The 60,948-nt window shown below is 45.8% G+C and overlaps 1 protein-coding gene across 4 annotated transcripts; it reads right to left on the minus strand.

Moving 5' to 3' along the window:
• Positions 1–5,367: 5,367 nt before the first annotated feature.
• Positions 5,368–51,086, minus strand: LOC126540069 (uncharacterized). 4 transcript variants are annotated; one of them, XM_050186870.3, is made up of 6 exons: positions 50,671–51,086; positions 36,536–36,642; positions 19,038–19,106; positions 16,092–16,169; positions 15,758–15,814; positions 5,368–5,586 (listed from the first exon to the last, which is right to left on the minus strand). In XM_050186870.3, exons 1-6 carry the CDS (start codon positions 50,798–50,800, stop codon positions 5,500–5,502), a joined length of 528 nt encoding a protein of 175 aa, XP_050042827.1. In that variant the 5' UTR covers positions 50,801–51,086; the 3' UTR covers positions 5,368–5,499. The 4 variants fall into 4 exon arrangements, with proteins under 4 accessions (XP_050042827.1, XP_054931898.1, XP_054931897.1 ...); XM_055075923.1 differs by lacking the exon at positions 50,671–51,086 and adding an exon at positions 45,959–46,047; XM_055075922.2 differs by lacking the exon at positions 19,038–19,106.
• Positions 51,087–60,948: the final 9,862 nt, after the last annotated feature.

A 60,948-nucleotide genomic window follows, 5' to 3' on the forward strand; every position in this document is an offset into this window, starting at 1 on the left:
GTCGCAACAGAGATCACATATAAAAAGCAGCAGTTCTGCAAAATATACCTTAGAAATTCTAAGTACATTGGAATACACAAATGACAAGATAAAGATTGTTAAAAAGCCAAAAAATGTGTCTCTGGAAACAAAGTTCATTGCATGTATCCACAAAACCTCGCAACAAGGTATTTAAATATACGTATAAGTAACCAATAAATCTACGTATCTAAGCAAAAGTCACTTTATACATGGTGTTTCAGCTAATTTTAGCCAGAGTTTAAAAATATGCCTATACACTCTACGACGACGCGACCAAGTGCATGTTGCTCACTTTTATACGTAGTGCGTCGCGCTATAATTTGTATTTTGCTTAATTAGATTTTTAGTCAAGATTATTAAACTAGCTTCTTAAGTAACGAAGTTCGGAAAAAAAATCCATTTAGAAAGTTGCAGAGCAGATTGCAAAGCGTCTGAATAAACAGTTTCTCTCTTTCTGTATATATACTAGGTATTAGTGTATTTAAGCTTACTGATGATGCCCGCGAACTGCAAAACTAGTGACATACATGCCCGCATGCGCGCCGTGATTGCACTGCTCCCCACCGTTCATCGCACAAACAGCCATAGGCGCGGTACCACTTAAAAGGCGACAGGGCAACCACGTAGGCGTCGGCTGTGCCGTTTACGCCAGCGATGTGCTCCCCTCGCGAAAGTTCGTTATAGCGATAAGCAGACGCAGCGGTTATCACTTGTGCTGCCGGAAGCAACAGGTCCGTCATCGCGCGATAGCTGTAAGCAAATTAAACATCCCTAAATAAAAAAACTCAGTTTTCAGAAGGCTGAAAATGGTGGAATAAGAGTATCATTAACGACCAGACGCAGTCTTTCACTGAGTTTACGTTTATGTTTCATGCGCTTTCACAGGATGTGCTCGAAGAGGTCACCTTCTGCAGCGATACAACACTGTGACCTTCTGAGAACGCTTGCTGTCGCTGCCTTGAGCACCATCGGTGAAATGCTGTGGCAGATTTCAATTATCTTCTCCTGTAAGGCTTCTGGAGTCGTCGTTTCCGTCTTGTCTACGTGATCCTTAAGATAGCCCCAGAAGACAGTCAAGAGGGTTGAGGTCAGATGACATTGCCGGCCACAGCACAGGCCCGTTTCTCCCTATCCATTGCCCGGGGAGAGTAACATCAAGGCTTGCTTTTGCTTGACTGTCGTGCTTTACTGGCCCCGTCGTGCTGACACCACATTGCGTCAAGCTGGGCTAGTGGCTTGTTGCAGCAGAATTCTTCAACCTGCGCTTTGAGGAACTGACATGCCGCTTGCCGGTCAGAGTATTGTGAAACACATTGGGCCGATGACCGTGGTGTCATATATTCCGCACCAAACGTTAAAAGACCACTGATATTGGTGGCGGGATATTCCTAGCCTGCGGAGATCCTGCTCACTTCTATAGTGCGCGTTGTGGATATTTACTTGGCAATTTCAGGAAAAGTTTATGTCGTCAGTCCGGATACCTTGGTGAGAAAGTCAGAATCCTGCTCCTCCTGAATCAAACTCCAATTCGCAAAGTTTAGTTTATTTTGAAGATCCCTTGACCCCAGGCATTGCTGCAACTGCAGGTGATAAGGGTGCAGTCCAGCTGTTTCCAATATCATCCAGGCAGTTCAGTGGGACACACCGAGCTGTGCGCTCACGCTGCGCGTGCTAGCTTGTGGATTAGCTGCCAGGAAAGACAAAACGTTGGAGTGAACCTCATTATTTATGACTCAAGCTCTTTACCTCTTTCTTGTGAAGCTGCCGGTTTGCTTCAGCGACTCGTAGGTGTTGAATATTGTCATCGGGCTCCGTCGCGTACCCGGGTGCCAGCTTCGAAATATTCTTGCAGCCTGCCGTCTCTGTCTGCTTGCAGCTACTAGGGCAAGGATCATGTTTGGTTTTTCTTTTTTGCTCGTGCTTTAGCAGCCGATGCACGATAGTCTGTTCATCACTATGTGGAATTACCACCTATCACTACAACCGCGTCCATCAGTCATTTTACACAGCACAGGAGATAACGTTGCTAGCTTACATCGAACAGCCAACGCTTGCGTCGCTGCTCTGTCGCTTTTTAAGTGGCAGCTAGTGCACCTATGGCTGTTTCTGCGCGGAAAGCTTGGGAGCAGTGCAATCACGACACGCAAGCGGGCGTCACGTTGTGTTTTTCGTATTTCACGGGAATCCGCAGTGAGCTGAAGCACACTAATAATTAATAGACAGAAAGACAGAAACTGTTTACTCGGACGCTTTGCAAGGCGCTCTGAAACTTTCTAATTGGAATTTTTTTCGTAGTTTCGTTGCTCCAGAAGTTAATTAATCTTGACTAATTATCTAATTAAACAATATACAAAAATAGCTATACACAATGCATACAAAAGTGACAACATGCATTTGGTCGCGTCGTCTTAGAGTGCATCGGCATATTTCTAACTCTGGCAAAAGTTAGCTATAACACCCTGCATAATGCGTCAAACAAGGCAAATAAACATGTGGCGCAATCACAGATTCACAGATCACAGAATCGTAAGGCCCGAACCCCCATTACCTCCACTCCCCCGATGCATCGCGCGCGACGGAAGGCGGCGCGCTTTCCACCCGCTTTTCTCTGTTGCGAACACAAGACTGACCCACCATTGTCGGCTCCTCTTCCACCTTCACCCCCCTGCTACGCTTTCACTCACAGATACAGCATGCAGCGCGCGCTGACGATGTTATCGCCCTTGGACTTCATACGGAAGATCACGGCGACGACAGAAATGAGCCTTGAGTATCCACCTAATTGCTATCGCAATAATATAGCAAGTGAAGAGTCCCATGGCCCATTACTTTTCGCAAAAGTAGTAACAAAATCGAACTTTCAGTATGTGACAATTCACTGCGCGGCTACGTCTTCTTTGTGTGTGTGTGTGTGTGGGGGGGGGGGGGGCATCAAAATGAAGAAACTCAAAGGAAAGCATCTTGGCCATAATCGAATGCCTACTTGGCGCACCTAAGGAACGTCTAAGAAAACGCGTAACGCTTGGTCCACAGAGAACCATATGCATGCTGCTCGTTATCCTACACTGCCGAGATAATACTTTCCATAGACGTTGCGATAACATCGAAATGATGGTGATGCCCTCAAGCGAACACGTTGCAATCTATCGAGTCCCCACAATGGTGACGGCAAGCTACCATTGCTTTTTTTTCTCGTCTGCTAGCCGGAAAGCGTCCAAAACTCTCCGAGGCCAAAATCCGCTCGTCCATAGAAAAACGAACGCGCACCACAGTGCGCCGCGTGGTTGTCAGGGCCACACATGAAAAACGCATGACCTCTGGCTGGCTATGGTAGCCCGCGGGTACCAAGAACAAAAAATTGCAGAGGCTCAATGTGTCCACGCGAAGAAAATTCACAGTAGAAAAAAATAAATATGAACGCAGTTACCTTTGCTGGCTTTAGTGTCTTGACATGCATGTATGCTTTGGCACAGGTGAAAAAGATGTTGATATTGTTTTCTGTGACATGATGGCAAATATGAGCCATCACAACGCTTCGTCTCATCAGACCTCGATGCGTGCTTTGCAAGCTTGTCTGATAGTATATTGATTTGGCCTGTTTCGTTGTATGATCCAATGTACGACTTCAGAAAAGTAAGTGCAGCTTTGGCATGAAATGTTAATAAGAACAATAAACCCACATGGATCCGGAAATGAAAATGTAAAGCACGAGTTTTGAAATGTCAATGCACCCTTCGCATGAAAACATTGTGTGATCTTTATACCTCTAAAGTTTCTTAATTGAAATCCACGCGCACCGTAGATTCTGCGGCCTCTGCGAGATGCCGCGGCGGGGCCGCTTGCCATCAAAGCGCCCTTGAATCTTAGTGCTCGGATGGGGATCTTTGCGTTTTGTGACTCCAGGTGCATGGGCGTCACCACGAATCTTCGCGCCGAAATGTTTTTGCGGGCGCGAAAAATACATTCTAGGGAAAATCCAGAATGATATCCGGCGCCGTCGGTTGTTTTGGTTGGCGGTGCATCACAGCGCGAAAAAATTTCGGGTGGGGGAAGGGGGGGCTGATGCCCCATAAGCCCCCCTCCCTGGCTACGCCCCTGGCTTTACATGCACATGAGCGTTAATCTAGCAGAACACACATTTCTGCTAAATGAAAAAAGCTTCTAGTTCTCCTGTATAAGGTATAAAGATGATTGTTGTGATGAATCTTGTCACGATTATAATGACGTAGATAAAGAAGCAGAGCTGGGTATGTACAGCGGTCACAGAATGAAAGGCGTCAACTTATGGCTAACTAATGCTTATTGTTTCGTTTCTTCCGGCTGCAGTTCATGTCACATCATGTTCAGGAATCTGGTGACCTTTGGTGACCAGATTCCTCGCGACGTGACGTGGTACTCGAGAGTACCTTGAACATATGCAGCGTTCTACTTAATTCTCCCTGTCGCGTTTCATTCTGTGAGCACTGTGCAAGGGCCGGATGTTTGGAGGTTCAAGAGGCACGTGTAGTGGACGGCCCTGTCTCTCGCGCTTCCCTCTGGACATGTTGCTCCATCTTGCAGTGCCAGTTGTGTAGCCTCCGACATTGCCCCTGTGGTACGCAGGTGCACATGGGCCGCGTCCGGCATCGTGGCTCCATCCTTGCGCTTCCCTCTGGACACGCAGAGGCATTTAGGAGCACCACCGCGAAGTCCTTCGAGCATAGCAGCTCGATGCTCTAAGAAATAGGCCTCGATCGCACGCTTAATCCTTTCGTGCTAAAGCCGATGAGCCATTTGAAACGTTCTTTGTGTGCGTCACGTGCTTATTTTTTTTTTAGTTCTTTCCTCGTCACAGGTCGCGCTTTTTTGACGCCGTGTCGCCGTCGTGTTCCTGCTGCCGTCACACGGACGCTCGCGTCTTATTCATAGCTGCTCGTCCTACGCAAACACGTTGAGCCACCTGGTAGTGCTGCGCGTAATCTCAAACGATGCTGAGTAGCCATCTGCCAGGAAAATGCTTCCCATAACGACGATTCCCAAAGTGCGTTGAATCTGCTTCATTTTATCTATCTCCTGCATTCCTGCCATTCAATTAGCCGTAGTTCAGTCTTCCCACTACAGGTTTAATAATCCTTCTAGTCAGCTGAGTGCGTGTCATGCCACGAGTGTACCAACAGAGGGCATGATCATTCTTAAGTGCGTATACGTAAAGTAAGCCAACTGTCGCAGACAGATACATGAAAACTGACGCACACCTTCCAATCCAGTAACAATGTACACCTAAAATTCCTGGCATGCAGGTTTTCAATCAGAGCCTATAGCGGACATGTTCCTTCGACGGGCCGCAGGTTTGAAGCGAGAAAACACTTGAACGACAGAATAATTTTATTTCCAATAGTTTATGCGATTATACACAAAAAAAGTTGAATTCTGACACCAGAAGAAAGCTCTAGAAAACAGAACATTATCAGCACTTCAATGAACGAATGCCTGTGCCGTCTAGAAGAGAGTATCTCTAACCCACTTTAGCGTAAACATGAGACTAGCGGAATCCTCCGGGAAGATCTTGTGTTTTCGCGCACATTCCTGCGGTGAAAAAAAAAGAACGGAAAAAAATCGCTTTGCTATGCAACACCTACAACGATTTTTTTTTTACATTTTATTAGAGAGACCACATTGAGAACTTTGTCTTTCAAAATAAACAGGGGACAATAATTTCGATGGCGACAGGGGCCCTTATCGGCACACAGAAATACACTGACGAACTGGTAATTTCTAGCTTTGAAAAACTGTTACGCTAAGAGAAAGGCAGACATGCTTATTCAGTGGGAAAGCAGCTGGGCATACCCTGCATTGTGGAGTAAAGTATGTATGGAATTAAAGACAACAGAAAGCGACTCTCGGCAGGGCTAGATAGACTGTACGGTAACTTGTTCTTACAGAACAGAGTCCTGGTTCATGGTCAAAAGTCTCCTCAGCTCAGACATCCAAGAACGTGCTACTCCGCTCCTTCAGGATACAGGGCATTCGCAAACTTCAAACGCACACGTGTTTTATGGTTATTTTAATGAGCAAAACGAGAACAGAGTGAAAGCAGAAGCCAGGGTGTCGACAAGTGGACTTGTCTTTTTCTAGGCGACCTATGACCCCTACGGTACTATGACCCCTATAGCACACAGTTCCACCGATAGTAATACGAACGAGCAAGCTCATCGTCTTGAATTTCCGTCAAATAAACTCAAATAAAAGCAGTTTATTTCAGCACCAGAGGATATAATACAACAGTCACAACAGAGATGTGTGGGGTGAAAGCAAAAAGCCATCAAGTCTTGACGAAGGTCTTCACACCATTTACCACATAGTAAACAGCAACATGAAATCATGAGTATTTATACAGTGACAAAACATGTCTTTGAACGTTGTATTGATTGCATTCTAGACGTACATATAAAGACTGTTTGGATATAAAGAACGGTATCACTAATTTATTAGGTAATGCCTGTTTAGTGTGAGTGGCAGTAAGTAGTTCATTTGGTAACCATAATTGGTGCGTGTGTAAGGGACTTGCCAATCAGTGGCTCGCGTGCTATTGGGAAAGTGCATGGTGTTAAATGCGCTAAGTCTATAAAAAAGAATCATGATTTTTCGGTAAGCACGACAGCTCTTAATTAAAATCGAACTGTAAATGTGAGGTATTGGTTGTAAATTTAGGGCTGACTAGAAGATGGGTTTAGAGTGTGCATCACGAGGAGCACCTGTAATTATACGTACAGCTTTTTTCTGTAGTCTGTATATTCTGCCTAAAACACGTTGTGGGGCTAGTTGGTGCATAGCTTTCAAAAGGTGAAGCGCCAATAGTGACGGCACACAAGAAGAAATACAGACAGGACAAGGCGCTTCCTGTCCTGTCTGTCCTGTCTGTCCTGTCCTGACAAGCGCCTTGTCCTGTCTGTATTTCTTCTTGTGTGCCGTCACTATTGGCGCTTCACCTTTTGAAATTCTGCCTAAGTCCTTTCCCGGTGTGGTGCCCCATACTATACTAATGGCTTAGTGTAGATAAAATAGAGAATTATGTAACTAAAGCTTAATTCTGGGCGGCAAAAGAGAACGCAGACGCGATAAGACACCTACGATACAAGACAGTTTAGAATGAACAAGCTCAACCTGATTGTTCCATAGCGTATTTTGGTGGTAAATCCTTCCCAGGGTTTTCACTATAGGTTCAATTTTAAGTGTTTCCGGGCCAATCATTAGGGTCAAATCGCAGTTAATGGGCTTATTTTTGGGACGAAAGAGTACTGATCTTATTTCAGAGCCGTATAAGTTAACGAATTGCTTACGCTGCATGTGTTCAGTAATTCCATGACACCATTCGCTTTATCTACAAGTTTATGCCAATCGCATTCCTTAAAGAATAAGCTTGTATCATCGGCGTAAATAATAAAAGTTGTGGTATTATAGGTGTTCACCAAGTCATTTACATAGAGATTGCAAAGTAGCTGACCCAGGATACTACCTTGAAGCACGCCATCTGATGATTCCTTAAAAGTAGACGCATAGCCATTAATTTAAATTTATTTCGGTCGGTATTCTATATATGGTTTTATGACATTTAAAAAGTTTCCCCGGAAACCCATGTGGTCTAGTGTTTTAATTATTGTAATGTGGCTAATTCTATCGAAGGCTTTTGAGAAGTCAACGGAAATTCCAAGTGTATATGTTTCCTTTTCGAATGCACCCGGTATGATTTCTTTTTGCGTTAGTACAGCTGTATCGGTCGACGCTGCTTTGTGAAACCAAACTGAAAAGGCGTCATAATGTGGTGCTTGGTTCAGAATGAAACTATTCGGTATGTATTAGTTTTTCAATTACTTTAGAAAAATTGTTAGCATGAAAATGGGTCTATAATTTGATATGTTAACCTCGCTTCCGCTTTTGAAAATAACAGGAACTTTGACTATCTGAAGACACGTAGGAAATATGGCGAATGAAAACAATAAAATGTTGATATATTCTAAGACAGAAGATAAAATGTGAATAACATGGTTAATTCGCCGAATAGCCAGGCCGTTAGCGTCGCACCAACTGATGTTCTTTAGGGACATGAAATGAGCCGTAACCTCCTGTGTAGCTACCGCATTATCTCACGCATTACCCACGTTTTTGATGGTTATTTTGAGATACCCGACAGCCGCTGCGGCCTCGTTTTCTTTTAAGTTAAACACACTGATATTTAGGTCAAGGCTTATGAAATAGAATGGAGGGGGGGGGGAAATGGTGGCACCGTAATCATCAGCAGCAGCAGCGTATTTTATGTCCACTGCAGGACTAAGGCCTCTCCCTGCGAACTCCTTACCCCTGTCATGCGCCAACCGATTTGAACTAGCGCGTACGAATTTAATCATCCACCTAGTCTTCTACCATCTTCGACTGCACTTCCCTTCTCTTGGTACTCATTCGGTCACCCTAATTGTCCGCCGGTTATGTAACCTACATATTACATGACCTGCCAAGCTCCATTTTTTGCCTTAATGTCAATTAGAATGTCGGCTATTCCCGTTTGCTCTATGATCCACACCGATATCTTCCTGTTTCTTAACGTTACGATTAGCATTTTCTGTTCTATCGTTCTTTGCGCGTTTGTTAACTTGTTTTCTAGCTTCTGTGCAAGTCTGCAAGTTTCTGCCCCATATGTCAGCACCGGTAGAATGAGCTGATTTTACACCTTTATTTTTCATCATAATGATATGCTTATAGTCAGGACCTGATAATGTCTGCGGTATGTGCTTCAACTCATTTTTATTATTCTGTAAATTTCCTTCTCACTATCAGGGTTCCCTGTTAGTAATTGGCCTAGGTAAACGTACTCCTTCACAGCCTCTAGAGGCTGACTGGCGATCCCGAACTCTCGTTCCCACGCCCAGCTATTGATCATTATCTTTGTCTCCTGCATATTAATCATCAGCCCCACTCTTACACTTTCTCTGTTAACGTCCTCAATCATTTGTTTTACCTCAACCCCAGTGTTGCTGAACAGGAGAATGTCATCTGTAAATCGAAGGTTGCTGAGATATTCATCGTTGATCCTCACATCTAAGCCTTCCCTGTTTAAGAGCTTGAATACTTCTTCCCAGGATGCAGTGAATAGCATTGGAGAGATTGTGTCGCCTCGTCTGACCGCTTTCTCTATATGTATCTTCCTACTGTTTTTTTTTTTGAGAAATAAAGTAGCTGTGCAGTCTCCGTACATTATTTCCAAGATATTTGCGTAAGCGTCAATGATTACGTAATGCCTCAATGAGTGCCAGTATCTCTCCAGAATCAAGTGCCTTTTCGCAATCTATAAAAGCCATGTAGAGAGACTGATTGTACTCTGTGGATTCCTCAATTTCCTGATTGATGACATGGATGTGATCCATCGTAGAGTATCTCTTCCTCAAGCCAGCCTGTTCCGTTTGTTGACTGAAAGGCAGCGTTGCCCTTATTTCATTGGAGGTTACCTTTGTGAATATTTTATTTAATACTGGAAGTAAGGCAATCGGCCTATAGTTTTTCAATATTTTAAAGTTCCCCCTTTTTGTAGATTAGTATAATGTCGGCATTCTATTCTCTGCGACCCTTGAAGTCGACAGACAATTCTTATAAAGGGCCGCCAGTTTTTCAAGCATTATGTCTCCTCCATCATTGATAATATTGACTGTTATTCCATCTTTTCCTGCCACATTTCCCTGTTTCCTGTCTTGGAAGGCCCTTTTATATTGATCGCTAAATATAGAATGAGTCCCAGTAACCTGTTCACTACTAGTTCCAATGGAGGTATCGTGGCTGTTCTTGGTGCTGTAGAGGTCAGTAAAGGATTTTTCCGCTGCTTTTATTGTATATTCGAGATTTGCTGATGTTATTACCCTGCTTATAATTCAGTGCATAAACCTTGGTATGTATTATGCCAAGGTTTGCGCCCACTGATTTCATGCAGCGTCCGTTTTATACTGCTTCCTCAATATTTCTTACGTTATAATTTCGAATATCCCGTATTATTTCCTAGTTGATCAGTACTGACCTTTCCGCAAATGCCATCTGATCTCATGAGGTGGACGCTTTCATTCTTTGTTGTATTTTTTCATGCGGTCTTCATTACTTGGGAGAGCTTACCTATTGGTCGCCTTGGTGCCTTACCTCCGACTTTAATTGCTTCTTTTAAAGCTAGCCTAGTTACGGTTTCATTTATTACCTGTATGTCATCTTGGCCACTTTGTTCCACAGCTACATATTTGCAAGTAGCAGCCTGAATTGGTGTGCTTTTACCTTTACTGCGTCTAGGTTAGTATGCTTCTTCTTGATCAATTTTAGTCTTTCTTTCTTCAAATTGAGGTGAATCGGAGACCTCACTAACCTATGATCACGGCACTTTACCCTACGTAACACTTCTACGTCCTGCTATATGCTGGAATCTGCTGAAAGTATTAAATCAATTTCATTGGGAATTTCTAGGTCCATTTGTTCCTACGCTTCCTGAAGAAAGTGTTCATTATTCGCAACTTATTCCTTTCCGCGAATTCTACCAACATCTCTCCTCGAGTGTTGCTAGAATCGACGCAGTAGTTGCCGAATTGCTTGTTCACCAGCCTGCCTGATTCGCACATTTTGTACTGAAGTCGCCCATTACTACAGTATACTGAGTTTACACTTTCGTCATCGCCAATTCAATATCTTCATAAAACTGATCTATTTCATCATAATCATGATTGGAAGTTGGAGCGTACGCCTGTACTACCGCTATTCTATATCTCTTATTAAGTTTTATTACGCCTACTGCTACGCTCTCATTCATGCTGTAGAATTCAATTTTTCCGACTATGACTTTAGGAATTAGGAATCCTGCTCCATACTGCTTCTTAACTGGAAGTCCTTTATAGCAGAGCACGTGGCCATTTGGCTCCACCGCATAAGCCTCACCAGTTCTAACCTCACTAAGGCCAATGATATCCCGAAGAATGCCTGATAGTTTCTCATTTCCTACTAAGCTAGCTTCCCTTGAGAGAATTCAGGTGTTAAATGTTGCCAGAGTCAGTTTCCAATGGCAGCCTGTCTGGGTACAAAGACTCTTAGCACCCACTGTGGTGTTATAGGTCTGAATGCCGCTTTGGTCAGTTGCTCCGCAGTTGCTGGGCACTGAAGACCATTGGTTGATCACATGAATCATTTGGGAGGGAGTGGCCGAATAATGCACAAGGGAGGCCAATTCCTGTTCTGGTGAGGGAGTCTCTTTTGTTGAAGCTTAGTCATCACCACCACCATCATCATCATCAGCCTGTTTTATGTCCACTGCAGGACGAATGCCTCTCCCTGCGATCTCCAATTACCCGAACGAAAAAACCAGTCAAAAACACAAAGGACAAGAGGAGAGGTTCACACCACAACGACTGGACTATCAACTGAGGTTTATTAGAATCAGTGTAGTCCCAGCCTCTCCTCTTGTCCTTTGTGTTTTTGACTGTTTTTTTTCGTTCAAGTATGTACCAACTGGCCCAGATTTCAACCCTTCTCCAATTACCTGTTCTGCGCAAACCGATTCCAACTAGCGCCCGCGAATTTCCTAATTTCATCGCTCCACCTAGTCTTTTGCCGTCCTCGATTACGTTTTGCGTCTCATGGTACCCATTCTGTAACCCTAATAGTCCAACGGTTATCTTACCAGCGCACATGACCTGCCCAGCGCCATTTTTTCCTCTTGATGTCAATTAGAATATCGTCTGTACCAGATTGCTCTCTGATCGAAACCGCTCTCTTTCTGTCTCTTAACATTGTTCCATCGCTTTTTGCGCGCTCCTTAACTTGTTCTCAAGCTTATTTGTCCGTCTCCGAAATTCTGCCCCATATGTCAGCACTGGTAAAATGCACTGATTGTACACTTTCCTTTTTAATGATAACGGTAAACTTCCAGTCAGGAGCTTCCCAGTTTAATAGCTTGAATACTTCTAAGCACGTAGTTAATGGCATTGGAGAGGTTGTGTCTCCCTGTCTGACCCTTTTCTTTATAGGTATCTTCCTGCTTTTCTTGTGTAGAATTCAGGTAGCCGTAGAACCTCTGTAGATATTTTCCAAGGTCTTTACGTAAGTGGTTTGTCCCAAAAGCGCTTTGTACTCCTTGATTACGTAATGTCTCTATCACTGCTGGTAGCTTTACTGAGTCTAATGCCTTTTCGTTATGTATGAAAGCCATGTAGAGAGGCTTATTGTTCTCTGCGGATTTCTCGAAAACCTGATTGATGACATGGATGTGATCCATTGTACAGTATCCCTTCTTGAAGCCAGCCTGTTCCCTTGGTTGACTTAAGTCCAATGTTACCCTTATTCTCTTGAAGATTAATTTGGTAAATATTTTATAGAATACTGGAAGTAAGTCATTGGGCCTATAATGTTTCAATTTTTTAACGTCTCCCTTTTTGTGGATTAGTATGTTTGCATTCTTCCAGTTTTCTGGGACCCATGCAGTCGTAGACACTTCGTATAAAGACCCGCCGAATTTTTCAGGTATTATGTCTCCTCCATCTTTGATTAAATCAACTGGCATTCCATCTTCTCATGTCGCTCTTCGTCGTTTCATGTCTTGCAAGGCCCTTCTGACCTCATCGCTAGTTATAGGAGGAGTTCCTGTTTTCTGTTCTTTGCTGTTGCTATTAGAGGTATCCTGACTCCTCTGGGTACTGTACAGGCCAGCATAAAATTCTTCCACTGCTTTTGCTATATATTCGAGATTGCTGATGATATTAGCCTGCTTATCTTGCCGTGCATACATCTTGGTTTGTCCTATGCGAAATTTCTTTCTCACCGATTTCAGACTGCGTCCATTTTTTCACGGCTTCTTCAGTCTTTCTCACGTTATAGTTTCGAATATCCCTTATTTTCGCTTTGTCGATTAGTTTTGATAGTTCCGCGAATTCCGTCCTATCTTTTCAGTTGGACACTTCCATTTATTGTCGTTTCTTTATTAGGTCCATTGTTACTTGGCAGAGCTTCCCTCCTCGTTGCCTTGGAGTCTTACCTCCCATTTCAATTTCTGCCTCTGAAGCCAACCAAGTTAAGGTTTCATTCATTAGCTCTATGTCATCATAATCTCTCTGTTCTAAGGCTGCATATTTGTTTGCAACTACCAGCCTGAATTTGTCTGCTTTTACCCTTACTGCCTCTAGATTGACTTGTTTCTTCTTGGCCGATTTAGCTCTTTCTATATTCAAATTAAGGTGAATCCTAGCCCTCACTAACCTGGGATCACTTCACTTTACCCTACTTATCCTTTCTACATACTGTACTATGCGGAGATCAGCAGAAAGTATGAAGTCAATTTCATTTCTTGTTTCATCATCAGGGCTTTTCCAGGTCCACTTTTTGTTGCTACGCTTCCTGAAAAATGTGTTCATTATTCGAAGCTGATTCCTTTTTGCGAATCCTACCAGCATCTCTCCTCTAGCGTTTCTAGAATCGAGGCCGTAGTTGCCAATTACTTGCTCATCAGCCTGCTTTTCCCCCACTTTTGCATTTTAGTCGCTCAATACTACAGTATATTGAGTTTACACTTTTCTCATTGCGAATTCAACATCTTTATAAAACTCATCTACTTCCTCATAATCATGACTCTCCTGGAGTCGTTGGAGCGCAGGCTTGTACTACCTTTCATGTATACCTCTTTTAAGTTTGATTACGACTGCAGCTACCCTCTCATTAATGCTATAGAATTCATCAGTGTTGCCCGCTATGTCCGTATGAATTAGGACTGCTACCCCGTGTTGTTTCTTACCTAGGATACCTCTATAGCAGGAGACATATCCGTTATTCAGCAATGTATAAGTCTCACCAGTTCTAATTTCACTAAGCCGGATGATATCCCAAACAATGTCTGATAATTCCTCGAAGAGTCCTGCTAAGCTAGCCTCACTCGCGAGTGGTCGGGTGTTAAACGTTGCAAGGGTCACTGCAGTGCGGATCCAGAGATTCTTAGCACCATCTGCTGCGTTACATGTCTGACCGCCGCCTATGTTAGGTGCTCCGCAGCTGCTGGGAACTGAGGGCCATTTGAGTAATTGAGTTAGCCATTTGGCAGCCACGTTGCAGCGGTGGCGTAGAGAGAGAGCATTAGCCTCGCATGCAAGAGTACCGTGGTTAGAATCCCGGTGCCACGGAATTTTCCACCGGATTAAAAAGCGAGTGTTGATAAAATTGCTTAAACAGGCCTGGAGTGCGGCCTTATCCTGGTGACCAAAACCGGTAACGCACTCCCTCACCAGAGCAGGATGGGCCACCCTGGTTCAGTACTTGGCCACAATCTCCTATATGAATACAACAATCAAACCCCGGCCCTCAGTCCCGAGCAGCTGCGAAGCAACTGACCACGGCGGCGTTCAGGCCTGTAACGCAGCAGATGGTGCTAAGAATACCTGGGTCCGAACCGGCCGCCATTGGAATCTGAACCTGGCAACGTTTAACCCTAGAACGTTATCTAGTGGAGGCGAGTCTAGCGGTGCTATTGGATGAACTAGAGGGCAGTAAATGGGATATAATAGGGCTCAGTGAAGTTAGGAGGACAAAAGAAGCATATACATAGCTAAAAAGCGGACACGTCCTGTGCTACCGGGGCTTAGCGGAGAGCGGATGCGCGCAGCAATACACGTACGCACTTTTGAGCAGCGCAAGCACATAGAGTTGGTGCACACACGCGAGCGCATCGCCTTTTGCGTGTATCGGCCAAACATTGACTTCATCACAGCCTTTTCACGCCGGGCAAGTTTTTATGGAGCTAAAGAAAGAATCTGCGCAATGCAATAGAAGTAAGTCGCGAAGCGACTTGATGTGTGCAAGCCGCGAGAGTGCTGCTGCCTGCAGGTAAAATGGTCATGGAAAACATAACACTCAATAAAGCTTTCGCGGGCATAGAAACATTGTGCGCGTTACTTATACATTATTGGCGAGACAAATATCTCAGATTCTTGTGCGAGTACTCGACACAAGAAAGAATTTCTCCATCAAACTAGCCTCTACTAGCTTCTCATAGCAGGCCGCCAAGGAAAAGCGGCAAAAGAAGTGCGCAGTTACTATGCTGAAAAAGCACAAAACTCATTTTCTTCTGCCAGATTCGTAGCGCTCCGTCATCGCTCTTAGCACAGCACAACGTAAGCAAGTCTAAAATGCAACAAAAACCATGCGAAATCAATGCCCAACAACAATTTTTAATGTCTCACCTCGCGTCGCTCTGGGTGGAGCCGCGCGCCCCTGAGATAACGAGCATACTGCGAAGGAGAGCGACGAGAGGATGCGCGAGCGGCGAGGACGCCATCAGAAAGAGAGGCCGGCGTAGGAAGAAGTGTCGTTACCGCCAGTCTAATTTAGGGGGTTTACGCTCATCCGTCGCAGCCGGAGCAGAAAGCAGATGCGCCACTAACGTGCCCCCTCCGTCCCCACCTGGGGAGCGTGCGTGCCCCCGTGCCCATCCTCCCCTTGCGCACACGTGAGAAGACGGCGCCCTCTTTGCCCATCTTCCTTCCTTTCACGCGTGAGAACACGCCGCCACATCAACCCAACATGCTTCTTAGCTCATCCTCGCGAGCTTTTCCTCGCACCTACAGAACACGGCGCGCGATCTCGATGTTGTCGCACTTGGACTTTGAACGGATCACAGCGATGCCGACGCCAACAATGACGAGGGAAATTCGCTTGGCTTGGCCACATAATTGCTATTGTCATAAAAAGATGGTTCACTCACAGCGCCTTCATAGTACAGCCCTTTGGGGTTTGCCAGGTTCGTCTTTTCTATCCATTCCTGAAATTAGGAATGCCATGGTGAGGGCTCCGCTTGCTACTCGAAAAAGCTTTTGGGCAATAATATTTCTCCGGTGCCGGCTCTTAGTGAACCGAATGCATTTTGTAAAATTATAACAATAGCCTTTTATATTCTATACAGGTTTTTATGAGCAAAAATGTTAAATTTTAGAATGTCGGGCTATCAAAAAGCCTATGCCCATGTGAAAGAAAGGATTTAGGTGATTGTTTAGAACACTCTAAAAACATCAACGCGCGACCGATAAGATGAGACTTACCGGATTGAGGTCAACAGTGAGAAGTGATGCCATCTTAGCAATGCAGTCATAAGTTTTGTCGCGGTTCACATCCGTATTCTGCAACAGAATATTCGGCATAATGAATAGTCCCCTCTGCAGTGCTTTGAGTTCTGTGCTGAAGCAAGATAGCAAGGTGTGCGAATTGGTGAGGATTCATCGTACATGTGGGGAATTTTCGCAGTAGCCAAAAGTACGATTAGGTCTTCGTGCAGAAGGAAAACGACTGATGACAAAGTAAGAAAGCTCCGCGATGCCATACCTGTTACCTTGGGCAATTGAGGAAATGACTGGATAATCAGATAATCAGCTCTCCTAAACGAGTCTTTCTGTCCTAATGATCACTGACCTGAAGCAAGACTATTTAAAAGCGTTCATGATTAGAGAAAACCAATACGAGAGAACTTTACTGATATACATCTAAAGTACTCCGTCTTTTCAGACATGGTTGGTACTTAATGAAAGTGGCTACTGGGCAGCTGTTAATTCAAACAAGTTTGCGGTCGAGAAGTAATTGTGAACCGTTGATCCTCTATATAACTGATATTAGCTACCTTTTCTAAACCCAACTGGGAAATTCCAAAACACAACAAAGGAGCAAGTGCAGCTTCTTCGTGAAAACACGGTGTGTGTGCATGTGTGCTGAGATGAGCCTACGCTTGCGGGGATTCCTGCCAACTGCCAGGAAGGTATTGCCAAGTTGCAGTGGCGGTGAAGAAGCAGAATGTAGCTAAACCTTTGAGCAATGAAAGCAGTTTCTTGGACGAACCTGTGCCCAGGAAACAAGCGGCACACCATGCAGTTCGATATGGGCTAGCACAGTTAGCGATCGTCGAAAATATGATCGGCGTGTCCAGCGCATTCATTTTTATACGTGACTCGTCGAAGGTTGCAGTGAAAGCGCTGGAGTCCGCGTGCCTTCGAAAAAGTACCAGACAATTCGCGTAGCTCGTAGAATCAAATTATGCAAGGTTCGGTGACAACAGGCGACAGATAGAAGCATGGATAACATGCGACAAATTTCCGATAGATGTAGGCGAGTCCTGCACCGACCGGTAACGTTTAACATTTGTTAGTCTGTGAAAAGCGGTCACCAGAGAAAGATGAACAAGCACACATGTCGGTATGGAGAGCGCTAATTCTGATATAAAAACACCGTTCCATAAGACCATTATATGTAGATAACGTGACAACCCGATGGAAAATATTGCTGAATATTTGATACTGATCATTCGCGCTAGGTAACCGATCTTCCCACACACATTGGTGGAACAATGATTTCATGAGGCAAACTTGTAGACAACATGGCTGAAATCGCCATGGTCGCCTAAACGGTGTGAAATGATTATGTCGGCTCTGCGCTGCCTGAAAAAAAAGAAGGGACGCTGCGCAGAGTAGCGTACGTTTTATTCTATGTGGCCGCCGCTATGTTCAGTTGCAATAAATATTGTTTGACCCTGCAATTGCTGTCGTGTATATTTTTTAGCCAGCTATGCTTACGGTAGTGCATCCAAGCAAGGGAGAGATGCACAGGTACAGTGATCAGCGATTGAAACGCGATACTGGGACAGTGTTGCGGCCGGTGATTCTTGCGCCACCGGGGAGCGCTGGGTGATCAGTGAGGGGGCTTAATTTCCTCACGATGCATCAAAAGGACTTCTTTTCTTGTGACAAAAGAGTGCATCAGCTCAATTTTCCCAGTGTGCAATGGTGGCGCAATAAATTGCTGGCCGTCATGCTGTCTGAGTATCGCGTTTGAATGGCTGAGCACTGCACATCCTTGCCAGCGGCCAGTTGATTTTCGTCTACTCCCAATGTGGCCGAATCGATAGCAGTGCATATCGATGAGCGAGCAAGCGGCTGTCGGCCAGCATAGGCTACAACGCAGTGCCATGCCTATGTCCTAATTTATTTATTTATTTATTTATTTATTTATTTATTTCAGTACTCTCAGGGCCAGAGGCATTATAGGGAGGAGGGGCATATAATATCGGCGGCAGTTTTCTTAAATTTGTTGACGTCGGTGATGGCAGCCATGAAGGCAGGGAGGTGGTTCCAGTCATTTCCAGTTCGAGGAATAAATGAATTTATACAAAGGTTAGCTCGGCATTGCGGCAATGTTGATAAGTTCAATATAATATTAGCACCGTGAACTGTTTTGCTGATTAGCATGAAGAAGATATTGAACCAGGGGTCGCTAAATAGTTTACAAGTTTTAAAAGCAGTTAGAGTGTTACCGCCCCATTTTGCTGTGACTGCATTTGAGCATTATATCTAGAATAGTTTTTCGTGATGTTGTTCGCGGGCTGCTAAGTGAACGATAGAGGAATCCAAAGAGGACGGCATTCGGGAATGAATGCCCATATTGTGAACGATATATCACAATCGAACAATATCATATGACGAACAATATATCACAATTGTTACCGAAATAATCGTCAGATTGATAAATGCTGCCTTGTGGTATTTATCTAAAATTAACGCTACAGATTCTATAGTTCACAGATAGAGAAACATTGACGTTGTGACCTAGTGTCGATAAATGTGTTAGTAAAAACGTCACCAAACATGAAGGCACTACGTGGAATTCCCGTATTCTGCTCTGCTTAGTTATATTCGGATAGCACAAGAAACATGCGCCAGAAGAAGCGATTACAAACGGCCAAGTTACCATTCCACTTTGAAAATATTTGTCGTTCTCAGGTTCTTCCGCACGCAACAAGTCTCAAAGGACATTTTCCACACATAAGAGCAGCGTATTGTTTTCAGGCAGAGGTCATTGTACAGAGGCGATTCCAAGACTTAAGCGAAAGTTCTCGTGAGGTAAATGACAGAGAGAAAATTTTGAAAAATGCGAAGATGAACTGACGGCAATAATGTTTTGCGCAGATACCTCAATAACACGACATGGTACAAGTGAACACTTACGTTGGTCGCTCGCATTGTCACGTACTTATGATAGCAAAAGCGGAAGACAACGCACATCTTGAATATTCCCTGCAAAAGATCGACAGCAAATAAGGCCATATGTGTAGGCACAGCAGCTTTCTTGCAAATAACTACTAGATTCGCCATCAAGCGGTAGTAATAGGGTTAAGTTGGTTCAAGGTTTTTGACGACATAATCTCAACCTAAGGTCACCGCAGAAAAGTCAGACGCCTGTGCGATACACGTAGTGCAGTAACAGCGTAAGCTGAAGGAGCGGCTGCACAGGAACTCCATTTTCGGAAGCGTTCACTGTAGGGTCTTCGCGGCGAAGACTCTTCGCGTCGTTTTCACGAAAATGACGTGAACTGTTCGCCGTGCGCCAACGGCGAGCGGAGCCTTGTGCCGCTCTCTGCGCAGTGGTCATCTGAGCCCGGCGTTGTCTGGTCGCAGCCGCGCGTATCTCAACAATTCGCTTCATCAGCAGCGGTTCGTACCTTGCCAGGAGGCGCCACAGCGTGTACCGAAGAGTAAACACGTGTATCGAGACTACGCGACGCATATGTCACATCCCTGATGACGATTTGGAATCCCTTTTAAAAGCGGGTGGTGAGAAATAGTCACCTAGCCTGCTTGAGTTAATGAGGTCGAGCTACAGGAGCATGCAACTACTACATGCAACTACTACATGACTTGACAGCTAGTCGAATACAGCGCAACCGCAATGCAAAGATTGCCCGTACCAACGCTACCCCTCCCACATGACACATCGCCGGGCAAGTGGCACGATACGGTGCTAATGGTGCTGATGGTGTATTTTCATTCCCTTTGAAACGGGTCAGTGACAAACTGTCACCAGCGGGCTGGACTGTAGCATTTTTATATACACCTCGGGAATTATGACCTTCAGTGAAGACACGAGTAACTACGTGGCATCGATTTAACAGCTAGTCATACCCATACTCTCGCAATATGAAACCTCAGCATATATATAAACTAAGGAAAGCCTTGCTCAAACAATCACCATGATATTCTGAAAGCGAAGCGGAATGCAGCAATAATGAAACATATGGCAGTTTGGAGGCACAATAAATATGACGTAGTGCATGTAATGCGGAAAGGAGTCATCGTGCTAACGCTGACGTTAGCAAATGCCATTCTGTGCATAAATTCGGGAGGGTTGTCGGGGTTGGAAGTTAGCCAACGATCGGTGGACCGGTTGGCTTTGGGAGCCGATGGTAATGTCACAAAGGAGCCAGTGCGAAGGGACGTGAATTTAGCCTCATTTGAAGTCAGAGAAGCGTACAGCAAAATTAGTTTGGAAGAACGACTCAGGAACGTGGATTAAAACTTTCACAAAGAAACTCCTCGGTTAGTTGTCTGAGTATGCGTAAGAATTTTGCCACTTGCTCATCTCTACGCAGCCCGGTGTCATAATCAATGTTTTGGAACTTGATCCGGCCACTTTAAACCCTAATCAACCCTCATCGGTCGTTCGCTAATCATGTTCGATAGCATGTATCATAGCGAACATGATATCTATAGGTCAGGCTCAATAAGGATAGAATTCATTATGACAATCGAACCCACGACCATCGGTGTTAATGAAGGTGAAGTTAACTAACTTCACTTAATTAAGATATGGGTAATTAAGACACTCCAATCCTGAAATGTGGGCTGGAGTGGAATCAACGAGCTTTGCTGTTAACTATGGTGAATTAGGTTTTACTTTTTTTTATTCACAAGTTTTCCAGTTTGCTTACAGAAAACCAGAAGGGTCAGGACTAAAGGTGCTAGCATACGCCTCAGACTGAGGCCCTGACCCCTGTACAATCGGCGCTCCAGCGAAGCAATCAGGACAGCGTAATAATGAGGAGAAAAGGAAAAAAGAGGGGGGTATTGGAACAAGGAATTTATGAGGCAAGATCGAGAAAAAACTTATACAGTACAAGCTAAGAAAAACAAGCACACGATGTGCAACCAAAAAACAGCATGAACAACACACTTAGGGCGAAACAAAAAAGTCACGATTTGCAGCAGTACGCATTCGGTAACAAACATAGGAATCAGGAAACAAAAACAGGCATAGAACTTTACTATATCTTACATATAACAACGCTACAGTATTCATTTGGCTCAAACTGACATGAAGAAGCATTTAAAACTCGCTTCGTAAGAACACAGAGTTGGCACGAAAATCACACATCACAACAACGAGCTATGTTCGGTTACATATATTTCTTTTATACAATTTTATTGAAGGCGATTGCTTTATTAGGTCTAACATTTCCTTGCTTTTATTTAGGAGCTTAAGAATTTTATACCACAAGCTTTGCATCCCATAATTAGTTCTAATCTTAGGTAGTTTATAGTTAATCACACGAAAGTTGTGGTCTGTGTTCGTTTGAAGATAGACTTAAAGCTTGCCCAGTTTTCTTTAATTTGCGTGAACGTATAAAGTGAGAGCTTCTCTGTATAAAGAAAGTTTGGTGGAACTAATTTATACCTCATTTTATATGGAGATGTAGTATGATTGAATTGGACGCGCTGAAGAGCGCGAACAGCTCTTTTTTTTAAAACCTCTAGTTTATTTAAATTTGTCGTCGTGGTAGAGCCCCATATCGCTAAGCACTATTGTAGATGGGACTGAGTTAGTGCGTGATATATAACCGGTTTTAATTTGTTTGGAATTAAAGAACCTATTTTCGATAGTGCGCCAATTGTTCGAGATAGCTTACTTTAGCGAAACTACAGCGATAGCGAAACTGTAGCAAAACCACGACTACATTTGCTGAGAGGGGTATGCAATGTCTTACTTATAGTTCGAATGTTCTTTATTAAAATGTATGCTGTTCTGTGTGTTGTGTGGGTGAAGTGAATGTTCGATTCACTTAACTGGGCGATTGTAGCTTTTGCTTCAACTGAATATGAGCCATTCTTTGTCTTACGTGACGGACACATTTATCGTTGGGTAGACATAGAAATGCTCACCTGTTTACAAAATGAGCAGCTAAAGTGGACAGGTATTTGTACCTAAATAGCATGGGCACAGAAAGGAGGAAAATGTCAAGAAATTTGTAAGAGTACATAAACAACCAGGAGTAATCGAACAGAAAGTGAGAGAAAGAAATAATGCAGATTCCACACACTGTGGCAATCTATGTAAGCGAATCTTGCCGTGCTGGATGCTTTGATTGACGATAATTATTGGTGATGTTCAGGGTTAAAGCATAGTTTATTGAACGTTTAGTCTAACACGAGAGTTGTGAGTGGATGTCAAAAGTTACTTTGAGTGCACCACTGCTGTTTGTCTGCGTTGTACACATAGCACACACAGGGAGAGGTGTCTCGGGGAGCGGCGTTTTTTCCTGAATAAACATTGTTGGAAGTGGCGCCCTGTGTGTGTGTGTTTCTTCTTTGTCCTCCGTCTTTTTAGCGCCTTCACTTCAGAAATCAAGTTCCTCAAGTGATGCAAACTAACTTAGATGAAATAAAAGCGCTTATCGTTGCACATAATCACCAGTAGATTGTTTCTAATCAAGACGAAGCATATTGATTTATGCTGGAGCTTATCTAAGGAGTGCGCCCCTTTCAAAGATGTTTAACTTTTCCTCTCTCTTCCCAGTGTTCCTGACAAGTATAGCTCGCCCAACAGCGCCTCGCCTCGGCCCTCCGCATCCTTCTTGGCATCAAAATTATCTCAGGCCCTGCCCAAGAAAAAAAAATTCTGGCTACATGCCTGTATGTCCCTATTCAAGTCATTAATTGAAAGAAACAATTCAACAATGGTGAAATCGGGAGTTTACAAATGCAGCTGCAGCCGGGAAAAGTGCGAAAAATGCTTCAGCCAGCTGCTTGCTACTTTTATTGCTTTCTCATAAGCAAGGAAGAATATATTGACTGGTATTCTCAAACGAAGAACCTTCCTTGAGAGAGGTTTAAGCGACAACCTCAAAAGTCGCTCCACTGTTGAATCAATATTCCCCGCACAGTTGGCTAAGCGCAGTTGGCAGCAACTTCCTTACGAATATTTTGCAAAGCTCCTCAGTGTGAGCATGCTCCTTTCTCCCACACATTAACTGCCGATACTGTGTGACATATCTAAGTCTTGCTGACATCAACAGGCGACACAGAATGCTGCTTTTTCGAATCTCATTTGTCTTCATGGCCCGCTGAACAAAGATGCAAGTCAGCTGGCAAAGCTGAACAACTTCCATTTTAGGGTACGTCAGCATCCATTGCCCATATATTCTACCTTCCCGTAGCGTGTCCCGGTTGGTAGTGGTGCTTCCAGCTGGGTCATGCTCAATTTGCATGGCACCTGAAAACCAGTACCAAATGTTTCATAAAGCAATAAACTTGATCGTGGTAAAGAAGGGTTCTGCTCAAAGAGACGTAACAGTATAAATAAAGTTATGCAGCACAAAGTTATGCACATGCTTCGGAACTTCCAAAAGCACTCATACTAAGGTCAATTAAAAGGCGAAACTTTAAGGTGACAAACAGTTAAGACAAGATTAAGGCAAGATTTGTGCCCACTACAAAGAAAAACCTGGTCATATCTTTCCTTCATAAGCTCGTACAATGTACCCAGCCAGAAAAGCTACTGGTGCTTGTTTAAGATCTGATTCTGCATAAGACCATAGCGTTAGAAACTCAAGTTTCCTGCGAAGCTCCCTGACAGCCAGTTCAATGCAGCTGGTAGGCTTCATGTTTGAGTATGTGAAATGGCCAACCTCAGCGGTGCCTTCATTTCATAAGAAGTGGGCGCATTTCCATTCCTTGTCGCTTGAAGAATGCAAACCTCAAAAAAAGGAAGCGTTTTAGATTAATGCAATTCAGAACATTTTTTGGACACTACCTTCATCAGTTTCTCCGCGGTGAAAACTGCAGTCCTGGCATCCACCCTATTGTTGCCGCCATTAAACTGCCGAACGCAGCTAAACAGCGATTCCACAGAGTCGCTGTTTAGACGGCGTGTCAAGGCGTAGCGGTAACTGCAATTAAAAAAGTAACCTGTAAAATACACACATGTAAGCAACTGAAAACTGAGACGAGAAAAAAAAATAACTTACTTTACATAGTCAAGCAGAAATTCAATCAGTGCCACTGTGGTAGTGTTGCGAGCAGTGTCGCTTCGGAAGATTCTTTGGTCATTCGACTTGACCAGCTGTCTTGCATCTGGAGGTCGTCTAGATAACAGACGAACTCTAGTTCCAGCCAAGACAGTCGTTCATCGTCTCTTGTGAAAAATGGATATTCATGCTGTCCGCCTACCTTCACTGCTCCGATATCATGAAGGGCGGACTATTTCGCTATCATTTTCATAAAAGCGACTGTTGCCGAACGATTTTTGAACTGGCGTGAATCAGGATGGCATTGCGAGTTTTCATGAAGAAACTGAAATGATCCTATTGCTGGCGGAAATATATATATGAACGACCCTGTGCACATTCATTTTCTCTAAGTGGTTGTGTTCAATTTGCGCACGGGTAAAAAATCTGGCTGCCTTAACAAACAGTTGTGACTGAATTTCAAAGACCGAAATCAAGAGACGGGCTGAGAGACGGCATAGCCCACTCTGGTATAAAGTTTACAAAGAGGGATAAAGTGACTCAGAAAGGAAGGCCAACGTTTTGATAGGAGGACCTATATTCTTCAAAGGCGGCCTCGCCATCCTCGACATGTTAGTTTTAAAGGGTTAGTGCAGTGACGTCACGTGCGGTTATTATCGGTGGCGGTTGGTTATAAAGGGAGAGACTTCAGAGATAATGAGGGCTGTCGCCTGACGTCTGTGAGCGTGGTTCCCAAGAAGAGGGGACGAGAGCGGGAGAGCGGGAAGGCGGGGAGAAAAGAAAAGAAAGAAAAGCGAAAAAAAGCGGGGCAGATACCAAGAGAAAAAAAAGACGAAGAAAAAACAAGAAAGAAATCATAAAAGAACGGGGGCATGCGAGGGCATTGGAGAAGCGAGAGGTTAGGGAGCATTCACGGGTGTCCTTGGCGGCATGGTCTTGTGGCTTTCCAAAAGGCGGTCAGTGCGCAAGTAACACAAAAGACAAAAAACACATGAAAGAGTTAATTTAGTAGAATAGCAGCAATGCGTGGAGTAATGTTGAAGTAGTTAAGATGGCGACAATGACTCTGGGGTGCAATGTATGGGGTAACTGGAAGGCAGCGGCATGGTCGTTCAGGGGACGTTCGCCTGAGTAGCTCAACGTAGGTGTCGTTGCGGCGGTATACAGAAATGGCGATACCCTGTGTGGCTGAGGCGCCGAAGAAGGTATATTGACATCTGGGACATTGGGATGTGTTGGTCAGGGTGTTTAAAGAATATATAATAAAAACAGACGAAAAAAAAGAGAAAGGAGAAGGGGGAACCGAAACCGCAATAACAAATAGGAGTGCGGCGCGCGGAGAAGCGGGCGGGGGCAGGTGCACATGTGAAAAGGGGGCCGTACAGCTGATATGAACGTAAAAACATGAAAGAGTATATTTAATTGAGTAGTAGGCAGGAACAAATTTTCGAAATGGAGGAATAGGTGAGGTTAAATATTAAGGATAGCTGGTGGCACAATGTGTTTTGTGCCTTGGTTGATGATATGTGAATTTCAGATTAAAGTTACCGCTTTTAAAGATTCTAAGTAGCCACGTGCCAAATTAATTCCCGTCGGGTTGAGGCAATTAAACTTGTGGATGAGGTATGATGCCGCACATATCCTTTCGCGAGGTGAACTGAAATTTGTTTGTAGTATATAGAGCCTTCCTTTGTGGAATATATGACCATGTTCATTAAAGTGGCTGTTTACTGCTTCAGGCGAATTGTGCTTTGTGTCCCCGCAGTGACCGTTGAGTCTTGTATGAATTTGTTGTCCAGTCTCACCTATGTACTGTTTGCTACAAGCAGCACATTCTAGACAGTAAACTACGTTGCTTGATGTGCAGGTGAAACCCGAAGTCACCTTGTGTGCGCAATTCGTCGCTGTACTTTTTACTGTAGTAGTAGATGGAATATGTTGGCATTTAGAGTACCTGGGAGGGCGACAGGAACCGGTTCCCGACTTCGTCTTTGTCCTTAGTTTGGCAAGCACAAAAACATCTTTAGTGTTGCGTCTGTAGGCTACTCTGGGCGGGTTTGGAAAAATGTTATTAGGTTCCTGGTTGCTGCTGAGAATTGGTAGTATTTACTGATGATGTTATTCACGTTTGGTACTGCATTTGAGAATTTAGTAGTAAGAAGAGGCGTTGCTGTTCTTGTGATCCGCGGGCGAGGCTTGAGGACCTCGGCTCGGTCAAGTTTGGTTGCAGCGGTGTAGGCTTCTTCAAGGTCACTGTTTGGGTGGTTCCTGTTTGATAGGATTTCCTTAAGGTGATCGAGTCTATCTATGTAGTCTTGATTTTCAACGCAAATGCGACGTAATCGTGTGGCTTGGCCTTTAAAGATGCCTTGTTTGCAATGTCTGGGATGGTGGCTTGTATATTCTAGGTATTGTTGTTTGTCGAAAGGCTTCCTATACAGCGTTGTCTGTAGCGCCCCATTGTCGATGTGAATTGCTGGGTCCAGAAAGCTTATGCACTCAGTTGAGCATTCAGATATGAATTTTATTGTTGCATGAAAAGAGTTTAGAAATGCTACATATTTATCTAGACTGTCTTGACCATGTCCCCATATTATGCAGATGTCGTCTATGTATCGTAGGTATGTGCGGGACTTGCCAGTGCAGCGCGATAGGAAATCTGTTTCTGGAATCCCCATAAATATGTTCGCGTAGGTTTGTGCAAAAGGTGTGCCCATGCTTGCAGGGTATATCTGTAAGAAGTAACTCTCCTCAAATTCAAAGTAGTTATGTGTTAAAACTAATTCAAGGAGCAACAAGTAGACTTCAGTAGAGTGTTGTGCATTGTGTTTAGACAGCGCTTGTTTTGTTGAAGATAAACCATCAGGAATTGGAACGTTGGTGTACAGGTCCGTGACGTCTAGTATTCCGAGAATTATGTTGTGCGGTAGTTTGTCTTTAGCATTAATGTCCTCCATAATTCTCAGCAGGTGGGGCGTATCTTGTACAAATTACGGGAATGCTTTTGGCAAGTCACCAAGGAAGTGGTTAAGGAATGTGGAGATGCTCTCTGTCGGGGTGTTGTTTGATACTATCGGGTGACCTAGGATAATAGCGGTGTATAGTTTAGTGGATGGAATATTATGGATTTTTGGAAGGATTTAGAAACACCCGGCAGTTTTGGTGCTTCGTTTAGGAAATTTGTATTCTGACGGTGTTATCAATTCATCAGCCAAAAGTGATTTCAGCCTGTTAGTAATTGTCACTGTGTAGGATAATGTCGGATCGTTATCTAGTTCACGCGGTAATGTTCTGGATTGTTTAGTTGTCCGTAAGCCTCGTGCTTGTATTTTTCTACTGGCCAAATAACTATATTACTACCCTTATCTGCTTCCTCAGTAACAATGTCATTCGGGCAACTAAGATTTGAAATGATATTACTCTCCGACTCAGTTATGTTTTTAGGTCGCTTAGATGTCTCGGATTGTCTTATAATTTCTTTACTGATAATTTTAAGGTATATCTAAAGTTCTATGGCTTGTCCTGGTTCGGGAGTCAAGTGGATTGGGCTCTAAGTGGTGTCGTCCCGGTGTCTGGTGTGTTGTTGTCATCGAAAAAAAGTATGATACACATTAGTCTGGAAAATTCTGAGAGGTCCTTTTGAAGTTCAAATTCATTTATTGTTTGGTTCGTGGTACAAAAGTTTAGGCCCATGCTGTGTACACCTATTTCTTTTTACTTAATGTTTTTGAAATATCTAGAACATTGGAGTGGTTTAATTTTGTGGAAGTTTCCGACGCGTCTGGTACTTCTAAACTCGAGGTCCCTCTTGTCGGTGTGAGGTGCCTGTTTGCAAGTTTGTTTTTAGATTAAAGTTTGCTTTCTTCCTTTGTTTTTGAACCAATTTTCTAGACTGTTTTTCGTTGTAATGCTCAAAATATTTCTTCTCATTCGGTGTCAGAGCTATGTTCAGAAGTCTGTGGCTAAAACTTTCGACTTGTTCTTCGCAGTGTTCCTTGAGGATATTCAAAAGTGAAAGTGAGGCATTGTGAAATGTTTGCCAGTTTGCACGATGGTGAGGTGGGAGGGATCCTAGAGCGGGTACAGCCTTCAGTGTTAGACCTTTTGGGATTATATTGTCGCGTATACCCTGCTGGAGTATACAAGCTGAATCAAGATACAGGCGCTTGCACTTTACAAAAACGCAAGCGACGACGCGCGATGCCGAGACGAACCTCGTTCTCATCTTCCTTAGTATCTTGCTGCGCCACACCATGTGGCAATATTTTTCTCTATGCTGATTGTCTAGGTTTTCAGATGGGAGGTGTAGCTCGCATGTTTTTTGGCAAGTTTTCTAGCCTGTAGGAATTCGGTGCTCCGTGGCAGAGAAGAGCTATTGATTTGCGATGTGTCATTTATTTGTCTTTTTTCTGTTATTTTCTCCCCGCCTTCCCACTCTCCGGCTCTTGTGCCCTCGTCTTGGGAACCACGCTCACAGACGTCAGGCAACAGCGCTCATTATCTCTGAAGTCTCTCCCTTTATAACCAACCGCCACCGACAACAACCACACGGGGCGTCACTACACTAACCCTTTAAAGCTAACATGCCGAGGATAACGAGGCCACCTTTGATGAAGATAGGTCCTCCTATCGATACGTCGGCCAGACTTTCTGAGACACCTTATCCCTGTTTGTAAACTGAATTTCAGAGAGGTTCTTTAAGTATAGGTCACCTTTAATGTGTCCTTTGCTGGCCAACATTTCTCGCTCAAGAAAGTTAGTTCGAAGGTTCTTTATGAGGTGATTGAAGTCGAAAGACAAAAAGAGCGGGTGGCCTTTTCGCAGTGGGAGAGGCACGGCATGAACAAGCGCCATCTTATGCGAGACCCTTGTAAAAAGCGACATTTGTTTGGTGGTTGTCGGTGACAATTTTCAACACACGAAAACCTCATCTTCGGCTGCTTTAATGACTTCCAGTGCCATTGCAGAAAGCTGGTCGTTTTTCAGGCACCGCCTAAATAACCAACCGCTATGACGTAGGCTGTTCACAGCCCTTGTAAGACGAAGCATAACAAGCGCTTTGCCACTTGAGGCACTGCACTTGACTCTTCCTTGCGACACATGTCAATGAGACCAAATATTTTGTCAACCTGACGGTCATACACAAATTTTTGATCAATGGCCATCTCAGCGATAATGAGTTAGCAGTGAACTTCCTCCTCCACAGAAAGCCCTTCGCGCTCCTTTATCAATGTTGTCACACCAACTTCGCCGGTCGAGTGTCTTACATACTTTTGAAGTGTAGTACGAGAGGGAAGCTTCAAAGGACCTCTGCTTCGAACATGCTCATTGCCTTTATTTGATCACGCTTTCTATCAAACACATTCCCGCAGGATTCTTCCATTGCAGGCAGGCTTGTCTTTCTCTGAAGTGCGCACTTGCTTGCTGATAAAAACAGCAGCGGTGACTGCTTTTTCCGCTCTTTCTAATACCTGAATAAATAAGTGAATTTCATTCTTTTCGCAAACTAAGAGGCGTTTTTTCGTTTCGTCCCGTTCCGACTGGAATTTTTTCAACTCTTCTCCTTGACCGGCAACCTTTTTCTCTTTTTTTTTTTTCAATGTCTTGGCTGTCTTCTTTGACTGTTCTAGGACGTGCACAAGATATAATGTGGTTTGGCAGGCGTGGTCAACAAAAAAACTACGTTCACAGCATGATTCTAAGACAGTCTCTGGAACTAGAGCTTCCACCTCGTCGCTGAGAGAGTGCGAGGCACTTGCGATGCTGGAGCTTTCTCCTGAGCTGCCGCAATGGTCGCCTGTATGAACTAATGTGTCGTCAGTAAAGTTTCTTCGACGGCGCTTTTTGGGCTGCACATTCTCTTTTGCAGGTACTGTGGATATTTGCAAAACACGGTCGGTGCTGCAGTCGGAATCAGGAGCGTAAGCTTCGTGTTCTTTTTATCTTCATTTTCTGTAGTGCAGGGAACATACCAGAGACCTGTCGCTCGGTTCCCCCTTGCTTCCTTTTACCGACACTCCATGGCGAGAGATATTTTTCAGCCACGGTTCTCGACGCTCTTAGTCGCAGGGGAACTCGTGATATTTCACGGTCGCGTCCTTTTTGGCATTTGTGTCCCAGAGTAGCACACAGTAGTTGCGCGGCATCGCGCCACAGGAACGAGGCAGGCTACGGCAAACACGCACTCCGAAGAGCCTTAAGAGGAAGCTTTAGCTCGGGCGCTCCTATCTAAATACATGTAAAAGGAGAATTCATTTTTCTCGGCAACCACTTCACTAAGTTTGACGAGGTTTGTTTCATTTAAAACAAAAACATAAAATCTACGGACCGTTGCTTTCGAGTTTTTGATTTAAGTCGTCAATTGTTTTATTACAAATTGGCAAATATCTAAAATTTTCTGAGAACGAAACTATGAAGTTTACAACTCTCTAGCTTAGCAACTAAAAATGATACCACAATTCCGTGTATTGCGTGTAATAGTACATATAAAGCGGACAAAATGGATATGCTTCAGAGGAATACTAATAAAATTAGTAATATGGAAATACAGCTTTTGCAGAACCCTTGTGAACAACGTAACAAGTTCACGTAAGGTATAAATTGACATATCGAATTTGTCCCCTTTCAACGATCTAACAGACGCGGTTACAGAACAGCGATATCTGTTCTTGATGTAGAGCTATTATTTCGTAAACTTCGTGCTTCTATTTTTTTCATACTTTCGAATTTTTGAAAATCTTAAGAATATTCAGGCCCTAAATCGAACTTCCGCGTCCAACAGTCACTAGAATTTAGCTTTTTCTCTCATATGCAATAAATTTTACTAAAATCGGTCCAGGGATTATCTCAGAAAAACGTTTTTGCGTTTTACATGTATTTGAATAGGCCGCATCGGAATTGGACCCAAGCTAAAGCTTCCTCTTAACTAAGCACAGCAAGCACAGCAAGCACAGGCAAACTTGCTCGCACATACGCACGCGAAAAAGCACGATATGAATGCATATCGCACGAGGCAAACACGTTCGGACGCGAGAACCAACGCCCGCTTAGCCCCGGCGCGAAGTCGCGAAAGTGTCCCGGAAAAGTGGCGCCCTCAGCAACAAAAGTGGTCGCAACTGTAAACTCCGCCATGACGCGCACACCTATTGTCTGCGGCGCGACGCACCTTGCTTTTGCATCGAACGGCCGTGACAGAAGCGTTGATTTGACGGTCGACCGCTTCCGTAGTGTCACGTGGATCCTGCGGTGCGCTTTAAAAGGCGGATCTGCTTCCGCACGCCCTGCGTAATTGTCCGCTTGGTATATTTGCATGGTGTTTATTTTTCAGAAATAGCAACAACGTACTGTACCGCACCTTGAGCTAAAGCGTATCCAGTTTCCCCGCAACCGCCATCATATAGTAGTAGTAGGGTTTCCTTGCCTTCTCACGTCACCTCACCCCCTCCCTTCTATGGGAACTGCCTCTTCTCCGCCGTCCTTCCTGCATTCTATCCACGTCCTGTGGCCTCGCATGTTAATTGAAAGGGCAGCTCTGCAGTTTCTGCAATGCTTGTGAGGGGAATCACGGGTAAAACAGCTGTGAAGCGGATAATGTGGTGATGGCCAGCGAACTCCAGAGGGCATTGTGCACATTCGACGTGGGGACGAAAACGAGTTGTTAGCGCCGCCTTTCCTCTCTGACTAGCTCTTGTCATGTATACACACCCTCTCAGTGTGTATACACTGAGAGGGTGTGCATTATAACAATTTTATACATCTCCAATGCCTTCTTTTCCTTCAAGTCTTCTCTTTCTACCTTGGACCACTCACTATGCAACTGCTATACGGCAATGTCACCTGGCGTAATATTATGCAACTGCAATGCAAAGGGCGCACGTATCCACGCTACGCAACGGGCATCTCACATCTCACTTCTCTATTTACCTTGTACCGCTAACTATGCAAATGCTACATGGTGTGCCCCCTAGTAAAATAATAAACAGCCATTGAAGGTGCGTACGCATCTACGCTACAAGGCGCGCATGTTATATCGCGTTTATAGTACATGTATATAGGGCACGTTTCCGCTGCTAGATAGCAAACGCTGGCGCTTCTTAGTTCTTTTTTTTTTGTCTCTCTCTAAATTTTTCAAGGAACTTGTGTTGATGTGATATGTCGAGGACTGGCAACAAAGAAAAAAAGGTGGCGTGGCGCCATGGTGAAGTAAGCGACTCCCACGGAGCGGGCCCGCATTCGATCCCGGCGGGTACTTAGTATTTTTTTCTCAGTCCCACCGATATCTCAGACGGACACCGGTGGCGGCGGTGACAATGGACAACATCGCTAGCCGAAACGGCTATTGGAATAAGCCCGTAACCATCTTCGCTAAAAAAAATCGCAGTTTCGCCCGAAAGGCGAATCATCGATGGCGATAGCGAATTAGGGGACAGCTGTACGACGTAAGGAGAGTAGTTTCATTGGCCGTACAAACTTGTAAACACAAGCACACTAAGTAAATTAACATGCATGGTGTCACGCACGAACAAACAAACATGAACACATCTCACTAGATGACTGCGGAAACTCGCTGTCAAAACACTGAAGTGAGGAAGCGTGGCTGCAGCAGCGAATGAATTGATCTTCGTACTGCGGCTCGCATTAACACGAACTAAGCCGTTCAAACACAGCGTGCGGCGGGCTGTGTTGCCTCGTTGATGGCCTTCAAGATACAGCGGTTCGGGCAGGTGCGCACGGCAGCCCTGTGTGGAAGGCGCTATCCCCCTCCCGGATCCCCGTGCTCGACGGAAGACGGCGCGCTTTCTACCCGCTGCCCTCCCTTGCGTGCGCGAGATTGAGCCCCATCCGCCGGCTCACGCTGGTACGCCTCCACTCGTACCCGCGGCATACGGTGCGCGGCGACGATTTTACCGCCCTTGCGCTTCGTACGGGATCTCACGGCGATGGCAGCAATGCGCCTGGAGTGTCCATGCAATTGATATCGCAATATAGAGCAACATTCGTTCAGTCGCAATATGAGCCATAAATGCTGGCTACGGTCTTGCGAAGGAGGCAACTACAGGTTACGTGCCCGAATACCCAAGTTTGGCCACTTGGTACATACGTCCGCGCTTAGCCAGTCCCCTAGAATGCGTACTTGTCACTGTGACACAAAGGGTATGGAAGCCTTAAATGCATTAAAAGGGAGCTTTCTTTGCCTACCCTCCCGGATTTCGTTTGGCAAACTGCTGCTGCGTGCCGCCGTCTGCTGCTGTCTGGTAGTATCTCCCTGGATATATTTATAAATATAAGTACGATTGGTATACAGTTATATGCGCGGAAAACGAGCTTTATATGTGCACTGAGCGACAGAGCACTACGAGTAAGCGCACTTCTATTTTGTGTAATATGTAATGAGCTTCAGCATAAAGCTCGAACATCTAATACGAGTGAATGGTTATCTCTAAAGCATACCGACTACGGAATTATACTCCGCGTATTTTTTTCATTTAGTTACGTCGTATTAGCCACTGGGTGTAGGCCCGTTCGTTGTCAAGCCTACAGAATGGTTATGTGCAACTTTGACACAACGAGTACAGAATTATTTAAGGTGGTTTGGCATGTGTGCACATCACTATCATGTGCTCGATATGCAATATACATTTCCCTCATCCTGGTTAGAGCACTGAGCAGACGTTTCACTGTGCGTTCGCCCAATTTGGTGTTTGCATTCCGGCATGCGCGCGATCCTAAACATAAAAAAGATGGATTGCAATAAAGCGGTGAATTTATTTGTGCAGTTAAACAAGCACTCCCTTAAAGCTTCCCTGCATATAGACCCCAACAGGTGCATCGGATATGCATTATATTTACTGCAATAATGTGGACGCTTTAGGAGCATTGTTACCATAGTCGGCGCCGTCGAGTTGTCCTGCTAAAATTGATACGTGCCCCCCTTCCACGTATCCAATTTAAGGCACTACATAACCACGCAGTACGTTTGGCTGCAATAGCGATCGTATCTTGCCTGACGATCGTATCTCCTTGCCTGACGCCTTTCTTTATTAGCATTTTGTTCCTTTTTTTATGGAGGACTACGGGGGCTGTGGAGCCGCTATAGATATCTTTCAGTATTTTTACATACGGCTCGTCTACACCCTGATTCCGTAATGCCTCCATGACTTCTGAGGTTTCGAATGAATCAAACGCTTTCTGGTAATCAATGAAAGCTATATATCAGGGTTCGTTATATTCCGCACATTCCTCTATCACATGATTGATAGTATGAATATGGTCTATTGTTGAGTAGCCTTTATGGAATCCTGCCTGGTCTTTTGGTTGACAGAAGTCTAAAGTGTTCCTGATTCTATTTGCGATTACCTTAGTAAATACTTTGTAGGCAACGGACAGTAAGCTGATCGGTCTATAATTTTTCGAGTCTTTGGCGTCCCCTTTCTTATGGATTAGGATTATGTTAGCGTTCTTCCAAGATTCCGGTACGCTCGAGGTCATGAGGCATTGTGTACATAGGGCGGCCAGTCTTTCTAGAACAATGTTCCCACCATCCTTCAACAAATCTGCGGTTACCTGATCTTCCCTAGCTGCCTTCCTCCTTTGCATAGCTCCCAAGGCGTTCCTTACTTCTTCCGGCGTTACTTGTGGGATTTCAAATTCCTCTAGACTATTCTCTCTCACATTATCGTCGTGGGTGCTACTGGTTCTGTATAACTCTCTATAGAACTCCTCAGCCACTTGAACTACATCATCTATATCAGTGATGATATTGCCGGCTTTGTCTCTTAATGCATACATCTGATTCTTGCCTGTTCTTCGTTTCTTCTTCACTGCCTTTAGGCTTCCTCCGTTCCTGAAAGCATGTTCAATTCTATCCTTTATATAGTTCCTTATGTCAGCTGTCTAACGCTTGTTGATTAACTTAGAAAGTTCTGCCAGTTCTATTCTAGCTGTAGGGTTAGATGCTTTCATACATTGGCGCTTCTTGATCAGATCTTTCGTTTCTTGCGATAGTTTACTGGTATCCTGTGTAACGGAGTTACCACCGACTTCTATTGCGCACTCCTGTCCGGCCGCCATTGTAACGTTTAGTGTCCCATGAAGGAACATAGTTCCAATGGTGGCATGTCCGGCCGCCATAGTAACGTTCAGTGTCCCTTTAAGGGACCCGAGGATTGGCGGTAGGCACTGGCTTCTCCACCAATGGTTTATTTCGATCAATCAGGCGGCCGACACCATCCTATAAGATCCAGAGTTTAAGAGGCCAAAAATGGTCGTGTAAACACTCTGCATACAAAATCTATTCGCCCATACCTAATCAATTTTTGACGCCCGATACAGCCGAGCGTGGGAAGAGGGCGCGACACGTCTCAGGTGCGGCGTAGGCTGGGCGGCCGTACATGCCCGAGGCGCTGTCACTGTTATTTATGCACAAAGGCTTCCCCCCGCAACGAGGAGCCCACAACATTCGCGGAAAGACAGAAAAGGGGCCCGCGGTAAATTCTTTTCGCGACAATATGTCCTCCTTAGACATTTGTTTTGTACCGTCGGTACACCACATTCATATGGTCCAGATATACTCAGCTCCAGCAAGCGAGGCTGTTTAGCCCACAATACAGAAAAATATGGGTGTGTAGCCTAGTGCGCAAGCCACTCGGCTTTCAAGCGTGGGGTCGTAGGGTTGAAACTCGCCAACGTTTTCCTTTTAAATTTATTCTCTTTCTTTCTTTTTCTTTATCGAGCACATCGTGTTCGGCATAACGGACCAACAGACCGACCAGTTGACCGACCGATGGACAGCCAGATGTCCTTAGTAATTCGGCTAAGAATGCTTACGGATTAAAAATAAACGAGATAACAGATGTTACGGTGATGACGTGCTGGAAGTGTTTTATAAGTTCCGGAAAACCAGCAAATTGTGCCCCGTTGTGACCTCTAACCTGCAGTTGGAACCGCGAGAAAACCAGTGTTGCCAATAGAAAACCGGCCAGGTAGATGCGTTAGTCAGAAGTGCTTATGGATAGAAATAGTACAAATCCTCAGCATCATCTGCGTGACATGGGCATATTACCTCTTTTATAGACAAGAATTTCTATGATGTTTAGCTTATAATTTCGTGCCTGGAAGAATATCTGTAGCGTACTTTTCCTTCGGCGATACTGTATGGAGCAAGATAATCGCACTACGAAACTATCTGATTATGATTAAAGAAACATAACTACACCAAGCAAAAAACAATGCTTTTCATGCAGACGCCGCAGAAAAAGAAGCATACGTAGAAGTGAAACTGAAATTTTAATTAATATAAGGTAGGGCCTGCAGCAGTTATTCTTGGAGCTCTTTCTAAATGTCTCTCTGACCATTTACTCCTAATCTGAAAGAAAAAGCGCTGCATTTTAACAGCTCTGAAGCTCCACAATGGTCAGCTATGCATACCTTCTGGAACATCTTCGGCGTATACTTGTACTTGCTGATGATTGGCAGGAAACATTTGTCGACCATGGTTGCAGCCACTTGCGCCCCTTTTGCTTTTTGCACGATTCCTAGAGTGGCATGAAAGTAGGCTTATAAAGGAGAGACGCGAATAAGGAGTAAGTCAGGTGGCAAATCACTCAGAAGCTGAAACTTCGCTGCAGGAAGCTGCGTTCCAATCGATAACACAACGCGGAAACCGATAGTGGTTAAGCTAAAAGATGGTTCAATAATTTAGGCACCTAATAATCAGTTCTTTCGAGAGTGTCCTCTAATACTTCGTGTAAACTGAGGTTCAATCTGATGCATAAAAATTATGCAGATTCCATGCACTGTGGGAATCGACCTAAGCGAAACTTTCTGTGCTGGTTGCTTTGAATGACCATAATTAGTGGTGCTGTTGACGGCGACTGCTTAATTTCTTCAAGTTTTAGTCTAACACGTGAGTGGTGAGTTGATGTTAAACGTTACCTAGCCTTCTCCACTGCTGTTTGTCTGCGTAGTACACAGAACACATAGGAAGAGCTTGAGGCATTGCTGCGAGCCACACTTTATACCCTCTGAGAGGGTTTACCATTGTCATTGCATCACATAGCACATCGCATCGTAGTAGTATTAAACTTGTATTGGATTGTGAGGCTGCAGTGCCGAAGCCAGAATCGGATTATGAGGCACTACGTGGTGGCGGATTACGGATTAATTTTGACAGCGTGATGTTCTTTAAGCTGTCCCGAAATCTAAGTGCACGTGCGTTTTCTATTTCGCCCCCGTGAAAATGCGGCTGGTGCGGTCAGGATCAAATCCGCGGCCTCGCGCAACGCCATAGCCGCAAGGCTACCACGGCAGGCCTCGAAGTGCTCATTTGACGGTCGACCGCTTCCGTAGTGCCTTCTGGACCGTGCAGTTGGCCTGCAACTGCACGGCCTGCTTCTGCAACCTTGCGTAGTTTTTCCGCTTGACATATTTGCATGGTGTTCATCTTTCAGAAATATCAGAAACGTACTGTACCATACCTTGAACTGAAGCTTATCCATTTTCCCCGCAACCGCTGTCGTATAGTAGTAGGGTTTCCTTGCCCTCTCATGCCCCCCCCCCCCACCCACCTGTATGGGGACTGCCTCTTCTCCCTCCTCTCTGCAGTTCTACCTACGTCTCCTCTGGACTCGCAACTTTAGTAGAAAGGGCCCCAGTTCCTGCGATGCATTTGAGGGTGGTCACGGATAATAAACGCCGTCAAGAGCTTAAAAGGGCGACGCCCAGGGAGTTGCAGAGGGTATTGTGCTCATTCTACGCGGTGCGGTGCAAACAAGTTCCTCGCGTCGCCTTTTCTCTCTTCCGCGCTCCTGTCATGAACACACGCTCGGAACTACCTCCCGATGCGGTGTGCCAGACAGCAGCAGCCACCACAGCAGCAGCAGTGGAAAAGTCGAAGGAAGAGGCAAATAAAGCTTCGCTTTAAAATGCTGGATGGATTTACAGTTTTTGAAACGGCAATTTCGATATAGCTAGAGAAATGGCAGTATAATAAATGTGTGATACCGCGTTCTGCAGACCCGCTGCTTTAGCCAAGGGGCAATGGCTTTGTTCTCCTGCGCTCCAGGTCATGAGTTCAGCCTCTGCAGCGGAGGCTGCATTCTGATGGAGTGGAATGCAAAAATATTCGTCTAGCGTGCATCGACTGCATGTTAAAAATTTGGTAGAGGCACTTAAGACTGATTACGTGCCGTTTACGAAACCACTAGAGTCCCTTAGGTAAAACGTTTTCTATTTATGTTTTCGCCATGCAGTAAAGTTCCTTCTGCTGATTTGGTGTGTTGGTTTGCGTATATATTGGCCACAGACGGCTCATTTTCTACACTCATGATGTCGCGTCGAGAATCATTCGCGGTAGACATAGCACCGATTAAATGCGAAGAGCAAGTGAGGCGCGGGGGGCAGCGCGCTAATTTGATACACTCATGACGTGAGGCCACCTCCTCCCTATTGATTGCGCCATCATGTGCTCATTGACGAACGTACTAGGCCGCACCTTTAGTCAGGCAGATGGCTGCGAAGTGACCTGCGCAATGACGCGCCCAATAGGCACACATTTAATCAGCCAGTACCGTGCAGATGTCGTAGCGTCGGAAAAGTGTGCGCGTCTCGCACCCCAGAGACCCGGGTTCGATTTCCACCCAGACCGAACTGTACTATATTCTCTTAACAGCGCCATTGTGACACTTCGTTCGCATGAAGCTGCTTCAGAAATGTGTCATTATTCCCGATATTTTTTTGACGTACATGCTTTTACTGTTCGCGCCATCAGCCATTTTTCGTGCTATCCATTGCTAACGCCGTCGACTACGATGGATTTTCACGTTGGGGTGCATATAATGTTTTCACATTAAAAATCTCATGTAGTCAAAGTTACTCCAGAGGTCCCCGTTATAGCTTGCTTCACAATCATATCATGATTTGGGCACGCAAAGCCACATATATTATTTCATTTCCCTATACAATACTGCCAACTGCCCTTTCGTAGTCAATGGAAGAGTGGTTAAAAGTGAAACAATCAAAACATGAGGCACAAATGTGTGGTTCAGTATAGTGGAGGGTAAAAAAAAAATCTGTCGTGCTCAAGCGTACAGTCAAAACATAATCTAGAGAAGATAAATGCATTTGCACTTAAGCGTGAGACCAGATATCAGCAATTAACAATAGAACAAAGGGCAAGAGGTTCATGAGTAAGCAAACGGCAAAAGTATAGAAAAGAATTAAAAAAAAATAACCTACATGTTTCCAGATCCCAGAGCATGCGCCGCTGACCTGACTCAACAAAACGATAAAAGTAAATTCGATGTTACGCGTCGTCATGACGAGAACCGAAAAATGTATGGATAAGTCTTGTAAAAGCATGTTTCATTCAGCGGCAATTACGCGCGGGTAATAAAGCGCAACATTAACCAAGGACAAAGTCAAACTAGCTTTAGCGAGAATAAAGTACCTGCACAAAACAGTGTAAACAAATTATACCACATAAACGCCGATCAAGTGGCAACAGGTTCATGAATAAGCAAGAGGGAAGTTACAGAAAAAGAGGATAATTGCAAGGCCGCGCCGCGTGCGCCGCTTATGCGACGCCAAACAGAAATAAATTTGCGCCAAGTAAATTTGATATCGAAAATGCGGTAACGGAGAGCAGCTAAAGGTGCTGCCACATTGTAAAAATTTGTTACATCAGCTGGTAGCACATATCTCTCCACAATAGTTCCTGAAAAAAGATGAATCGCGTCGTCCCGCAGTTTGTGTTTGGGGCAAAAAATTAGTAGTGTCATGCTTCTGTCTAGAGCGTCTTGATCAGGTGAACTGCGTGTAGGCGTGAAAGTCTAGTAATGTCTAGTTTTCTTTTTCTTTTTTTTTTATAACGTCGTGTGCTATGTGTAGTTGTTGATACCTAAGGCGTGATTGGAGTGCTGGAAGGCCAGATAGATATAGAAGCTCACCGACAAATGTACTTTGGTCGGAGGCATCGTAAATGAAACAGTGGTTTTGTTTGTAAGAAGTTAGTGTGAGCTATATTTGTTTGACAATGCGTGCCACAAACGACGCCAGCATATTAGAGTTTTAGTTTGCCTAAACATGGGTAAACTGTACGCTTTCTCTTTTTTACAAGTATAGTTCCTTTAGTTGTGTTGTAGTTACCACAACATTTTTAATTCTGCTGATACGCTGTACTTTATGTGAGGGTTCCATTCAAGTGCTCTCTTCATGATCACACCAAGATGCTTGAATTCATCAATTATCCTAATTTCAACATTCTTGATGCCGTATGTGTCTACATGTCGATTCTTCTTTTCCTGTTACTGACATATATCCGCAATTTGTGATGTTAAAGCAGCCCTGAAATACTTCCATAAATAAATATGCAGGGTGCCCAGCTAATTTTAGCCAGAGTTTAGGTATACGCGAATGCTACGTAGCTGGACAGAACCAAGGTAATGTTGTTTGCCGTCACTTGGAGATACTCGAATTATTTTTTTTTTCATTTCGTGTAATTTGATAGTTAGTCTTAATTACTTAATGGCCTTCTGAAATATTATATCTAGATAAATTGTCTCAATGAGAAAATTGTAGAGCGTCGTGAAAAACTCTCGATACAGCTTTCTGTTCAATACGTGCTACATAAAAGTCTTTCTCCGAGCTTGAAAGAAGTTGGCAAATGCACGCAAAATTGCTGCGTGACTGGCCGTTCGAGGAACTTTACGTGTATTCCTTTGAACAGTAAGAACAAGGCAGTGAAGAATCTTTTGATTGTTTACTAGACAGTTAACCTTTACAATTAAATTCGCATAATATACAGATTGAAAGGATAGACGGTGAAGGAGTGGCTGTCTTCCAAAAGGATGCTCAAGGGAATATAAACGATCAAAAGTTACGGCGGAATGAATTTCAGGTTGACTGCCGATGTTAATGGAATTGTCATTCAGGCTTGGCTGCGATACACCGTATTGTAGAAGTCACGCGTACTTAAAATCTCTAGTGGTCATTTTTTTTACTTTCGTTGCAGCAACCTATTGCGACTTACATGGTCTCAGGAATCGGCCTAATTTGCTATGGAACTTGCTTGCGACTACCGGACACACTCTCGGCATTGACCACTTCGTCCACCAGACGCACATCACGACTAGTCTGAGTAAATAGGGTTGGACGGCCACTTAGTCTTACAGACTTGGATGTCTTTTGGGCACGGCGCGCACGGCGCACTCTTCGGGAGGGCGCTCCGCCCACTATTGAGGCCTGCATGGAAAGTTGCTGGAGCACGCCCGGGAAGTTACGAAATGTGTCTCTGAAAAGGCTGGCCTACAGAAACTCGACAGCCGACTCCTGCGTAAGTTAGAGACCCCCGGGGGATCAAAGGCGATATCAGAATTAGAAACTTCACCGTAATATCTGCAAACGCGTCGCGCTACTCAACCAGGATATCGAGCACTATGCGCATCAGCTCATCAACAGTAATGGCATGCTGCAGCCATCGATTCAATGATATCATACATCGAACCACGCGGTCGTTCCTCCTCTCTGGCTAAATCCGAATCGAGCGTGCTCATCGGCACCCCCGGGTCAGAGCCTCATTATCCAGTCACTGTCATGGCAGCTCGCGGCGTACTTATCCCTCGCGTTCTTATCCTCCGAGACCTCGGGCTCAGCATACAGCAAAACCGCAAGAATAATCCTACTCTACATCATATTGCTGCGAATCTTTGCAGTGCTTGCTCATTTTTCATATCTGCCGCCACAACGCTTTATCACTTCGTTTGCGATGCAAGACGAGCCCAGATTTATCCCGATTGATAGCATCCAGAGAGAGCTGATTCTAGATTGTTCCAGAATTTTCTAGTACTTTGCTCGCTTTATCTAGAAAGCTCGCTATCAGCTTTAAATTGAGCGCAGATGACAGCGGCGGGCATTCTGTTCGACGAACGCCGAGCACACTGGTCGCTTCGCCGCCGCTGGGTAATTCAGTCCATTGTGGGCGCAAGTCAGCCCAATAAACAGTTTTCTGTTGACGAACTTTTGTCCGTCTTCATCGCTCCTGCGACTGCCGTCACCACTACGTGACAATATAGCAGCAACGCTGCACAAGTAGGCAGACTTACCTCACGTATCGCTGCCAAGTCGACGGTGTTTTTGTCTGCTCTTATATACGCTGGTGCGCATTTGTCGGTAATGAGCGTTGACCTTCGTAACCGGCTCAAGAAAATAATCACGCCCGCCACGACGCCTGTTGTCCGTGTCGCCGATGGCGGAATAGCCCCCATAATTGGAATGTGTACCACTCGCGTCTCCTTCGCCGATCGCTCCACTATCGTGCTATTCACAGTCATTGCCCACTGTCCCCACAACATCATCCTCGGCTTAGACTTCCTCTCCGCACATTCTGCTCCACCTTGGCCTGCCTATTCTGGATCCCGCTGAATCACACCCCAGTCGCCTCAGTTCCGTCGAATTCGTTCACTTGCCACCCTCGGCACTGAGTTACGTTGACTCAGTGTCATCCCTACCCGTCCCCGACGGTCACTACATCGCGGCTCCTATGCAAGACGTCCTCCTTACACACGGGATCACAGTACCTCGTACAGTTTTATCTATTACGGCGAATTGCGTCTGCCTGCCAGTGGTCAATTTTGGCTTGACGACACAAGTGCTGCCACGTGGGATGTCTCTTGCACAGCTTTGCTCATTCGAGGATCAGTCAGTAGCATCTATTGCTGTAGACAACAATTCATCCGATCCTCCTCTACCATCGCAGTCGGCAACTTGTACCATCGCCGACTTACAGAAAATGATTACGCCCGACATGTCGTCCGAGCACGCTTGTGAGCCCTACCGCGTTCTGTATTCCTACCACGATATTCTTTTACTATAACCCGCCGTGGTTGCTCAGTGGCTATGGTGTTGGGCTGCTGAGCACGAGGTCGCGGGATCGAATCCCGGCCACGGCGGCCGCATTTCGATGGGGGCGAAATGCGAAAACACCCGTGTACTTAGATTTAGGTGCACGTTAAAGAACCCCAGGTGGTCGAAATTTCCGGATTCCTCCACTACGGCGTGCCTCAAAATTAGAAAGTGGTTTTGGCACGTAAAAACCCATAATTTAATTTTTTTTTCATCGCCGCCTGTATCGAGTGTCACCGGATGAGCGTCAAGTTATTCCCGCCGAAGTTCGCAGAATGCTTGCCATGAACATTATTGAACCGTCATCTAGTCCATGGGCGTCACCTGTTGTACTGGTCAAAAACAAGGATGGCTCATGGCGCTTTTGCGTCGATTATCGGCACCTTAACAGGGTTACCAAAGAGGACGTGAATCCCCTACCTCGTATTGATGACGCCCTTGACTGCCTCCACTGTGCTCGCTATTTCTCCTATATTGACCTTGGCTCCGGCTACTGGCAGTTTGCCGTGAACGATCTCGACCGCGAGAAGACTGCTTTTGTAACACCCCACGGTGTTTGTCAATTCAAAGTGATGCCGTTCTGTCTATGTAACGCTCCTGCTACTTTGAACGCATGATGGACTCCCTTCTTCACGGTTTCAAATGGTCCATGTGCCTGTGCTACTTGGACGACGTTTTTCGTCCCTTTGATTTGTTGCATACACTAAGTATGAATGTTGCTGGTATGTGTACCGTTTATGCAATTAGTGCTAATAAGAAACAGTAGAAGCCAGCCGTTTCTAGGTCCCGTCCTATGGCGGTTGGATTTCTCTGGACTAATGTGGCCTTTCGTATTTCTCGGAAATCGCGTTTTCGTACGCTGTATAGTTCCGAAGTTTAACGTTTAACATTGCGCAGTGTTTCCTACAAGGTAATAATTTTGGGGGCTTTTTCTTTAAGGTTTTGCGTGTGAAACTGCCAGTCACTTCCTTTTTTTCCGAAGCTTTTACATTTCCATTGTCGGATTGTGATGTAACTGTGCAGTGCCGCCATGTTGGGATACATGGGGGGCTTCCGGACTCTTCCTGGCAAATCAGCAGTTGCACCCTGCTCAAAGGTAGATGCAAAGCTAGCAAAGGCTGCTGTTTCTTGTTTGCTTTGTCTGGCCTAAAGTGCCTCGGTTCTGCTGCCAATTTTTTCGGCATATTGTGAAAACTTTTGTTCCAGCATAGATTTAAGTTCATTCATAGGATCTTTTTCAGTCGGCATAGGTCGCTTACATTGCGCGGGGGGGTTGGCGAGGGATCGCGTTGTGGAAGGATGATCGCGAACAGGCTGCGGATGCAGCGGATGTGTTAGCTATTTGTATTGGTGGTGTTTTCAGGGACGAGTGCTGAGTTGTTGAGAGCTGGTTTCAGCCTGCTGCAGCAGATTCAGCAATACTTTGGGGATGAACTGGCTCGCCAGCTATCTCTTTAGTTGTGTGTTTCTAAGCCTGCTTCCACACTAGGCCCGTCGTTCTGTTGTGTGATCCAGGCGCAAGTTGCTTAGGCGTTCCCACCCGCCCTGAATATCGCTGCATGTAACTTCACCTCTGACTTACGCTGCCGCTCTCAACCGACCTCCTGAACGACTGACGCCTACTACGTCCAGACCACCGCCCTTTTCTACTCGTCGCCACTTCCGGCACGCCCAGTTCATCTGCCCTTGTCGCCTTCCGGGCGTTCAATTAACCCCTGGTGTACTCCGGATAACCACCCCATCTGTTTCTTATACGTTATTCTGGGACATGTTGCCCGTTTCTGTCGCCAAAGGGGAATTTATTTTCGTCATGACGCGTCGAACCTCAGCGACCTTCCTCAAAAATATCGCACTGTTCTATCACTGATACCTCGAGCTCGTATTCTGGTCGCCTCGCCTTCAGCTCACGCCCGTCTCCTTCTTCTCGCCGCTGTTCCCTCTCACCCATTCTTTGCCATTCGAGCTCTCGTCAGGAGGAAAACTGGCAGCCACAGTTCCCAAGGCAAGAACTGCGCCATTGCCAAATTTTCAAGGCCTCATTTTTCGTCTCGTAACGAAAACGTAATTTTTGTGCAAAGCGTCGCGACAACCTCTCTTGTCGATACAGCTGTGGGCGGCCATTTCTGTCATAAGTGAAGACCTTTGGCGTAAATTCAAAAAAGTGACGATTCCAGCCTCTGAGTTTTCACTACCCATGGCAAGCTCGCAGCAAGTGAAGCCTTCGGCCGCATGTAGAGCTTGTGTTATTATTCAGGATGTCCTTTATTTTCTTGAATTCATCGTTCTATGGCGTGCTTCGCAGGCGTTATTTTCGCTTGAGATGTTTTTTCCGCGCATCATGCCGTTGTCGACTGCGCTCCTGCGCAACTGGCTCTGTCTCCTTCAGTGACACTACCATCGATCTCCCGAACCATTCCGCTAAAGCGGTTGTCGACCGCTGGCGTCATTATCTCTTCTTTCCCTACCTCGTAGGTGCCCGTCGCTTGTGACTATGTCTCCGCCACGACTGCCGCTGCCCTTTTTACGCCTTTTGAAGATTGTGCGCGTCGGCAGGAAATTCTATTCCCGTTTGCCGTCGTGACACTGCCGTATGGTTCTGTTACAATTTTTGCGAGCAATCCATTTTCCTGCCCTTCAATTTTATTACGCGATGAATGTGCGGGGCATCTAGACTCTTTTCGCGTCATTCTTAAATGTGGCCTACCTTCCGATAAAGCACCACTGCCTATCGGTGTCGTCATTTCCGCCGACGTACCAGCCTCACATTCCCCAGATGTTTTCTTGCACAACGTCGATGACGCGATTACGCCCGCTCAACGCGGTCAAGTTGTTGGACTTCTTGAACGTCTCCGTGCATCTTTCGACCTCGGCTAACCTTCCTTGGGGCGCACGTCAGTAGTTATTCACCCTACTGGCACTGGTCACAGTGCGCCGCTGCGCCAGCGTCCATACCGTGTTTCCGCAACCCAACGCCGTGTCATTGACGAACACGTTGACGACATGCTGAAACGAGGTGTGATCCAGGCCTCCCGCAGTCCTTGGGCGTCTGCGGTCGTGCTGGTGCAGAAAAAGGATGGCTCAACGTTATTTTGCGTCGACTACCACTCGATGAACAAGATTACCGGCAAGGACGTCAATCCTGTACTACGGATCGATGACGCCCTGGGGCCCTATAACGTAAAACTATTCCAATATGTTTCTATTCCAATCTCCTGACGTCAAATTTGCGTAACCATCAACGCAAGCACCGGGTGGTCACCCGCAGGGTTGTTTGAACAGACCAATCAAACGCTCTCCTCGTTCATAGGAGGTCACTTTTGTTTGCTTGAAAAAACGAATAACATTGCCTACACTGAGTGGCTTGTCGTATCTAATTGGCTGACAAGAAGCGAGGAGAACGCTCAAGTGGAGAAGGATTCGATGGGGCCGAGCCACTGCACTGAAAGTCGATAACCGGATGAAGAGGGTGGTGCCGACTTCTACGATTGGTCGGCTTTCCCTTACTTAGCTTGCAGCGGCTTGTCGAAAATCGTGGCGGCATGCAACGGAAGCTCAAGAATGACGCTAAAACGGACCCTCAGCAAAGATGAGTTGGCAGAATGAGGGGGGTAAACGTGCCGAAAGTGCTCGAAAACGTTACACGGCCACGCAAGAAGTTTTATTATTCGCAAATACACCCATGCGCTCCGGCAGGTGCGAGTAGCCAGCGTCTGAGCGATCTGTGGCAGCCATCTTCTATTCCTTTCGGAACGGGGCAGCCTGCGGCTGTTCCGAAGAAAATTCAGTTTTGTTCGGCATACTAATGAATCTTTATCGCGTACACGTCACTTTGACGCGGTGAGTTCTTGCGGTTTTGTGAGGTCGCGTGACAGGCAGGTGAAGTGGGTGCAGCCCGAAAACATTTTACCAATAGCCGAGGGCTAATGGCGAAAAGGGGTCGAATCAGAAATAACTGTTTTTTTATTTTTCTGTCAAATCATGCATAATCACTGTGTACACATCATATCAGATGGGCAGGTATCGCTGTCTTCGTGACGTCGCGTGACATACAGGTGAAGTGGGGGTGGTCGAAAAAAAGTCTTTGACCAATCGTGGAGGGCTGATAGCAGAATTGGAATAGAAAAGTTTGGAATAGTTTTACGTTATAGCGCCCCTGGATTGCCTGCAAGGAGCTCAGTTATTCTTTTCGCTGGATCGGCGCTCCGGCTACTGGCAAGTGCAGGTGGACGAAGCTGACCATCGAAAAACGGCTTTTGTGACTCCCGATGGATTACATGAGTTCAGTGTAATGCCTTTCGGCCTTTCCAACGCGCCTGCCACTTTGGAGAGACTGATGGACGCATTCCCAGGGGTCTTAAATTGCACACATGTATTTACAACTTGGACGACATTGTGGTCCTTCCTACGGATTTAGAATCGTGTCTCGCCCGCCTTGAGCAAGCTCTTGTGTGTCTCGTGAAAGCTGGGTTGGAACAAAATTTGAAAAAAATGTCATTTTGGTGCCCGTAAGATTACCATCCTAGGCCACCTTATCTCGTAATAGTAAATTCTGCCAGATACCGCTAAACTTCGTACCGTCACTGAGCACCCCGTGCCCTCAAGTCTAAAGGATGTGGGGAGCTTCACCGGTTTATATTTCTATTTCCGAAGTTTTTCGCCATGATCATCGCCCCCTTGACGCAGCTTCTTACTGGCTTGTCTGACTTCTCCGCTTCTAAGTCTAATGCGACGACCCATTTACAAGGCTCCGCCGGCTCTTCACGTCCCCTCCAGCACTGAGCCACTTTGACCGCAGTGCGCCTGCGGCCCAATGATGTATTGTGGTCTCCACCAACTATGTTACCCGGCACGGCAAAGCCAAGGCAGTTAAGCGAGTCACCTACTCCGACATTGCGCTATTCTTCGTTTACAACTTTCTTCTTCAACACGGTATGCCAGCCATAGTCATCCCGGATCGCGGCGCAGCCTTTATAGCAAAGCTTCTGCACGGAGGCACGCAAGGAAGTGGCACGGCACAACGAAAAGATACTGCATGCCATCAGCAAACGAGTGACCTAAGCGAGTCCTTAAACAAGACATTTGCTTGCATGCTGTCCATGTATGCCGCCCATGACCACATGAACTGGGATAATGTGCGTACTTACATAACAGTCGCTAATAATACTGCGCTTCAGGAAACTACAGGATTCAGTCCATGTCACTCACTGTACGGATGCGAAGTTACGAGAGCTGAAAAAGTTTTGCAACTTGGCTATAACCAAATATGTGACAGTGATCTCTCTCTACCTTTTGTTTAGGTCAATCTCTTCAGCATAGCAATGCCTGAATATCAAACGTTCCAGTTTGTTACTTGATATAAAGCAGTCACTCAAACATGGCGTCCTCCCACGATTTCAAGCTCGAGTACTGGAGCATTCTGAAATTATTGTGCGAAGAAGGAAGTTCCGCCAAACTAATCCACAATAGAATGGTGAATATGCATAGAAGTGAACGTCCCTCATATGCTATAGTGACTCGGTGGCTCAATGAGTTTAAATGATGCCGTGTGCACGTAGAAGACGACCAAAGGTTAGAGTGGCCGGCCACTTCAACTTACTTGGACCATTCAGCCTCAGCAGAGAGCCTTATCATGAATAATCGCCGAATCAAGGTGCCCGGAGTTGTCGGAGAATTGAACATTTCTTATGGCAGTGTTTTCACTATCACCTGCGATGTTTTGGGCATGACGAAGGTCCAGGCGCGAAGAGTGCTACGGAACCTCTCAGCGCACGATCGACACTACCGCGTGCATTCATAGAGGGAGCTTTTGCACCTGTATTCGAGCGGCCTAGAAGATTTTCTCTCCCGCCTTCTGACTAGGGATTAGACGTGGCTGTATCAGTGGGACCCAGAAACAAAACAACAGTCTATGCAGCGAAGGCATTGGGGGTCCCCTCCCCCGAAAAATGCCAAGGCACAATGCTGAGGAGAAAAGCGTGGCGACACTTTTGTAGGACGCAAAGGGGATCCTGCTCATTGTGTATGTTGAAAACAGTAGGACACTTATAGGCGAATACTACACCAACGTTCTTCCAAAACTGCGAAAGCCATCGAGGAAAAACGATGAGGATTAGTGACAAGGGGTGTCCTCCACCTGCACAACAACGCCACGGTTCACAGGTATCGTGATGCCCAGGCTGCCATTCGAGAGTGTGGTTTCGAACAGCTGCACCACCCACCCTACATTCCCGACTTGACCCGGAGTGACTTTCATTTATTTCCGAATTTCAAGAAGCACCTCAAAGGAACAAGGTTTGATGACTAGCTCGCTTCAAACTGGCGCAGCGGATTGGCTTGGCAACCAGGAAGAAATTTTTTTTGTTGTTGCAAGGTATCAAAAGCGTTCCAGGAAAATGGGAGAAGTGCACTAGTGTGATGGGAGATTATGTTGAAAAATATTTTTTAAAGGTCTGTCTGGCACTTTTCCTGATATGCGAGTTGCATAACTTGTTGATCACCCCTCGTACCACAACGTTGAACGCAATGCTATTACCTAACCCATGCACAAGTGTTTTCCCGGCTGCAGACCCCTCCACTGAACGTGCGGAAGAAGCTCGTCAGCTTGCGAGAACACTGTGATACCAGGTGGTTAGAACGCTCGTCACAGAGAGATCATGTACAACGCTGGTGATCAGGTCTGGCTGTGGAGGCCGATACGTCGACGAGGCCTCTCTGAAGAACTCCTACGCCCCTACTTCGGTTCATATGTAGTTTTACAATGCCTAAACGTTGTGAACTGCAGAGTTATCGAAACAGACTTTTCGCGGTGCTCCTGTCGTAAGCCTGTGCCTAGAATCGTGCACGTAGTTAGGAAGAAGCCATATTACTCACGATGACCACCTATTCTGTAATCTCGTACGAACGCTACTGACGTGCATTTTTCCGTGCTTTACATTTTTCTCTTCTCTACTTGTCGTTTTTGTAATCACACGCAGTCGTGTTTTAGCATCGGGACGATACATATTTAGGGGAGAAATATTACCACGCGTGTTTTACATGTTCAATCGATAATCAACACAATCAAATACAGCGCTATGAACTACTCTAATAATTGCTGAGTACGAAATCTTCTGACCTCACATAAATAATGTAGTAATTACACTCATCCAGTAAATTAACAGGTGACAATTTTCCGCATTACGTGATTTACCAGGCAGCGTTCCAGAAGTCCAGTATTTGCACATAAGAGTTACGGTGCAGCAGGCATTGCGATAAAGTTTTTAATAGCGTCTCTGGCCATGTTAGTAAACTGGTCTGTATTTAAATCAAAAGTTTTTTTTTAGCAGTCAATGATGATTAGGTCTTAATTTATTTTACAAATATCCTACAAATCCTTACAGCGCATGCAATTTGAGTTTATTCATGGTGTTTATGAGAATTAGTGTAGGTATAAACCTTAACCTTGGTGGTAATATAGTTACGTTTCTTTGAATGTACGCTCTCCCGACTCTGCAGAATATTTGGTGATAGACTGTCATAGAGATTTATGTGGTGAGCAGCCAGCAATATTATTCAAAGCAGGCTTTGAATCTCGAATTAGCGCATTTGTTTTTCCTAGTAATGTGTACACCGACAGAACTAGCATAAAATATCGCAATTATAGCGACAGAAAGAAAACACCTTACCAACTCTTTCCTCGCAAACGTCGAAGCTTCGCTTCCTCTTCGACCGCTGTTCTTTACCAGGAGTTACTTGCATCAGAGTCGTTACTATAATCAAAACGCCGATACCCATTAAATTTACGAAATGCCGCATGTTTCCATGCAGGTACGTAGGCACGAGTGCCCTCACAAAGACGACGGGGCCTGTTTTATAGCACGTACGGAACGCGCTATCGTTCCGTGAGGCCCTCTTCTTTTGAATAATGGTTGTCAGCTCCCTGTCCTGAAACTCTCAGCAAATAAGACGCGCTGGTTTACAGCTGCTAGTCGTTATGCACGGAAATAGAGAAAAAAAAAAGAAAGTGCATGAAAACACGGGCTGCTTGGTAACTATAATAATAGGGGATATTTTTTATAAGAGTGACACCGCGGCCGAAGATATAAGAAAGGTTGGATATTACAAAAGAAAATTGAGGGCTAATTATGAAATATAGATCGTCGTACGGGTGTATGAAACGTGGCCATATTGTCTTCGTTTTTCTTCGCTAAGGTTTCGTCTATCTCGAGTGTCAATAACTTACCGCCTTTTGTTGTGCATATGTTAAAATTTTTAAACGCATGCTACACAAAAAAATTCAATTTTTAAATGGCGCTACTAGAACGAATGACGTTAACGCACTGTGTTTCCTGTGATGTGCAATATTTTTTCTTTATTTAACCATATTGCAGGCCAATAGTTTGGCCCTAGCAGGAGGGGTATTTTCGGAATTGCAAACAATAAATAACAGCAATAAACTCTAAAACAAGCAAGAAAGATCAAAAGTAACAACGCTAACCCAATGGAGAAGCAATTTTCAACAAAACGTAAACAAGAACCAAAACAGACAGGACTGAACTAAACCCAGCAGAAAATACGTACCATTATACAATTGCAAGTATATGTACCTCACAATATGAACGTTCCAGTTCTGCTGAAATGTCGTTGGCCTTGATAACACTTGGCGGCAACTCATTGCACTCTTTGAGTGTTCTAGGGAAGAAAATGTATCTGTAACAAGTTTTCGCCTGGTAACAAGTGTAAAAATGTATTTGTAACAAATGTTCCTTGTTTTCTATATAGTAGCAGCAGGTTCAACATAACTTGGTTCAGATAGGGCGATTTTTCCGGACAGAAAAATGTAAAGTAACAAACATTGGTTTATTTTCTACGTATCTCCAATGTTGTAATCTTATGTTTCATCAATGAGGATGGAGAATCCATCCTTCTATATTTTCCGAATACAAACCCTACAGCCTTTCTTTGAACGCCCTCAAGGTTTATTATATCTTTCTTAACATATGGGTCTCACAGTGCAGACGCGTACTCTAACTTCTACCAAACACATGCGTTATAAGCTAGAAGCCGAACACTTACAGGAGCATTTCTGTTTCCTCTTAAGAAAAGATTGCTTTTGATAAGCTTACACATAGAGATCTGAAATGTTCACACCCCATGCAAGATTACTGGTAACAGTTACCCTTAGGTACTTATATTTAACAACCTCCTTTACATTGCTGCCGTTAATGTGGTAAGCGAAGGTAGTCCGACAATTTTTTTCCCTGTTACATGTATAAGCACAGTTTTTCCCTATTCATTTCCATGCCTCAGTTCTCGCACCAGTTAGAATTGCCAGAACAGTTGCTTGTAAAAAAAGCGTGGTCATTTGCATTCAAGATTGCTTTAAAAACCACACACTCCTCAAAAAATAATCTGCTTGAGACATCTTCGGTATTACCTCCGTTAAATCATTTATATATATGAAAAACAACCATGGCCCTAACGCACTACCCTGTGGAACCCCCTAGATTACTGGGACCCCACTGGAAGAAAAATTCTGCGCTTGTACAAACTGTTGGCTATGATTAGGTTACGCGGAAATCCACCCAACAACACAGATTGGAAGCCCAATTCTCTCTAACTTACATAATAATTTAACATGCGTTACCAGTTCAAATGCGTTGCAAAAGTGCATAAACAGTACATATGCCGCATGTCCAGTCCAGTCATGGCCAGTCATGTCAAGAACACTAAACAAATTATACAATGTAGGCACCAGCTGTGCAACTGTAGACATTCCTTTTCTAAATCAGTGCTGATGAACCGACACCTTATGTTCGATGAGGAAGTCTTGTATGCCTTTAGCAATCACATGCTCTAACATATTACAGCATTCACTGGTCATTGAAACAGGGTGGTAGTTAGAAGGCAGAAGACGGCTGCCCTTTGTGTATATGGGAACTACACGCGCCAGACGCCAATCAGCAGGTATTTCGCCTATTTCCTGTGAAAAGTTAAAGAGCTCAGTTAGGTACCAAGAAACTTGCTCGGCATAAGTCAGTTTGAAGTTAGGGAGATGACCTTGCTGTTGTTGTGTGGCCCCGTTTAGGCAACTACAGCAAAGCGCAGGACGAATCAACACGCTGCTGTCACGTTCAATAACCGGAAACGAAGGACGCAGGTCGGTTCCGCGAAGAGGGGACGCGGGAAACACCCACGCTTGGAAAGAAATCGGATTTGTGGCTGCGCCGTAGAGGCGGCATTAGATATGCACCCTCACTGGGAACAAAAGGGTAGACGGGCCGAGCCTAAGGGGAGCGTTCGGGGAGACGAGTGTGACGACAAAAGGTTGGGGGTGCTTCAGGTCACCGCCACCGCTAATACCCATACGCTTCCCACATGTTCCGTCGACTGTCTCGGTGACGGAATTTGGGCGACGCGACACTCAATTGAGTGTCAATGTTTGGCATCCGCATGCGCCTCATGAGAAATGCCTGTGAACTGCGGTAGCTTTACCAGCACTTAGCCGGCTACGACCGATGGATGCTTTTGTGTGCGATCGGCCTCTGGCCCCAATTATGGTGCTCGGATTTTAAGCGAACCGGCCCACAACTGCACGGGGGACAGAGTTTTCTCAGTACTGACTTGGCAGCCGACTGTACGGCAGACATGCAGTCAATCAGCCGTGGTTTCATGGAAACATTCTCGCAGCTTGCGTGGCGGCCGCTTGTAGGAGAAAAGGGAAGGGCATCAAGGGCCGATACTCGGAGCCTAACGTAGGGGAGAGGGAGATGACACGTGTCTTTGAGCAATGCTATCCCATGGCGTATTGTAAAGTGTGCCACGGTTTCCACCAATGCCGTGTGCGGCACGAAGGTGGTTCTGCTATTGGTTACAAAGATGTGAACTCGTTTGTGTGATTGGTTAGTTTGCGACTCCTTTGTGCAACTGAGGGCTTAAAGAGTGATGTTTGGTTCTGAGGAGAGAGCGAAGTTTCGGGCTTGGACTTGGACAGACGCCTTGGCCATTGAATAAAGCACCACATTATGGGACAACAGATTTTCCTTCGTGCTGCCTCCGTGCACTCGAATCATCGAGGGGCGGCGACTTCGGATCTTAAACAGCTTCCCTCCTTAACTAGTGTTCAAGCTACCAGAGGAAAAAGGGAAAGGAAATTAGGTGGCGCAGTCTACCCAATGATCGGACAGCCCGCAGCGAGGAAGGTGATTAAGTCCGGTGAAGCTGACGGGACGCTCGCTGCAACATGGACCTACTGGTGTGCTGTCAGAAACAGTACTGGCATCCTGTACGAGCCTGCCAGACAACATTAGCGGGAGAGCAGCGGAGCGGGGCGAGAGCTGCTGAACGTCAAGGAACGAGGGCAGAGCCGAAGGATTTCGTTGAGTGACAAAGGAGGTGCTTTGGCGTTTTGCATCAGGAGCAAGGCAGCAAGGAACGTCGACGCGACTGAGCAAGGTAACGCCAGGGCTGGTCTGGTGGAGCATTTGGAGCACCGAAGAACTACGTCACGACGAGCCTGGGAGACAAGACTGACGCAGCTGACAGCAGCACTGGGCGACGCATCACGACAAGGTGATGCTCATTTTATGCTCTCTCGATGTCTCTTTCCCTGAATACACTTGCGTTCAGGTACACTCTGGGCGATGGCAGATTCAGATAGAAACGCGACTGAAGGTGACAGTGTGAACGAATCGAATCGTACCCGCGAATTGGTGCTTGAGATAGAAGCGCTAGTGCTCAAACTAGAGCTGGAAAAGATGAGGTCGTCGCGTGCCTCGTCAGAGGAACCGGAGAACAGGAATCAGCACACCGCAATAGCACGATACGCGATAGAGTTGAAAGCAATCCTTGCCCCCATGCCCACTAACGAGCCAATGATTCCCGCCTGGGTCAAGAATGTGGACGCCCTTTTTGCGGCATTGAGTGTATCTGAGGAAATACAGGGCATGATTATATTACATTTCCTAAATGACAAGATGCGAACATTCGTTGCCAATCAATCGGACGCGGGTGTAATGCGTTACTCAGACCTAAAATCTAGAGTGTTGAAGGAACTGCGGATGACTCCAAGCGAGTACGCAGGATGTTTCTCGAAATCAAGAGGGAAGCAGACGAGTCTCTTGACGCCAAGTTGTGGCACGTCTGTAGGCAATGCTCACGTACTACCTCAAAAGTAGAAAGGTTCTGTCATATGATAGTCTGCAGGAATTGCTGATGCCTAATAGGCTAAAGCAGTTAATGCCAAGTGACGTGCGCTCACTGGTCACCCAGCAGGAAGTAAAGCGCTGCTTCAAAGCCAAGACATAGCAGAGTTAGCTGCAAATTTCGGAGAAAGCCTGGACACTAGCAGGCAAGGCAATTACCCAGGTACTGCATCAGGAAATCATAATAATAGGCCGCAAGCTAAACAGGCCGCTGGGTCGAGCTTCAGCTCTAATTCTGTGATGTGTTTTGGATGTGGACAACGGGGTCACTTTAAAAGACATTGTGACACTTCACGTGACACTACGGCCAAGAAAGCTGAAGTTTCGCGCGTAGCTCCCCAGAATGAGTGGTCAGTTAAGAGCCCTGACACACCACCGCGACACATTGCATTTGGGAACAACCCCCTGACGTGTGACCCGAGAATCGGCATTTTAGTGGGAGAAAAACCCTACGTCGCGCGCATGGATTCAGGTGCAGATATCACGGTGATAAAAGCGAATGAGATATCGGCTGAGATTTTGGGTCAGAGCAGCGGCAGAATAAAGCTAATTGGTGCTTTTGGACAGGGTGTCACCGCGCACCAAATGCAGGTGCCTCTCGGTCTTCCGTGCTCATCGGGGTGCGCTACTCAGCGTGGGCCATTGCAATGCGCAGTAACTGATTAGCTAACTACCAGCGCACCAGTTTTACTCACTCCGGAAGATTACGAATGTCTTCGTCACCGCCCTGCCGGCAAGAGCTAATGAATGATCTGCAGGAATGTGATTGGGGTATAGACTTTAAAGCAAAGGAATTGGGACCGGAACAGTATTCCCCGATGAGGGAGCAAGAACAGGTGACCCGATACTCTAACTGTAGTGCTAATGCCGTGCAGCGCGCATATGACGAATCATTGAGCAATGAGCGCCAGACGACTGATACTGAGAGTGGCGCAAACACCTCATTAGAAGATGAAGGAGAGAGCGAAGAAGGCGCACAAGCATTGGAGCCGCGAGTTACTAATCCCACGTCAATTGAGGTGCAGCAGCAATCGGACAGTTGTGATGCTGTAGGGGTGGATAATATAGGCGACAGTGAGCAACTTCGGCGAGTCACAGAAAGTTCTTTCGCGAAAGAGCAGAAAGAAGATGAGTCACTGGCCGATGCTTGGCGCTAGGCGAAAATGGGGTCGCAAGGCATAGTAATCGATGGTCTATTGCTTTATCACAGGGAGAAATTAGATGGAAAACTCCCTCATGTTGGAAGTCCCGAAGTCGCGCCGACCCGAAGTATTAGAGATAGCGCAGGACAGTCCTTGCGGTGGTCACTTCTCAGAAAAAAAGACAAAAAAGCGCATTATAGGGGCTTTCTTTTGGCCATCATTGCCGTCTGATTTGAGGAGCCATTGTTAGAGTTGTCATGGGTATCAGGTTCATGCGCATAAGCTGAAGACTGATTTGGTGGCCATAACGCCCCTGAACAGACCGCAGGCACCATTTGAGGTAACTCATCTTGACTGCATAGGCCCCGTTGAGCCAGCCTTCTCACGAGATCATAAATATGCTTTAAGTGTAGTGGACCTTTGTACTCGATGGGCAGAAGTGATTCCACTGCGAGCTTTAACAGCCACGACCACTTGTCAAGCTTTAATAGACGTGTTTAGTCGATCCGCAACGTCAGAACTGGTAGGTATCGACCAAGGGGCAAATTTCACCGCCAAAATAAACACGGAGCTGATGGATAGATTAGGTGTAAAGATGAGGTTTGCGACGTCTGACCACCCGCGAAGTAACGGTATCGTTGAACGCTGCAACGGTACTTTCAAAGGTATGCTGCGTCAGGTAATCGGAACACACGGAACAGATTGGGACCGCTACGTACCTTGCTTTCTGTGGGCGTATCGCGAAGTGGTGCACGACATCACTTGGAAGTCACCATTCGAACTAATGTATGGTCGCACACCACATGGGCCCCTCAGCATTCTTCGTAAATCATAGACTTTTGAGTGTACCCCTCTGATAGGGCTAAGCAAACCAGCAGCGGTGTATCTAAAGGAGCTCCGATAACTGATAAACAAGGCTTCAAAAGTTGTAATAGAGCCTAGCAGCGAAATGCAGAAACTTTATAGACAAAGGTATAACCTCCGCTCCACCCGGAAAGTGTTTTCCGCAGGAGATCAGGTCCTCGTCATCCAAAGTGAGGGCGTCAGCAAACTGCAGCCGAAGTTGCAAGGACCCGTAGTCGTGAAAGAAAGAACGTGGGCTGACAGTTACGTTGTAGTGGTTACTGTTGGCGCTGACAGGCTGGTCGATGCTAATAAGTTCCGACAGTATTACGGGTGGGCTAGCAATAGAGGTGTGGTATTCGAGGCCGACGCAGAATTTGGGAGCTTGAATAGTGTGATCTGCGTTGTTTCTGGCACGGCCATGCTATTAGCGAACGTTACCTACGGAAGGACGCCATCCTACGTCTTGCGTTCTACGTCGACGTATATAGCAGACATATCGGCGGGGGTCCTGTTTGCCCTCTCCGCAAGACCATTCGTCTGCGGGCGGTAGGCAGTCGTCCTCCTGCGGCTTGTCTGGCGATATTGCAGAATGGATTGCGTGAGCTCCGTTATAAAACGAGTTCCTCAGTCTCTGATGAGCACTTCCGGGGCACCATGTCGTAGCAGTATATTCTCGACGACGAATTTTGCCACTTCGGCTTCGCTACCTTTAGATCGGACTTTCATTCGGTGTAGCGGGTGTGTGTTCGGTGTAGCCACAATGATCCCTTTATTTCTGGATATTGACGTTGGAAATGGCCACAAAATGTCCATGCCGATTTGCTGGAACGGTCGGCAAGGAGGCTGAATCAGCTGTATTAATTCAGCTGGCCTTGTAGGCAGTGTCTTGCGTCGCCGAAAGGTTTGCCATGTCCTCGCTTAACGGGCGACGTCGGTGGTCAAGTGCGGCCAGTGACACCTTTGCTATATCCCCGATAGCGTCCGGGCGATATTTAGGTACCCAATGATCGGATAGTCATGTAGGGCATGGAGAACTTCTGGACGCAGTGCTGGCAAAAGAACACGAAGGTAGTGGACACAGACTAGCCAGAAGTTCCTCTTTACGAGGACACCGTTTGGCAGAGAAAACAAAGGCAATCTTCCCCTAAATTTCTTAGGCATAATATAGGTGTCACCTTGCAATTACTTGACGAAGCTTTTTAACTCCGGATCTACTCTTTGTTGTTCAGCGAAGCCTGCGGCGCTTATTCATTGGAAGGCGTCGTCATCTTCATCGTCTTGCGGCGGCGGGTCAGTGGGGTTGCGTGATAGGCAGTCGGCATCAGAGTGCTTCCGTCGGGATTGGTGGACAATGGTTATATCAAATTACTGGATCCTGAGACTCCATCGTGCGAGGCGTAAGGGTGGAATTTCGTGGTAGGCCAAATAATGGTAAAGCATTTGTTTACCGTCGCAGAATCATTGGCGTCTGTTTTCGAAGGCGACCGACTAGCGTAAGCAATGACCCTTTCAAATCAGGCTTTTCTTTGGAATAGGATGGCGCCGAGGCCTATGCTGCTTGCGACGGTGTGTATTTCGGTGTCGGCGCCTTCATCAAAGCGGGCGAGCACTGATGTATACTTATAGCGCTGTTTAAGCTCCTGAAAGGCTTCCGATTGCGGTGCTCTCCACTTGAAATCGACGACTGATTTCGTAAAAGAAGTTAATGGCTGGACAATGTGCGAAAGGTTCTTGTCGAAGCATCTGTAATAAGCACACAAGCCCGTGAATCTGCGTGCTCCTTTCTTGTCGGTGGGCTGCGCGAAGCTAGCAATGGCAGATGTGTTCTGGGGATGAGGGCAGACTCCAGGATTTCTGAAACGTAGCCCCAAAACAGAAGCTCGCCTTAAGCGAAGCGGCATTCTTCCGAATTCAGCGTGATCCCTCACTACTTATTGGCCCCTTGTACTGTCCCAAGCCGCATAATCCGAGTATCAGTATAATCGACAATCAAACATAGGTTTCCATGCGTTTTCTTCATCAAGACTACAGGACATGCCAACGGGCTTTTCGACGGCTTCACCTTCTCATGTCAAAACTCAATTAGGGTTGTCGGGCAGTGGTCGAGCAGACTCTTCGGTTATTATGTGATTCTTTGCAACTGGTGTTTCTCGAAACCTTGATGATTTCGAAAAGCTCTATCATAGCGTCACAGAATTTTTTAAGCTGTTGCTGCTCACTCTTTAGGGGACACGGATTTATGTCAAAGTCTGGTTCGGGAACTATGGTCGTCAAGCTACATGCGACAGAATCTGATAGGACGAACGCATTGCTTGTTTCCACAAATTCTTTGATGTATGCGACTGTCATGCCCTTGTTTATGTGCTTGAACTCCTGGCTGTAGTTAGTCACCATCACTTTCGCGTTTCCTCGGTGCATTCGTGCGATCCCCCTTTCGACACAAATTACACGCTCGAGCAGTAGACGGTCGAGGTGCCAACGTAAACGAGAAGGCTGGAGCGAGGGGGATGTTGACACTATGTCCGAGCACATACAAGGCATGCGGACTATGAACACTGTCCGACGGTTTCGCTTGATCTTCGGATCGGGTTGTCAACTTCGACTTCAAGTCAATGATGCCCCATGTTCGTTCAGGAAGCGCATGCTGAGAACCACGTCTCGTAAACCCTGTTGTAGCACAACGAAAGTGGCCGGGTAGGTGCGGTCATGATTCTGTATTCTTGCCTTGCAGATTCCAGTCGGCGTTAATAGGTGTCCTCCAGCGGTCCCAATTTGGTGGCCTTTCCACGCAGTCTTAACTTTTTTCTACTGGGCGGCGAAGTAGTCGGAGTAGTCGACTCCTGTGTCTGCTAACGCGGTGACTGCGTGGCCCCTGAACAACACGTCGTGGACCGTGGCTCTTTGTTTTGCTTTGCAGTTAGGTCCTGGCGTTTTATCACGGCGGCGCCGCGTTTATGTGTGGCTGGTACGTCACGTTCTCAGGTCTTTGATCGGTGCATTCTTTGCTTCCAGGCTTCGTCGGGATCGCGGCGTGTCGTTGTTATGTTGCCGAGATAGCCTCTTTAGTGTCTACGTTGGCGGCGGAGGACCTTCGTCATTTCAACGTACAGCAACCGCACCTCGAACGGTTGCTGCTTTTAGTTTTGCAGTTATTGGCTGGTGGACCGATCCCCGGAGTGCGCCGGTGTATCGTCGGCGCTGCGGTGACAGGTAGCGCCCTGGTGATGGCGAACGGGACGGTCGTCGAGGGCTCCACTGAGTAGCGGTGAGGCAGTCTGCAATATCATGTGGCCGTTCACCCTACTGTGTGTGTAGTGCAATGATGGCGATCGCTCGGAGTCCCCAAGTCGCGGTATGAGTATCGGCGCCACACATGTGCGGCTTCTCCGCAGTGACAGCAGAGCGGGCGATGGTCGCGAGCGCGCCAAATGTCAGTCTTCCTCTAGTAGCTGCGCTGGGCGACGGGTGGGCTTGCTAGCAGTGGCAGCAGTTAAGTCCGCGTCTGATCAATGCACGGAAGTACCTTTTCGCGGCGAAGTGTTCCTGTGAAGTCAATTTTAACTTCAAAGGCATTTCTCGTCTTTGATAAGAAGCGGTTAAACGCCCCTTAAGCAATACAAACAGCGCTAGCCATGACGCACTTGCCTGTCCGCGTCTACGTGAGGTGACATATCGTGCGAACATCGAAGATTTCTTGCTTTCATTCGTAAGACGCATTTCTGCAAGAGGTATGTAGGAACTGTTAGGACTTAGTATAGGCGGAGATGTGCTG

Source organism: Dermacentor andersoni, chromosome 2, assembly GCF_023375885.2.
Source record: "Dermacentor andersoni chromosome 2, qqDerAnde1_hic_scaffold, whole genome shotgun sequence".
NCBI lineage: Eukaryota > Metazoa > Arthropoda > Arachnida > Ixodida > Ixodidae > Dermacentor > Dermacentor andersoni.

Coding starts and splice junctions, on each gene's coding strand:
- LOC126540069 (XM_050186870.3), bottom strand. CDS start 50,800: ATGCGGCATTTCGTAAATTTAATGGGTATCGGCGTTTTGATTATAGTA. Junction 36,643..50,670: donor CGTTTGCGAGGAAAGAGTTG/GTAAGGTGTTTT, acceptor ATGCCACTCTAG/GAATCGTGCAAAAAGCAAAA. Junction 16,170..19,037: donor TGACAATGCGAGCGACCAAC/GTAAGTGTTCAC, acceptor ATTCTGTTGCAG/AATACGGATGTGAACCGCGA.